The sequence below is a fragment of the Arachis duranensis genome, chromosome 8 (genome assembly GCF_000817695.3).
Source record: "Arachis duranensis cultivar V14167 chromosome 8, aradu.V14167.gnm2.J7QH, whole genome shotgun sequence".
NCBI lineage: Eukaryota > Viridiplantae > Streptophyta > Magnoliopsida > Fabales > Fabaceae > Arachis > Arachis duranensis.
This window is the reverse complement of record NC_029779.3, coordinates 32,561,001-32,617,377: the sequence shown is the minus strand read 5'-3', so window position 1 is coordinate 32,617,377 and position 56,377 is coordinate 32,561,001. Positions and strand designations below refer to the sequence as shown.

At 33.6% G+C, this 56,377-nt stretch overlaps 5 protein-coding genes across 7 annotated transcripts; 2 read left to right on the top strand and 3 right to left on the bottom strand.

Annotated features, from left to right (window-relative positions):
• Positions 1-5,529: 5,529 nt before the first annotated feature.
• On the bottom strand, positions 5,530-6,553 carry LOC107462215 (squamosa promoter-binding protein 1-like). Its single transcript, XM_016080775.3, has 2 exons — positions 6,245-6,553; positions 5,530-5,846 (listed from the first exon to the last, which is right to left on the bottom strand). Exons 1-2 carry the CDS (start codon positions 6,538-6,540, stop codon positions 5,621-5,623), a joined length of 522 nt encoding a protein of 173 aa, XP_015936261.1. The 5' UTR covers positions 6,541-6,553; the 3' UTR covers positions 5,530-5,620.
• A 4,266-nt stretch (positions 6,554-10,819) lies between these two features.
• Positions 10,820-13,289, top strand: LOC107462252 (ADP,ATP carrier protein 1, mitochondrial). Of its 3 annotated transcripts, none has more exons than XM_016080834.3 (4): positions 10,820-11,022; positions 11,387-11,854; positions 12,116-12,490; positions 12,760-13,289. In XM_016080834.3, exons 2-4 carry the CDS (start codon positions 11,408-11,410, stop codon positions 13,057-13,059), a joined length of 1,122 nt encoding a protein of 373 aa, XP_015936320.1. In that variant the 5' UTR covers positions 10,820-11,022; positions 11,387-11,407; the 3' UTR covers positions 13,060-13,289. The 3 variants fall into 3 exon arrangements, with proteins under 3 accessions (XP_015936320.1, XP_020985020.1, XP_015936318.1); XM_021129361.2 differs by having other exon boundaries at positions 10,820-11,027; XM_016080832.3 differs by having other exon boundaries at positions 10,820-11,036.
• A 298-nt stretch (positions 13,290-13,587) lies between these two features.
• LOC107462220 (transmembrane E3 ubiquitin-protein ligase FLY2) lies at positions 13,588-19,439 on the bottom strand. Its single transcript, XM_016080780.3, has 14 exons — positions 18,883-19,439; positions 18,002-18,071; positions 17,368-17,495; positions 17,127-17,242; positions 16,872-16,932; positions 16,361-16,427; positions 16,194-16,271; positions 15,821-15,978; positions 15,676-15,735; positions 15,432-15,525; positions 15,073-15,240; positions 14,468-14,796; positions 14,168-14,284; positions 13,588-14,071 (listed from the first exon to the last, which is right to left on the bottom strand). The coding sequence occupies exons 1-14, from the start codon at positions 19,021-19,023 to the stop codon at positions 13,970-13,972; spliced, it is 1,689 nt and encodes a 562-aa protein (XP_015936266.1). The 5' UTR covers positions 19,024-19,439; the 3' UTR covers positions 13,588-13,969.
• Positions 19,440-30,911: 11,472 nt separating this feature from the next.
• LOC107462221 (ADP,ATP carrier protein 3, mitochondrial) lies at positions 30,912-33,655 on the top strand. Its single transcript, XM_016080781.3, has 4 exons — positions 30,912-31,075; positions 31,761-32,228; positions 32,375-32,746; positions 33,061-33,655. The coding sequence occupies exons 2-4, from the start codon at positions 31,782-31,784 to the stop codon at positions 33,355-33,357; spliced, it is 1,116 nt and encodes a 371-aa protein (XP_015936267.1). The 5' UTR covers positions 30,912-31,075; positions 31,761-31,781; the 3' UTR covers positions 33,358-33,655.
• A 5,247-nt stretch (positions 33,656-38,902) lies between these two features.
• On the bottom strand, positions 38,903-47,010 carry LOC107462219 (transmembrane E3 ubiquitin-protein ligase FLY2). Its single transcript, XM_052252812.1, has 15 exons — positions 46,590-47,010; positions 46,220-46,453; positions 44,880-44,952; positions 44,195-44,322; positions 43,950-44,065; positions 43,650-43,710; positions 42,312-42,378; positions 42,112-42,189; positions 41,640-41,797; positions 41,498-41,557; positions 41,235-41,328; positions 40,750-40,917; positions 40,015-40,343; positions 39,413-39,529; positions 38,903-39,328 (listed from the first exon to the last, which is right to left on the bottom strand). Exons 2-15 carry the CDS (start codon positions 46,397-46,399, stop codon positions 39,227-39,229), a joined length of 1,731 nt encoding a protein of 576 aa, XP_052108772.1. The 5' UTR covers positions 46,400-46,453; positions 46,590-47,010; the 3' UTR covers positions 38,903-39,226.
• Between the last annotated feature and the right edge of the window lie 9,367 nt (positions 47,011-56,377).

Here is a 56,377-nt window from a genome sequence, read left to right as displayed (position 1 = left end):
CAGTAGGAAAGCAGAGAGACGGAAGGGAAGGCATCTTCATGCGCTTATCTGAAGTTCCTACCAATGAATTACATAAGTATCTCTATCTTTACCTTGTGTTATTTTCGTTCATCATCATTACCATTTGAGTTTGCCTGACTAAGATTTACAAGATGACCATAGCTTGCTTCAATACTAACAATCTCCGTGGGATCGACCCTTACTCACGTAAGGTTTATTACTTGGACGACCCAGTGCACTTGCTGGTTAGTTGTGCGAAGTTGTGTAATGCCATGGTATTGAGCTACCACGTTTTTGGAGCCATTACTGGGGATTATGAGAGTTGTGAAAAAGTATTGTTCACAATTTCGCGCACCACCTCACTGTTTGCCTTTTTCCATGAGACTCAAGACATGACAAAATTAAATAGAAAAATTACAAAATAGAATACATTGAAGGAGAAGAAAATCTGTAAGCTTAGGTAGCTATGAGACTTCTGTGTCTTGCACTCTCACACTTTCTCCTTGAATCAAACCGTGACTGTTCACCCCTTTTATAGAGAAGTGAAGCCTTCACAGTTGAAACACAAAACCGAGCTTAGCTTCTTTTCCTTCAAAACATATCCGGTTCGGCCACACAGAGAGAAGAGGTAACTCGTGCAAAATCCAACATGCAAGTACCTCTAGTTCTTCCTTGGTCATCACACTTCATCAATCCGGGCGCTCCATCCTTGGCTTGCTCTCCAAGATGGATTTCTGGCCCTTGATGCTTCATGATGATGATGACTTCATCTGCTCCAATCTCTGCTTCTTCCATCACTTCGCCACTCTAGCTACTTCCTGTGGTGGTTGAGCAGAATCACAGACAAACCATGCCTCCAAGAATTTCCTCCTTGCTGGCCGAATCTCCTTTTTTCTTTTTGAGTATGAAGGATCCGAGATTACCTCACCAAATTTTACCACTTTTTGGTGATAATCTCAGGCACAACATACTTTTCTTTTGTTATATTTTCTTGCCATCATTAGCTTGATGGTCTTGATGCAAGTAGCTTCTTCTTCCTTTTGGTAGCCGAGCTTAGCTTCCATTGGTTTCTGGACAATAACCGAAGGAGAAGAAGGAAAGAGATGAGAGAGAATGTGAAGTTAAAGTAAAAGCAATTAATTGAAATGAAACAAATTGCTGGATTGCTTTTACTTTTCTTGCTTTGAGTGGCGTGCTGCATTGATCATAATGATTTCCATCAAATCAAAGTCAAGTTCTCTCTCATGTTTCCAATGCTAGCATATTAAGTTTTGAAATCCATCATTAACAAGAAATGGAATCCGTTGGAACATGCAGCTAATTTGCTTTCTCTTTAACTTGGTTTCGGACCAAGCTTGAAAACATTCATCAAAATTAATGTTGGGCTTGGTAGCAATAAAATTTAATCTGACCCAATTAATAACATTTGCTTTCCTGATGAATTTTTTTGGATCAAGCATTGAACAAAAAGGAAAGCTTTCTTTGGGCTTATAGTAACAAGATTTATTCTGGCCCAAGTTCTATTATAGCCATTCAGCCATAATGTGGGAAATATTAAATAAGGCTGATTGCAAGTTTTTTGATTTTGGGCTGCTGCACTTCATTTATTTTCGGCCTAATTAAAACCTGCATCACAAAATTATTAATTAATACATGTTTATTGAAAATCATGTTAATAATTTTGTAATTGATTATTTCAATAATGTTTGTTCATCACAAATGTTAATTTGGAGTTTTCCAAACTCATCACACGCAAAAATTCCTCTCTTCACGTTCATTCAATTTCTCTTTCGAATATCCATTTGACTATGCCCACTCGATTTAATGATGTGTCCAAAATCGAGCTTGTGTCAAATAACTCTCAATTTATACTTACATGTACACTTTTTAATATTTTGATCTAATTCACTCTGATCGAAATATTTTTCGACCAACACCGGTTAATCATTCTGCGAATATAGAAGGAAAAATTTGAAGTTTAAGCCATTTTCGGTTCAAAATGAATAAAAATATTTTCTCCCATTTTCGGTTATGATAGTTGCAAAAATAAAAACTTTTCTTCTATTTTCATTTTTGGTGGTCGCAAAATTGGAAAAAAAAATGTGATTCATTTTCAATGTCTATACATGTAAAAATAGAGAGGAAAACATTTTTAGTGGCTAAAAACTTTAAAAATATAATAAATGAGACTAAATGTATAAATTAGTAAATTTTTGTATCCTGATTTAAATTGATAAGATAAAGGGTAAAATATATTTTTTGTCTCTCAAGTTTGACAAAAGTTTTAAAAATATTCTTAAGTTTTATTTTATTTCAATTTTGTTCCAAAAGTTTTTTATTTGTATCAAATATACCTTCGATGGTTAAATTTTAAAAAAATTTAAGATTAATCTAACAATAATTCTTGAAAATTATGCTTTATTTACTTGTGTTGAGGTTTGTTCTTATGAAATTATTGTTGAATTGGTTTTAAATTTTTTGAAAAATTAGCCGTTAAGAGTATATTTGATGCAAATCGAAAGCTTTAAGACAAAATTAAAACAAAATAAAATTAAGGGATATTTTTTAATTTTTGTCAAATTTCAAAGACAAAATATATACTTTATCCATTAATAAATAAAGAAATTTTTATTTAAATAAAAAAAGCCTCACTTAACATTTGTGATCTTTGTTTCAAGTTAAAAAAAATCGATCTGGTTAATTTAAATTTGCATGATAAAAGTTTAATAAATTATCCAGTTGCATGGGCGGCATTTTACTGAACGAATATATGAAGGTTAAGTCCATGTATCAATTAATGTCATTGTCAATAAAACAAGGACATACATACATACATCTAAATTTGTATTTTGCTAACCATATAGAGAAGCATGGCATCACTTCAAAGGCAGAAAATCATTGAATCTATGAAATTATTATTATTAATTAACACGTTTCAGTTTCGAAAGATGGATTGCTAATATAAATGGCCCACACTTTGCTTGCATCTTAGTGCATAGATACAACACATACATGCAAAATCCCACAGTTGGAAAAAAAAAATGAAGGATTTGCTGTCACAATTTCCTTCAAGATTTTAAAAGAAGCCACAAAAGGGTTAGATATGTGTATCAACTAGATAGGTCTAGGGTAAGATGGTGTGTTAATGATGCAATCAAGTTATTATTGATGATATTATGCATAAATATTTTTTAAAAAACAAATAGATAAAATAATATTAAAAGTTCTTTCTTAAATATATTCGTCATCAAATTACCACTAACTTGAGTCAAATAAAGTTTAAACTTTTATGAAGCAAAATTAAAAGTCTCTTTCATAGTTATTAAAATTGAACTGACAATCAACTTGCAAGAATCCTTATTCAAATTCTAGTTTAAGCAAATTTTTAAAAATTGGCATAAATTTAGATATTCATGTCATCCTGATATTATCAGCGTACAAATTGACTGAATTAATCCATTCAGTTTGGATAACAAATCATATTAATTTTGATCGATTCCTTTATTTAAACTGTCAGAATATTAAATTGGACTAATTTAAAATCTAATTTATTAGTTTTTCAGTTAAACTAACCAGTGCAGATTGAATTTTACAACTATAGTATTTTTAGACGAATACACTTTAAAATTGGCACTTTGTTGTTAACTTGGCCAATCAAAAAAGTCCAAATTAATTAAACCATTTTGAGTTTATTATCCCATTTAGAGAAAATTGCTACATAGTGATCACTGAATATAATAAAGGTAGCATGTTAATGAACTTATAATAGAGAGTTAGTTATTCAAGTAAACATGCACATGCCAATTCACTTCTAAAATTAGTTAATACACATATTTCACCAATGATCAAACCAAAGAGAGGAAGCTTATATGGAAATTTGGCAAATGATGATGCTATATCATAGAATAATGGAGCAAGATATGGTAAGATGCCTGCCATGCATTTAGGGCAAGTGGAAAACATCACTATTTTCAATTTCATAATAATGGTTAATATTCATAGTAGTCTTCAGAACGCCAATTTGATTTCCTTTTCCTTCAGAACGCCAATTTCCTTTTCAATTTCATAATAATGGTTAATATTCTGGTAATCACATTCTAACTTCTAAGTTTGTGTTTGTTTTGCTAGTGGAGTTTATCAACTTTTCATTTAATTAAAGAATATTTTCACCTTTTTATTTCATTTCATTTCTCGTTAAGTAAGTATTTTAGTTTAAAAGCTGTCTTCATCTTGATGAGATAGTTGAAACAAATCCCATAAAATTTAATTAATTTTGTTTGTTTTTTTTTTTTTTCTAATAACAAAATAGTCTTTAGACCTTGCTATAGTGCATTATGTAAGAACAAAACAGAAACCCCTGTTTCTGCATATTATTAGATCCTTTGACTTATATTTACCAAAAAACTACCCTTTAATTTTACAAGTTTCATAAACAAAAAGCTACAAGTACAAGGATAATAATATAATATATAGTCTCAGATTAATTAAATAACGAGTTCAATGAAGAGTTCAGGGTGTTTCATTTTATGAATACACAGAGAGATTGAAGTGTGTTCATAAGAAAAAAGAAAAGTGCTTTTTATCCGAATAAATTACACAAATTTTATTTTAGCTTTTTTTTTCAGTATTAAAAAGGTGTTCTTGAAAGTTGAAAATGATAATAATAATAATAATAATAATAACAAAAAGTCGCACTCAAATTGTATAAATGACGTATGAGTATACACTAGCTAGAAAGTCCATTCATGGCTACATTCATTAACAACAAGCTGATTGACCATACATTAACACATGAATGTTGACTTAGTCATTGTCTTAAATTCATCTTGTCCATTTCTATTAGAGTGCGTGACATTTTCTTTTGGGTGCCAAAAGGAATCAAGGAATGGGAAGAACAGGACATTATATTCTATGATAAGGTGGTATTTTTAATCATGTAAAGGCAACTTAGTTTATTGTGCTTTTGGTGAATTCTTATCCCATTGCAACTTGACAATCTGGATTCCTAAACCCAACTTGACCCTTGGAGCCATTGAGTTTCCCACTACTTAATACTAATTCTATGTCTAGACAATGATCAAACATTTAAGATTGTTCTAAAAAAGTTTTATTTTGGTAGAAGCGTAAATATTCTCTTTGATCCATAATATTTTTTTACTTTTAGTTAAATATTTAAATCAAAACATCTAAATATAAATTGAATTTGAATTTAGATATAATAATTCATGAATGTACCCAAAAAATAAAATAAAAAAGTAAAACAATTGAAGATTGATTTTAAACAAAAATGTTATTTTTACATTAAAATAATATATTTCCTTATAAATATATTTATAATTTAATTTATATTTAATGTGTATTTTAATATTTCGAATATTTTACAGCGATAATTAATTTTAGTAGTTAATCTTAGTCAATAAATAGCCGGATTTGAAGCCTTTGGTTTAGTTTCAGTTCATCATACTCAAATATCTAACCAATATATCCAGAAGAAAGAAGAGTGTTTTTATTATCAAATTGCATTCTTCACCACTAATGTGACATAGGAACAGTTTAATAAGTTTCCGAAGATGACAGAAGAGAGGGAGCAATTATGCTTAAACGAAAGAAGTTTCACTTTTCATCTTATCTGGAAATGTTTATAAGCTCCACTCTCTTGGATTGCAATCTGAATTCTGCTCCTATCATCTCCACAGGCAGTGTCCTTCTTCAACTGAGGACATATCCCTTTGCGCCTCGACCCTTCTGCTTGAGAATCACAGTTCTTTCTTCGCCGTTGGTTGTGTCCGGCCAAACGCCTCCGGCAACTTCTTTTTGTGTCATCAAATTCACCTATCTCATGGAACCTGCACCACAATTGTTACTTTTGATACATCAACCACAAAAACACACAAAAAAAAAAGGCAATGATTCTTAGATTTTATTATATTTATTTTATATTTGACTCAATACTTAGTCACTTCTTTCTTTACTTACTAGGAGTGTTGACTCTATTATTTTTCGAGTAATAATTAATAAACACTACTGCACCATACATATATAAAAAAATTGTGGTGAAATTACTAATTCTAAAAATTTAAACCGATAGAAAAAGACAATTTGTATAAATATAGAATCTTGATATTATGTCACAAAATCACTCGTTTAAAAAACATAAGCCAATAAAGAAAACAAGATTTATTATATCTGTAAGAGAAACCTTATATAACTGTGAGAGCACATAAAGAAAAGAGAAGAGATGAACCTGCTACATTGCTGACAGAAGCGTTGTCTAATGCCGGAAACAAGAACCACCTGAGCCTTGGCATGGTACTCACACACCCTGTGCCTCCTATGGTACTGCCTTGCCTCCTCAAGATCCGCCTTGCACTTCTCAGCTTGACAACACCGCATGCCACCACCGGAACCTTTCTTCCCGCTAACCCATGTCACCGGCACTTCTTTCTTCTTCTTCTTATTATTATTATTATTATGATCTTCATCCGGCTTAGGCTCCCTCTTCGCCTCTAGCGGCGCGTCTTCACCACCACCCCGGTCCATCAACAAAGGGTTGTGATTGTGATGAGTGAGCTTGAAGCTAGGTGGTGAATGAAGTACTTAAATGGATGACTTTAGTAATGATGAGTGAGGACCACAAAAACTAGTTCATTTTTTCTCGGCCTTTGTTTTTGTATTTTTGTGTTGTGTTGTGTAATGATTTATGGTACTACTTGAAACTGAATTGCAAGGACGCTCTGTCCATCCAAATTCAATCAACCAACTGATCATGTCCTTTGTTACTATTACGATCCTCATAAATTCTATATATATGGTTAAGAGTTAAGACTCACTCATGTATAATTATTTTTATGTGAAATTAATAACACTTTATATAAAACTTAATTGTTAAAAATTATTTAATTTCACATAAAAATATCTGAACATTCATGAGTTATCATCTTAGCTAATGTTTTAATTTTTGTAAGTCTATAATTTTAGGTTGAATAGTAACCGTTGGATGAAATCTTTGGATGGAATAATGGGGGAATTTGGAGTTGTGAGATGCTGGAAAAGTGGTAGGACCTTGGAAAGGAAAAGGTGAATTGGGAGAGTTGGGAAGGGGGGGACAGGGAAAGAACAAAGAAGTGAAAGGAAAGCAAATGAATGCTATTCTATGAATTATTTATTTTGTTTTATTAAGCAATGTACTTTGAAGTTAATTTTTGTTTTGTTAATTTTTTTTATTAATAAAAGTGAACGGATTAGTGGCTATTGTTTAAAAAAATGATAAAATTTTGTTCTAAGTAGTTTGAAGTTTGAACATGCAATGAGAAGACTGACACAATATTCAATTAGAAAAATAAATTACATGAAAGATAGGCCGTTGGTTAAAGATAAAAGAAGATTTAAAAAGACCGAATACACAGTGGTAAAAAAAAATTTATATGTGCAAAATGTCTTATTATATGCAACAAACATGATAAAACAAGATTTATATATGTGTAAAATATGTCACTATAGACATAATACTTTATAGAATTTAATAAGTTAATTTGATCCATATAATTAATTTTATTTAATAATAATATTTGGGAAATAATAATTTTAAATTATCTTATTTAACTTAATATTTATAATTTTATGCATGTAGTATTAATAATTTATAATTATTACATCTAATATTATTTAATTATTTTAACAATAATTAACTAATACAAAATAAAAAAATAAATTATTTTAAGTTAACTTTTATCATCATCTCTTAAATATTTTTGTTATTTAATGGGATAAAGTATTGTTATTATTGTTGTTGCTCCTTTTTAGTAATAAGCAAAACAAAAATACTATTCGTACACTAAAATCAACCACCAATATATATGTATAAATATATGTGTAGTTTAATTTATTTTTAATATATATTTTATATTAGTGACTAATTTTGATATACACTTAATATAATCGTAAACAAAAATAAATAAATAACCACTCAAAATGAATTTTACCCTTTATATACACTAAGGGTTCTCCCGTGTATACTCAAGCATTGCAGATAGATAGTATTTGTCGTGTACAGCAATGTTTGAAAAATAAGATAGTCTGTAACCATATGATACGATATAACGCATTCATAAAGTTTTGGCATTACTTGGAGCTAGGCTTCTTGGGTGTACTAGGGACCCTCCCTACTCCTGAACCAACAGTTTACTTTCTTTGGGATCTTTGTTACCCTTAGATTGTGTATAATAACATCATCTAAGGGTGGTCTTTTATTGTGGAAGGACATATTAAAATTCTTGCTCCAATAGCATGTTGCAACGTCTGGGATATTGGATTGATTTTGTCATTTCATTTGGTCCCAACAACAACGACCTGCCTTTGTCCTATCACCACGTCGCGTAACTACTATTATAATGGAGTACTATATTATTTTGTTAATTAAACTTTCTATAAACAAAATTTAAATGAAAGACTAGTTCGATCATATCAACTGGAAAAGAAAAAATATTGGTTGTTGATATAATAAATTGTTTATTGTATTCTAGAGTGAATCCTTCTCAGATATATCGGGATTAAGAGCATCCTTGTAAGAGTGCCACGGATCACAGAAGGAAATTGCTAATCTTGGAACAGCAGGACATGGAAGGAAATGGGCTAAAATTGCCAATAATAACAACATATATAACAAGATATGTAAAGAGGGATGGTAGATGTGTGTTAGTGATAGAAAAAATACGAGATTTTAAAGGGATAAATGATTAGAAGGACTGACATTCGAAAAGAAGTTTCTAAAGTAGTTTAAAGTATCAAATTAGAAGGACAAGCTAATAAAGAGAAATATTATTAATCAAAGAGATGGAGCTTGTGTATTGGGCAATGAGGCGCCGAAAAGTAAACCATCTATTATTAGATTGTAATTTTACATTTAAATTATGGTGGTCAGTCTTATGTTATGATAATGTGTGTTGGATTAGATCAAGGGATGTTAGAATTTAGTTTGAAACTTGGGGAAACAGGACGCTTATAAGATGCTAAGGAAAAAAAGGATAATCCTTTTCTTTGCCATAGTATGATCTATTTAGAGATGTAGGAATGTTAGAATTTTTAAAAACAAGGTTATCGCATGGGGAAGAGTGTGGGAACAGTGCAAGTTCAAGCTAATCAATGGTATAAGGATAAGAAAAAAAAGAATATAGGATGCAATAGAGTAATTTATGATGTAGAAGTTAGTAAATAGAGGTGGTGACTATGTACCTTATACAGGGTGACTAACTGATTTAAGTATGTATATGGTGGGGGAGTACTTGGTAAGAAAGGGAGGAGAAGCGTGGTGCTACAAGGGTGAAGTGATTAGAAAAGGTTCAAACGGTGAGATATTATTGAGTGGAATACAAATTGTCATTCAATGGATGCTTGAGAAGGCAAGCATTAAGGAGGAAGATATTGTGGTAACAGTGGATAACAAGAACATAGTAGATTGACTAAAAGGGAAGGAGGTGGTGTGTTGGGAACAAACTCTTTTTTTGAAAAATAAAACCATGAACTTGAAGCTCATCATACAAAATTTGAGTGTGGAATTGCAAGCCAAAAAGAGTGGAAAGAAAAGACAAATATCAAAGGTAGAAGTTGGACAAAGTGAATGCACAATTGAGACAGATTAGTTGAAGAAAAGTTTATGAAACCAAATGCATAAGGAAGATATCAATAAGCTGATTTTGATATTAGCATACTTACTACGTTTACTGGAAGACATGGTGTTAGGAGAAAATGTTAAGAGATGGTAGATAATAATGTATATCATGAAAATAGAGTGACATGGGATGTTGGAAGACCAATCCAAAAAGAAGAAGCATGAAAATTGGTGGTGCATCATCTAGAGAAAATATAAGAAATACATTAATAAAAGAAAGGATCATAGATTTTAATTGTTATTCACGTTTGTTATTTTGCTTTGTTTTAGTTGTTGAAACATTTACATTCTTTTGTTGTATTTCTGTACTAGTTTGATTTGTGCTCAATTTTAATGACAATACCAAAAGAATTGATTCATAAATCAAAACACCTTCTCCTTAATTTTGGATTGAGTAAATAACATCGATGTAAAAAAACACAGCATTATGTTCAAACAACTTCTTTTTTTTTTCTCGTTAGACATTTCTCTTGATCAAATAGTCACAAAGCAGAATGTTACAGATCTTATTTTTTGGTCGATTGCTACAGATCTTAAATTCATATTTTATATATACTAGGTTGATAAAAAATAAAACGAAGAGAGAAATAAAGATGGGTGCAAATGGACGATGAACCCAATATGCCTACAGAGTAGTTTTATCTTTTTTGGGTTTCGTTATTTTGGGTTATCAGTCTCTATTTAGAATAACGAAAATATTAAATAATATGAATAATGGATATATGGAATGTTTAATTCATTAAGTGTATGGATGATTATTCTAATATTAAGATTTTAGGTGGATAATTTAAAAGAATAATATATTTTTACTTTATTGAGTCAATTTTAAAATTCATTGTTCATATTGTTCATAAAAATTATTGTCTACCTAATAAAATTTTAATAATAAAAAAAAAACTATAATTCTAAAAGCTTTTTCTCAAGGATGTAGATTTGTAGACTGACCAGTGTTAGATTAATTGACATAAATTAATTGTTATTTCTTTTCCCTGCTCTACATACACAAAATAAGCAACCACAAATTAATTAAACTTTTCTTCTTTTTTTTTTTTAAAGCCTAATGTTTATAGGTGTCAGCTGAAGATTAAATTAAAGTGCACTTTGGCTTTGGTATCAGAAGTTTCGTGAACGGCCTGAACTTTTCGTCTGTTAGGTGGGGACATGTCGGAGAAAAGGAATAAAGAAAGGGGCAAAATTGTCATTACATAACAGCCTTACGTGGCTCGTTCCGGTGCTGTGTTGGTTCTCCCAAGTCCCACGTTTACAGACACTTAAGTGAGTTGAGTCTCAGCAAGTTCGAGTCCCTTCCAAGTTCGGAACCGTTTTCGTCTAACAACACTTCCTCCATTTTCCTTGTATTGTAAATCAAGTACCAGATTCTGTTGCTCAACCTTACTATATATTTTCTAATAATATTTTTCGTTGCTCTTTTCTTTTCACGATTTTCCCGCGTTAATTAGTTACTACTTAGTTCGTTACATAGATAACTAGCTAGCTGGTGATGCTTTGATTAATTGATTTACATAATAGGATCCTACCTTTGATTTGTACTAAAAATTTATCATGCTACATCAACTTAATCTGAATTTATGTATATGATATATGGCATAAGCATTACAAGACTAGAAAAGAGTATAGTTTAAACACTATTATTATTTGAACAGAGTCGTTATCATTATTTGAATTTGTTATATGATTTGTGATTTGAATTGTTGATAGGTCACAGTGTAAACAGAAATCATGGAGGGTGGACCTTATATGATGCAGCATCCATCAATATCACAGAAGCTAGGTGGAGGATCTTTTCTTGTGTCCAAGCTTGCCACTGGATTTCACTCAAGAAACTCTTCCAGCAGTGGCATTTACCTCAATGGCTTTGCGGCCGTGACACCGATGGTATCGCCGGTCACAGCTTACTCTCCGGCGGAGAAAGGAGGAGCTACTACTTCTTTCATAGTGGATTTTCTGATGGGAGGAGTGTCTGCTGCTGTGTCTAAGACTGCGGCCGCGCCGATCGAGAGAGTTAAGCTGCTAATTCAGAACCAGGATGAGATGCTCAAGACTGGTCGGTTGTCTCATCCGTACAAGGGAATTGGTGATTGTTTTGCTAGAACTATTAAGGATGAAGGGGTGCTTTCACTTTGGAGAGGAAACACTGCTAATGTTATCAGATACTTCCCTACTCAGGTTCTTTATTCTCTCCTCTTTATTTTAAATTGTCAAATTTGTATGTGATATGTCGCATGCTCCCGCGACCTCTAGGTGGGTATGGGGAGACTATGCTATTTGAGATATAGCTTGGCAGTTTGTTATTATCATTATTAGCATAAATAAAAGAATTCACATTTATGTTTTGAATTATAGATGTGAATTTTTTGGGTAAATGAGATGAAACAAATTTTACTCTTGTTTGAAAAAATTCTGTATTATGTTTTCATTTATGTGCAGGCGCTGAACTTTGCTTTCAAGGATTATTTTAAGAAGCTCTTCAACTTCAAGAAAGAAAGAGATGGCTACTGGAAATGGTTTGCTGGGAACTTGGCATCTGGTGGGGCTGCCGGAGCTTCTTCCCTCTTGTTTGTTTATTCTTTGGACTTTGCCAGAACTCGTTTGGCCAATGATGCCAAGGTTGCTGCTAAGCAGGGTGGTCAAAGGCAGTTCACTGGCTTGATTGATGTTTACACCAAAACCATTAAATCCGATGGTATCACTGGCCTTTATCGCGGATTCACCATCTCTTGTGTTGGGATTGTTGTGTATCGTGGTCTCTATTTCGGAATGTATGATTCTTTGAAACCAGTGGTTCTGGTCGATGGCTTGCAGGTTCGTGCAACATCTGAATTTCAAATCTAGTATGTTGTAACTTGTAGAAAAAGGTAACTAATCTCATGAAATCGTCTTCATGTGAAGATTACGGTTGAGAATTGTTAAATAACAATCTAGTCAAACGTGTCATTTAACGATTTTCACCTATCATCTTTATATGAAGACAATTTCATGTGAGTAGCTACAGTAAAAAAAATGAATCGACACAGTATCCTAGACTACTCATACAATGCTTTTTACTTACTATAATTTGCACTTGTTAACAGGATAGTTTCTTTGCAAGTTTCTTTTTGGGTTGGGGGATCACAATAGGTGCTGGCTTGGCCTCTTACCCCATTGATACTGTTCGTAGAAGAATGATGATGACATCCGGAGAAGCCGTGAAATACAGCGGCTCAGTGGATGCATTCAAGCAGATCATCGCCAAAGAGGGTGCTAAGTCGCTCTTCAAAGGTGCCGGTGCGAACATATTGCGTGCTGTTGCAGGTGCCGGTGTGCTTGCCGGTTATGACAAGCTACAGCTCCTCTTGTTTGGAAAGAAATATGGCTCTGGTGGTGGAGGCTAAGATATACAGATAATGATGAAAGAAACTACGTGGGACAGTATGTTGAATCTCATTCATGCTGAAAATAAATAATAACTATTTGAGCTTTCTCAGAGTTTATAGACTCGGATATTTAGAAACCATAGTTTTTCTTTTAATTGTTTGAGGGTACATGTTTGGAGCTTGTAGCTTGAGTGGTTATGATGACCATTTTGGTTGAAATAATTGAAGACTGTTCAAAGTTGCCATTCTATTCTCGTGTTCACTTGTGTTCCGTTTAAGGTAATTTCTCTGTTCTTTGTTATTTATCACTTACCAATTTTTCATATATTTTTTGGATCAATGTATCTTAATATAGTACGAAAGTGTTGGTGCCACATGAAAAAGATAGAGAGAAACTAACAAATATTTTCACTAATGTGCAATGGTGCAATCTATTTTAGGAAGTTAGAATGGGAATCACAAATGACAAAAAGAATAAAGATTACATTTCGTGTTAAAAGATAAAATTACAATTTTGTCTTTACTTTTGCACCTTAAAGAAAAACGTTAGAAGATTAATACCTTTTTTGGATTTATTTTGCATTTGATCTAACAAAATGTTGGCAGCTTAACATTTTTCTTTACATAAACCATACTCTCAGCATCTGGAATATGGTGGAAAAATCAAGTTACAAAATTTCTATAAGAAAAAGAAAGGGTTAACATAAAACCCATGTGAGGCAATCGTAGTTAGCTTACATGGTGTGTTGGTGTAACAAAAATAAAACTTAATAAACCTTCACTTCTGCCACCTAATATTGAAAGCAAAACAATGTAAAGAAGTTGGATGTAACTACGGCCTAAGCATGTTACCAGAACTCCAGAAGTATCTATCAAGTTGAACAGGGTCAGTTGTTGGTCCTATTGAAATAAGAGACGAAAAATCACTTTATGCAGGCGGTAGCGAGCGCCGGCAAGTTGGGCACTCCATCTTTATATCCATCCATCTTTGCAGACAACCAGAGTGAAAGAAATGATCACAAGGTGTCACCTGTGTAAAAGTCTGCACATTAGGCTTAAATCCAGATTGTAGTTCTTAATTTCGAGTTTAACAAAGGTTTAAGTTTATATCGAGTTATTGACATACCATGCAATCATTAGACCGTTGATTAAGATCAATGGATGTCATGCAAATAACACAATCCATAGCGTGTCTTGCATCTTGATTAAACCTCCTATAATAGCTGTACTTCTCAGGCAGTATCTGCGAATCATGAAAGAAACGAAGATAGAGAAAAGACTCATGCTAGTGTTCCACAGATCACAATAGTGAGAATTTGGATATTGCCATCTTCGCCGCAGAGTCGTGCTCATGATCAGAAGATTTTGATGAAATCATCTGAATGTGTAAGTGGTCATAAAGCAACAAGAAGACAGTTGGCCTAACCTGGCGAGGGATGAACCACCGTGAGCCGAGATAATGCTGCAGAAGAAGAACTGAAGCTTGAAGTCCAATAAATGCAGCCAATGAAACACACCAGCTCTTGTCCGGCTGTATGCGCATGAAGTTGTTTGGGCAACCAAAAACATATAGCGGGATTGCTAGGCGAGTAACAGATATCCCGAGGATATAATGAGGATGCAGCGGCTTGCGCGAGTCACGGATAACGTTGGTGATTATCTGAGGTATCCAAAAGGAGTATATAAGAAGAAGAATAGGTCTCAAATGGTGATGGAACTCGTACATGAGGAGAATGCCTCCTAACAGGATTCCATCTGCAGAGAAAGTGAAACCATTAAAATCCGGCCACGTCATACAATGAATTCTTTATCATGCAGGCACTATTTCTTCACGAGCAATGCTAGAGGGCCATCATAATTTATTGTTTTTGGCCATCAGTTAGTCATCAATATTTAAAAGTATGAAATAAAAAATGTTGTTGGATTACTAGACTATAAGAATTGAGTTGATGGCTAAGTGATGACCAAAAACAATAAATTATGATGGTCTCCTAGCAGTTCTCAAACGTTTCATTCAAAATGAATACTTACAGAAACGGCTATATAAGACGGAAAGTTCGCGCCTCATTGCCTCCCAACCTTCTCCGCTACTCAAAGGCCTATTTGCCTTCCAGATGGTGAGGAGATATCTCATCTCAAATATTGAAAAGACAACGAACTTGAAAAATGCAGCAGTTGCAAAAGCATTAAACAAGGATTCTGCATTTCAGGTAGCAGCTATAATTATTAAAATGAGAATCTGATAAATACTACAAAATAAGATAATCAATGACTCAAGTCCGCTCTATTGCAACAATGGTAATAGCATATAAAAATCAATAAAAACATAACACTGCATTTTGTGGGTCATTCTCATTCATCAGTTTCAAGTTGTGAAATCTCAATTTTACCAACTAGTATTCCTGCAGTCAGATGTAAAAGGCAAAGATAAGCATCCATTATCGCCTGCTGGCCAATCAACAATATTGAAACCTTTGCAGCCCCCTGTGGAAATATCAAAATCATATTCAGAGATTACTATGAAATCACGAAATAAATAGTATCTGATACATACATCCAAATTGAAGATTTACATATTAATTCCATTTTATAAATCCATGGCATATGAAATCTCAAATAAAAGTAAATTCTTACAGATTGAGTGCTGCTATGCTCCATTTGACGAATCAGTAGAAGAACTTGCAAGAAAGAAACCTGATATATGTACGTTAAGGAACTAAAAGGGTTATGAACAACAACAAATAATAATGCTGTAAGAATATCCATGATTGAAGGATACAAAAGTAACCATCAAGGTATAGTTCACTGCTTTGTTATAGTACACCTCAATGTTGACAGAAGTTGTATTTAACAGTAAAGGTGAGAAACAGTCCCCATCATCATCCGTGGAGGGACTCTCCATCAAACCTTCGAGGTGAAATCGATCATGTTCTCCTTCTATAGGAAGTAACATAAGCACATGGTAAATCATCCGGTAAAAAATATACAAAAATATAATCATTATCAATAAAAAGAATGATCTCAAATCTCAAATGGATAAAAACAAAATGAGGAAATATTAGAATGGAAGAGCACCAAAAGGAAGATATTAATGTTAAATATTTTTATTGAGGTGAGGAAGTTAATAAGTATTGAAATGCCAGGGAAAGTACCATTTTTGGTTGATGGTAAGCGTGAAAGCTGTGCAGCAATTTCAATATTACAATGTTTCTCCATGTCATGCATTGGAGCTGCAGCAGAGGAAAAAAATAGCAAGTCAATAATACCACAAAATTATGGGAAATTCCTTCAAAGTGTACTAGTATGGGAGATAAATTACAATGTTTCTTTCTCCACATCTTATCTCGGGAAGAATCTTGCAGTACCTGAGATGAGAAAACTCCAAGCTGTGTATAATACATGTAGCAGATAATTACTTTGGATGCTCACTTGTTTAAAAATAAATAAATAAAAGAGCAAATTTGTTAAGATGAAGAGAAGTAAAGTACAAGGAACTTGGAGTGTAAGAATTCTCCATAGTGATCTACTAGTTAATAAGAGAAAATATTTAAAGCTACAAGGTTACATTTCAATTGATAAAAATCACATTAGAAGAACTCCTGTGTGTTGGTGGGTGTGTATAAGAACGTATATTAATTCTTGGACAAAGAAATATCAATTATCCCAAGTAATAAAGATTGTTTAAACAATACGAATATAAATTGATCACCAAATCAAGATTATCATATGGTATATTTTTTTTTTGCTGGGGAGGGGAGGGGGAGAGTATTCTAGAAAAAATATACAAAACGTAAACATCAGGGATACATAAAAAAAAAAATGATGGTTACCAGATGGTATGGATTGGATAGAATATAATCTCCATCCTGATTCAATTCTCCCTCTTTTCCACTGCAATAGCAGGAAAGAAACTCTTGAGCATATTCAAAAGAGTAAGGACATTTTAGGCATTTCCTTGCAAATACAACAGAGCATTAAAGAACATATTCAAGGTGAAATTCTAAATATAAACAAGCATGATAACATTTGCCAACTTGCACACTTAATATGTAAACTTGAGTAGACATTTATATTATGAAAATCACCTGTTGGCTACCATTCGAAGCTGTCTAAAAGGCCATATATATACACCTTCCACTCTGATCTGGGCACCACCAACATTATATTCATTGTCAAACACATCATGGAATATAATAACCCCCTGAGGAAAAAGCATGAATATGTTTGTTAATTAGCTGTTCGGCATATGCCACATGATAGAACAATTAAGAAGCTATATGAGTTATGATAGCTAAATTTCTGTGAACTGTATATTTCAATTCTCACCTGAACGTAATGTACTCCAGTTATCTTTGTTGGTGTACTAACTAATTCAATTACAGAATTACCAGTTGTTTTTCTGATGTCTGGAAATCTGGAAGAGCCATTTGCGGCATCTGAAAACTTCCAACTCCCTGCATTAACGAGGTCAATATACAAAAACAGTTTCAGACTTTACAAACAAACACACCATTTTAAATGAACCAAGTAAGTTCATTATAACTTACACTATTCGAAGTGAAGAACAAAACCTTTTTAAATTACACGATCTGTCCAAATGCCATAAGTTCATTTTGATAATTCATGGAAACATCTTAGCCTATACCTAGGTGCTGCCCCCCTTTCCCATATATTATCTGCCCCAGAATAGTTAGTAAAAAATGTATTTAAAGTAACTTAAGCCAAAAGATAAGAAGCTTATGATTAGCATTTACACCGTTTTGTCTTCAAAAAACATTCTACTCCATGAAAGTGTCAACTCGTTAAAAAAGGTCAAACCGTCTCCTAAAAGCAATACTTCAACTATATAAATGGACATATTAAACTTTAAAACAGCAGACCAAACCGCAACCTCAAGACAACAGCAAACTACGAACACAAAAAATAAAAAGTTGACTCAAGCTTCTTAAAGAATACAAACCTCTATAAGTTCCAGTTATGTTCCATTGTGAAAATGGACCACTATCAGTCTCATCTTTTCTTGTAAGCCACTGGGAGAAGCAATAAGAAAATGAAATTTGTTGAGTTCTCCTCCATTAAGATTTTGCCTCAATCACATAAATCACAATTTATCAAGTAAAATCATTTCTAATGATAATCCAGTGTTTAGGGAAGTTAAATATCAATAAAGTCAAAAAGCTATGGTCTGTGATCATGTCCTTGGATGTTACTAATTACTACTAACAAATCAGTAAAAAAAAACATGACAAAGTCATGTACATTTTTCTATAAACTTATTTGCAAATGATCTAGTTTGTTTTGGCATAATGTTTTTCAGCTACTTCTACCACAGGTTCTAAAAATGTTTAAAACTGCAACACTTCAGAAGCAAAGAAATGTTTGGACAAAAAAAAATAACCCTGCAAATGCCCGTTGACAGTTAGATTGCTGATTGTTAAAAGAGCATTCTACAATAATCCATGGAAATTGAGCATAAAACTAGCCATGTATTATAGCAATGCGCTCCAATTATAAGTAAAGTTTGGAATGTATAAGTTTGTTGAATTCTCTCACTAAATAAATTATGCACTACTTTAGCACTACTTACAATATGTTCAAATACCTTTATCCTCTTCCTTAAACCACATGGTTCCATATTTACAGCATCATTATTGCAAGAACACTACACTATGAATTTATTTCTAGTTTCTACTTTCAAACAGCAGAATAGCGCTATAGCAACCCCTCAGAGCTGACAGTAAATGATAAACACTAAAAACTAAAGGACAACTTTTTTGGGTCAAATTTACAATATGCATCCTCAAATTTTCCAGACATTCAAGAATGAAGATAGAAGCAAACCTCATCACCCCAAGAACGAGTTCTTTCCCGTAAGGGTCTGAGACCAGTCACAGAGGGAAGAAACAGTAGAAAAATCCACCACCCAAGTGCAATTCTTAGCCAAAGCTTGAATCTTTCACTGGGAACCATGTCAAATCTCATTCCCGAGATGTCGAAAACAGAAGCTTTTCAACTCAAATTCAACGACCCAGTTCTGAGCTGAAGCTGATTAGAGCGAATCAAAGGGAATAACCCAGTATCCAACATAGTAATTAACTTAAGGAACAAAAAAATCAATAGAAAGGGGGTTGCTTGAAGAGGAGTCAAAAGGGGTACAACCCAACGTTGATCAGATAGAAGAAAATGAAAGATTAACTACTCAATTGGTCACCAAAGAATGCAAAATTTGGAAGCAAACAACAAACAAGGGTGCTTTAGACAAGCTTAGTTTTTGGGAGAGAATGCGAAGCTTACGTTGTACAAATAAATAATCAAATTAGAAGTGAAAGCGAAAGATTACGGGAATTTTGTTGTAATGTTTGTTGCGGCATAGGTTGTTGACGAGTTCGATGTGTTGTGGTTTTTGGTAAACGGAGGTTCACTCCACGCTATTATTAATTTAATTTAATTTAATATTATTAATTTATTATTACTTGTTTCTTTGTACAGTTTATTACTCCGACTAATCAAATTCGTTTTTGCGTTACATTTTTACTGATACTATTGCAAATTTTATAATCATGGCCTTAATATATTGAGAAAGTTTTTTTTTTTTTTTAGGTATTTTTATTACCTGAATATATGTATGTCTGAAATTCTGAATGCTCCCAGCTTTTTTTGTCAGAAAAATCTTTCCTTTTGGTTTTGTAAGGGGGTTATTGTCAGTATCTGAATGCACAGTTATTTTCACGGTTTTTGGTCTGAACAAGTTTTCACATCCAAAGGCTTTTTGGTAAGAAACGTTAGCAAAAAAGTCACCAAAAAAATTATTAGCAAAAGTAATTCCTCAGTCAAATTTTCATGAAATGGCCCACATATTGAAGCCCACCATAGCAGTGTGTACTCATCTTGATCCAAAAGAAAAGAAAATAATGATCTAGTAATAAATAATAATAACCTTACCCATTGGCCAGCGGCAAATCCTTAAATGGAGTTTAGTACTGCGACGGATTAGTCCTTGGCCTACCGGGTTGGGGGATACCGTGGGAAACAAAAAAAAATAATAATAACCTTGTCCAAAAGGCAGTAGGAATTGGTCCAAGATGTTTGTACCAATTAAGGAATCAAAACTAAAACACACTTCATTGTTAAGAGTTGAAGTAAAACTTCTCCAATAGGGAGATTTTCTTGAGAGTCCTCTAAAAACTTTAGATTCTTTTTTAAAAAAGAACATTTTCATCCTGTTCAAACTCCACAAATAGTATTCTCACACAATCTTCATACTATCTGATCCATCAAAGTCACTGTGAAACCTGAAATATATAGCAACATACACATGAATAGCATAGAAGGTAAGGTCATCAAGCTCAACAAGTCAGAAGAACTAGAGTATAAAAAAAATTGTTTGAATGTGGTGGAAAAGATAATAAGTGATAAAGAGATGAGTTTCAAAACATGCAGGAATGTTTTATTGGGAATGTAGAGAAATTCACAAGGTGTTGCAGTTACCGACATTGGTCGAAAAAAGATGTTATTCAGCTTCAAAGACAGGAAGAGATGGTTGCAGATTATTCAGAATGGTCCTTGGAATGTCAGAAGAAATCTGGTTAATCTCAGATTATAGATGGAGGGTGAATTAGTGTTTGAAATTGATCATGACTTTATGGAATTTTAAATTCAAGTTCATGGCATTCCACATGATCACATGAATAGAGAGACAGAAGTTCTTATCGGAAGAATGTTAGGAGTATTGGCTGAGGCTGAAGACCCAAAAGTGGATGGCGTTCTCAAGAGATCATTTCTAAGGATCAGGGCTGGCATCAATATTACTAACGCTTTGCCTACAGATTTCTGGTTAGATAGAGAGGAAATGCTACCATTGTAGGTTTTCTTTAAGTATGAGAGGCTGCCGGTAGTTATTGTTTCAATTGTGAAATATTAGGACATAAGAAAAAAACATGCAAGAATCCAACAGTCATGGCATGCTGGGATCCATCCAAGAAGAAGTATTCACCAGGATTAGGAGTCGGCCGAGTTCGACCAGTTTCAACCATGGGAGGAGGAAGTTCGAAACAACAGGGATGGAGAGAAGACGGGGAGGAGTAGGTGCGTGATCAACAAAACCTTGGAAAAGAGGGTGGTGAGGAGCAAAGCACTGAAGAGAGCAAGATTAGGGCTGAACAAATTCTGCAACAAAAAATCAAGGAAAAAAGTGTTTGGGAAAACCAAACAAGGAGAGAGGAGGGGATGGCTGAAGTAGGAGAGTAGGTAGGAGAAGTACAAAAAATCTTTGATTTTCAGAAAAATGAGGATATGCAACTTGACCTAGGAGCAGCCTACAAATTTAAGAGTCTCGTTAGGGGGATAAGAGAGAGGAACAATGAATGGACTTACACCAAACAGGTCCAAAAGAGAGAAAAGGGGAAAGAGGTTCTGGAGGTGAGTAGATACGGGATAAAAAAGGATGTTCGACCTAATATTTGGCAAATCAACTACAAGTTTGGAATGTTGAAGAAGGTGGGCTGAATTTATATACAACAGAAGAAAGGGAGGTGAGTAGCTACAAAAAAGAAAATTGGAAGTTGGGCCAAGGAAAAAAATAGAAAAAGAAACCATAGGCCAAGAACTAAAAAGACTTATGACAGCAAAAAAAAAAAAAAGAAAAAGTACGTGAAGGTAGATAGAGAAAGGATACATGAAGATAAAAAAATGTTGAAAACTAAAACAGGAGAAGAAGAACTCAAGAAGCTATCCAATGAAGCATAGGACAAAGAAGATAAAGTTGTGGGGCAGCATGTAAACCAGTGTTTTGAAATAGCGGCCATGGCGGCGCTATGGCGAAATGGCGTGGCGGGATTTGGCCTAGCCACCATACATAGGCCACCGTGACGTGCTTATCACGGCTGGGCAAAAGGCACCGCAATTGCGGTGGCACCATGGCGGGCCGCCATGAAAATGGCGAAATTGCGGGTTTTTTTCGGATTTTTCAAAAAAATTCAAGGGTAATTGGGTAAATGTGCAAAACCCTAAATGATACAAGTTAACTAGTTCAGCCGCTCCAATTCAAAAACCAATCTTCCTCTCTGAACGTCCGTCGGCGCCGCCTGTTGCCGCTCGTCGCCGACCGATACCGCTGGTGGTCACCGCCGCTCATCACCATAGTTCCCTCTTTTTTCTGGTTCGTAGAAGCAACGACTCTTCCTTTTTTTTCATTCAGTTCACTCACTTCACTAGTTCATTGTCTCCTTCTCTTCCCTCATAAACCTCTCTTCCTCCAATTTTTTTCCTTTCAGCTAGGTTCACCATGTCAACTTCTAGACCAACCCGTAATTCTGATGCCCCTGCCCCTGTTTCTGCCTCTACTGGCCATGCTACTCGTCCTGTAGCTGCTGTCCGTGCCACAAGGATTGATCCTGGGTGGAAATATGTTAGTGTTGTAGAAAAGGGAAATACCAATGACACCATTTGTAATTTTTGTAGAAAAATTATGAGAGGAGGAATTACACGGGCAAAGGAGCACTTAATGATTAAGCCTGGGAATGTTGTTGGATGTAAAATGGTCCCAAAGGATGTTATTGCTGAATTATGGGAGTTTTACAACCAGAAAAAAATTGAGAAAGACAAAGTTCTACGCCGGCAAGCACCGAGGAACATAGTGTCAATGCTAGGGAGCTTGACTTAGATAGTTTGGGTTTTGGATTATCAGAGGAAGATGCTCAAAGAATTGATGAAATTCCAAATCCAACTCCAATGGTAGCAGCTAGAGGGGGGCAAGTTCTATGAGAGGTCCAATGGACTTATTTATGAAAAGACCCGAAATTGTCATTGCAAGAAACAAAAAGAAAAATTTGAGGCAACAGAATATCAAAGAAGCATGTAATAAGGAAGCGGTTCGTAGAGTTCATCGATATATAGCCCGATGGTTCTACCAAGCTGGGATTCCATTGAATCCAGTGAGGTTGAAGAGTTTTCAAGAAATGTTGTGGGCTATTGGAAGCTTTGATCCTAATTTACCTGCTCCCACTTATCATGCTCTAAGGGTTCCACTCATTAATGAGGAGTTAGAATACACCAAAGACTTGTTGAAGGGTCATAAGGAACAATGAAAAAAGTATGGCTGCTCTATTATGTCAGATGCTTGGACGGATAAGAGACAACGGAGCATTATCAATTTTCTTGTAAACTCTCCTGCTAGGACAATGTTTTTGAAGTCTATTAATGCCTCTGATTATGTGAAGATGGGTGAAAAAATATTTGAGTTTCTTGATGGTATTGTTGAGAAAATTGGGGAGCAAAATGTTGTTCAAGTTGTAACTGGCAACGGGAGCAACTATGTTCTAGCCGGTAAGTTGCTGATGGAGAAAAGACCGAATTTGTTTTGGACCCCGTGTGCTGCCCATTGTTTAGATTTGATGCTTGAAGACATTGGAAAGTTACCATTAATCCAAAAAATCATAAAAAGTGACATTTCTTTGGTTAGCTTCACTTATAGCCACTCTAACACTTTATCCATGGTGAGACAATTCACAAATGGCAAGGAATTGGTGAGGCATGCAGTCACCCGATTTGTCACTTCATTTCTGTCTTTGGAAAGGCTTTATGAGGAGAAATAAAATCTAAGAAGAATGTTCACTTCGGATGAGTGGGTAAGGAATAAGTTGTCAAGGGAGGCAACAAAGATTGTTATTAGGCCCTCCTTTTGGAATCATGTTAAGTACACCCTTAAGATCATGGGGCCTCTTGTTCGGGTGCTTCGACTTGTTGATGGGGAGAAGAAGCCACCAATGGGTTATATATATGGAGCAATGGAGAAAGCAAAGGAATGCATCATGAAAACATTTTCTAATGATATGAGCAAATATTTTGAAGTTTTTAAAATCGTTGACAACAGATAGAATTGCCAACTTCATCGTCTGTTGCATGCAGCTGGTCATTTTCTGAATCCGGAGTTGTTTTATGATAATCCTCGCATTGAGTTGGATTTAGAAGTTACAAAGAGGTGGTTTGAGTGTATCACTAGATTGGTGCCAAGTATAGCTGTGCAAGAGAAGATATTAGAGGAGCAAGCACTATATAAGGCTGGCTATGGACTTTTTGGATCATCCTTTGCAAAATCTCAAAGGAAAAAGCTTTCACCCGGTAAGAATGTTATAAATTTTACAAAGTTTTATAAATTTAGTTCGATTAAAGGCTTAGACAAATTTATTTTAATTTTATAGCATTTTGGTGGCAGACATATGGGCATGAAGCTCCAAACATGCGAGACCTTGCTATCAAGATCTTGAGCTTGACTTGTAGTGCTTCTGGATGTGAGCGCAATTGGAGTATATTTGAGCATATTCATACCTAAAAAAGAAATAGGCTTGATCATTAAAGGATGGAGAGTTTGGTCTTCATAAAGTATAACCAACAACTCATCGAGAGGTACAACCTTAAAGATGAAGTTGACCCTATTGCACTCAATGACATTGATAAGTGTAATGAGTGGTTAGTGGGAGAAATTGGGACTGCCACCTTTCGAGATGATGATAATATGGATGATGATGCTGATTTGGTTCATCAAGATGACAACACTTTGAGTTGAAACCTTGTTTTTGAAGCAATGGGAGGATATGAGCCTACAACATATACTAGAAGACAACAAAATAAAAAAAATAACCTGCAATTGCAAGAGGTGGTGCAAAGGGTGGACCAAGTGGGTCTAAGGTTTCAAAAAAAGGAAAAAAAAAGCAGTAATTGTGGAAGAGGAAGAAGAACCAGAATTTGAAGATGAAGAGGATTCTGAAAATGAAGAAGAACAAGAAAAGGAGATTCAATTCAATGATACTGAATCAGAGGATGATGAGGGGGTAGAGGGACACGATAATAATCGTGTTAATTTGGATGAATTTGATGAGAGCTAGAATGTAGATGGTTTATAGATTTTATGTTTTATGTCTTCTATTTTATGACTTGCTTATGACTTTTGAGTTATGATATGAACTTGATGTTATATTTATTTGCTAAATTTGCTACTATATTTGCTATATTAATTAGATGTTTTATGACTAGAAAGTTGCTTATATAGATAGATTTTATAGTTTATTATATTTGTAATTTTTCTGCATGTTTTTTTGTACATATATGTGTATTTTAGGTAATCCGCTATTTCCGCCATTTTTTGCAACGCCATCCGCTATAACTTTATGGCGGATTTTTGGCTCACCGCCATGAGCCGCCATCTGCAATAAAAAACTATGATGTAAACTCGGGTGAGAACGTCTACTATGTAGAATTAGTAAGTAATGAAGATGAAAATGAAGATAATGGAAGGAAAGAACCGGTTAATTGGGAAACACAACTAGGAAAGAAGATGGAGTTGAAGCTAAATCTGAAGAGGAAATGAGAAAATAAGCAGGTGTCAATGCTTACAAATGCGGAATGGAAGGAGGAGCAAGAAAACAGGGAGCCTAAGAAGATAAAGAATAGCAGCACTGCACTGGACACAGGGGAGTATGAGTTATCTATATATGTTTCTGATCAGTTTAAGGGAATACAAATGGTTGGGGAGGCGGGCCTTAACATGCCCCACCCTTAGCCATGAGTATCATTAGTTGGAATTGTTGGGAAATAGCGGCTGCCCCGACAATCTCCGAGTTGTATGATCTTTGTAAAAAAGTAAAGCTGCTCATAGTGTTTCTAATAGAAACTAGGGCTAGACAAGAAAAAATGAATAGGATAAAAAGAAGGCTTCATTTTGATAATATGTTGTGTGCAAAATCTGGGGACATGTCCGGTAGGCTAAGTTTGTTATGAAAATCTAATGCTAATGTTAATGTTTATGAGTGGTGTTATAATTATATTAAAGCTAGTATTAATATTAATAATGGATTGCAATGGTAGGGTATCTTTGTCTATGAAAATTCAGTTTCTCAAAAGAGAAGAAAACTATGGCAGGAACTCACGGTAAGTACTATGAACAAGAAAAAACCTCAAGCTTATTTGGGGACTTCAATGATATTTTAAGTCAAGATGAAAAGGTAGGCATTCATCCACAACAAAAAATTTATTAATTTTTAGAAGGTTTGTCGATGATAATAGATTAATAGATATTGATCTTAAAGGTAGTAAGTTTACTTAGTTTAGTAATCCAAATAATAACTTTATCACTGGATAGGGTGTTAGTAAATTAGAATTGGCTGCAAATTAACTAGAATGCTATTTTGAAAGCTTCTCTGGCCGTAAGTTTGGACCATTGTGCCCTTAATTTTGGAAACACAGTCGCTGGTTCGGATAAAAAAGGATTTCTGGTTTGAGGCGTTTTGGGCAAAACATGAGGAGTGCAAAGAGGTGATCAAGCGGAGTTGGCAATTGGATGACGAGAATAGAAATTATTAAAATCAGTTCATAAGAAAGAGAAATATATGCAAGAGGGTGTTGACAAAGTGGAGTAGAAGGAAGTTTAAGAGAGAGAGATAGAGAAATTGAAAGAATGAAAATAGAGTTACAACACATTCAAAAATATGATATGTCAAAAAGAGATTAGAGGGGAGAGAATGAACTGAAAAGACAAATCTCAGAGCTATGAAAGTAAGAAGAAAAATATTGGAGACAAAGATCAATGTTAAAATGGTTAAAATGGGGAGATAAAAATCCAGCTTTCTTTCATGCAACAACAATTCAAAGAAGAAATAGGAATAGAATTGAGAAATTGAGAGATGAGACTGGACATGGGATACAAGGAGAGAATAATATGATGAGGTTAGTGGAAAGACACTTCACTAAGTTGTTTACCTCTATAAGGGCCAAGGACTTGGAGGATTGTGTAAGAGAAATACCTAGGAGAGTCACTAGAGAGATGAATGAGGAGTTAATGGCAAAGATCAATGACGTGAAAATTAAGGAGGCGGCTTTTAGTATGGGTGGCTTAAAAGCTCCAGGTCCAGATAGATTAAATGGGTTATTTTTTCAGCAACATTGGAATATATTGAGCAAAGAAGTGTGTGAAGTAGTTAAACAATTTTTTGACGACGGTATCATACTGGAAGATTTAAGCGAGACAACTGTTGTTTTGATTCCTAAAATGAGTCAACTGAAAAGCTTGAATCACCTTAGACTCATAAGCTGTTGTCATTTTGTATACAACATTATAACTAAGGTCTTGGTGGGGAGGTTAAGGAAAGTGCTAGATGTTATTATATCTCCGGTTCAAAGTGCTTTTGTAAAAGGAAGACTCATACAAGATAATATGGTAATAGTACAAGAAGCTTTTCACAAATTAAACAGAAAAAGAAGTCTTGGAAGCAAATACATAGCCATTAAACTGGACATGAATAAGGCTTATGATAGATTGGAATGAAATTTTTCGGAAAGGGTCATGGAAGAGTTTGGTTTTAGTAATGAGTGGGTGAAACTGATGATGAACTGTGTGAAAAATGCTAGTTATAGGTTCAAAATAAATGAAAAATTATCAAGTAAGATCAACCCCCAAAGGGGACTAAGACATGGAGATCCTCTATCACCCTATCTCTTTATTTTGGCTACTGAAAACTTTACTATACTCATGAAAAAGGTGACGAGGGATAATCAAATTTCAGGAATTAAGTTAGCTCCAACAGCGCCAGTCATTACTCATCTATTATTTGCTAAAGATTGTATTATTTTTACAAGGGCTCAAGAAGAGGAGATTATCAACTCATTCATATTATTAACAAATATATGGAGGCATCGAGACAAAGAATTAACACTGAGAAGTTTAGGCTGATTTTTGGAAGTCAGGTACCTATTCAGAGTAGGGTGAACATAGAAGAGATCACCGAAATGGCATCATGGGAGGAACACGGGAGATATCTCAAATTGCTAGCGAGATGGGGAAGTTCAAAGAATAGAGTATTGGAGTGGATAGAGGAGAAGATTATAGATAAAATGTAAGGAGCGAAGGAGAAATTATTAAATCAAGCTAGAAAGGAGATTTTGATAAAAGCAGTAATACAGGCGATTCCAGTCTATGCCATCGATGTCATTAAAATTTCCAATTCTTTCTGCAAAAGAATTGAAGCAGCGATTACCAGATTCTAGGAAAGAAATAAGCATTCATTGGAAGAGTTGGGCAAAAATGACAAGGAGTAAGAAAAATGAAGGATTGAGGTTTAAAGATTTTGAATGCCAAAATGTAGCACACTTGGCTAAACAAGCATGGAGGCTACTAAAAGAGGAGGATGCAACATGGGTTCGGATATTAAAGGCCATTTATTTCCCTAATTGCAGCCTATGGGAGGCAGTAGGAGGAAGAAACGCATCATGGATATGGAAAAGCATGTTGGAAGAAAAAAAATTTCCTTAGAAGAAAGGGTAGAAAGGGTGTAGGAAGTGGAGCGGAGATAGATATTTGGGAAGATAACTGGGTGGCAGGAATAGAAAAACAGAAAAGGTGTGGAGATGGACGAATTAGAAGAGTGAGCGAGTTGATAAGAGATGGGGAGGGTTGGGATGCAAACAAAATTCAGAAGACATTTCCTGTTAACATAGCTGAATTAGTATTCAAAACACCCATCAATTTGATCAATAGAAGGGATTATCTTGTTTGGTCGTATAGAAGCGATTGATAGTACTCAGTGAGAACGGGGTACCAATCTGCGAAGAAGGAGAAAGATGCTAAGGAGGAAAGTAAACTTAGCACAGCTTCAACAAGTCAGAATTTGAGGGAGATTTGGGAGACACTTTAGAGGTTACCAGTGTCATAAAAGGTAAGAATGTTTTTATGATGAAAATCAATGCATAAAATTCTGCCAGTAAATGTAAATTTATATCAATGAAAAATAACAAAAACACCCTCATGCAGCATATGTCATCAAGAGGATGAAACTATCGAATATACTTTATTATTGTTCCCATGGATCAAAGTGGTGTGGTTTAGATCTAGCTTACAAATTGCGCCTATAGTCTATAATGTGAGATCCTTTGGGAGATGGATGATGGATATGATTGAAAATATCAAGAGGGAGACCAAGAAGGATCAGAAAAAATTTTTGTGCAACTTGGAATGTGTTTGTTGGTGCATATGAAAAGAGAGGAATCGACACATATTCCAGCAATAAAAAATCAATCCAGAAAAAGTAATAATAATTTCAGAGTATCTAACAGCAGAATTTCACAATGCAACAGAGGGAAGTAATAATGAGATTAGAACATGGGTAGACAGGAGCGGTGAGAGGAAGAGAATTACTTGGAGGCCTTTGCCTAACAATTGGTTGAAGGTGAATATAGATGCAGCTTTTCACAAGGAAACAGGCACGGCAACATCGACAGTGGTAGTCAGAGACTGGCAAGAAAAAATTGTCATTGGGTCAATAACAATATTCAGGGCACTGTCAGCATTAGCAGCAGAAGCTCAAGCATACAGAGAAGCACTTATTCTTATAAAAAATCTCTAACTAGCGAAATACATTATTGAAACAGATTACTTACATCTAGTTCAAACAATTAAGGCAAAAGTGCCTATAGCAGAAGCAGATGCAATTATCAAAGACATCTTTCAATTGTTGGATGAGGCTTCAGAGGTAGGAGCTACCTAGAATCCAAGAGATGGCAACAATTTAGCTCACCAACTGGCAGCGATGGTAGCAAAAAATGAACTACAAAGACAATGGACAGTTAATCCACCTATTCAAGTTAGGAAAATAATCAGACTAGAAACAGGGTTCGCAGCACTTCTGCGAAAATATAGTATACAGAACCACATCAACGCAGTTTTAGTTTCAACAAGCCATTAAAGATATCACACACAAGAGGTGTTACCTGGGAGGGTGGAAGCGAAAACCAAGAATAGGGAAGAAGCTGAAGTAGATGAGCAGGTCCAAGCAACAAACAACGTACGAGGTTACAGTTGGGATCTTCAAGAAACCAATTGAGATGGGGAGAAAGGACCGTGGAGGAGGTTGCCGAGAGATTCATTGCATGTCAGAAGGTATAGTGGAAGGAGAGGAGTGGGGTCACATCAATGCTGAAGCAAGAGAAGCTTCAATACCTAGGCAATTGCAATCCAATGTCAATAGAATGATAGGCGATTTGGCAAATGGGGGGAGAGAAGGTAAAGGAGGAAAAGGGGTCATCTTTAATGACGAGGATCATGCTTCTCATATTGGAGGAGGTGCGGCTTCGATGCGGTGCGGCAACGACTGGCTCTAACAAGCAACATCTTCGGATTCTGGTGGAGGCCATGGTCGATGATGGAGGAACTTGGCTTCAACTCCATGCAACAAACAATCGGTTTCTTCAGGAAAAACTCCGATAACAATAAAGATCTTTGGGGACTGAGAACGGTGAAGAGAGGAATTGGGTATGTTAGGGTGGGTAGGTCTCTACGTGGGTTGGGTTGCGGGTCCGTCTGGATTTTGATTGTTTGGGTCGGGTCAAATTCTAGTCTAAAGTCAGGTTCAAAAAAAAAAAATTAAAACTGAATATTTTTTTGTTAAAGACTTAAATTGAAAATATTTTTTTTAGAAAAAAATTTAAATTAGTTATAAAAAATTTTAAAATTAAATACTTTATTTCTAAAAATTTTATTTTATAATAATATTTATTAGAACTTAATTATTGTATAATAAAGTATATTAAAAAGCTTACTTAAAAACAATAAAAAAACAATATGAGTGTTTATTCATCTAATCAAACTAAAATAGTAAAGTTTATAAATTAAAAGCATATTCCATTTTTTCCCCCTCATTTTATGTATCCAATTATCCATCCTAGTATATATAATGCATAAAAAAACAAGGTATTTATCTACCATTGGATAAGGATTGACCGTTACTAGACTTGACTTTTGGCGTGGATCAGGCTTCAGGCATGAGCCATCAGAGAAGAAAAAATGGTAGTCAATGACGACGAATGGTAATTAAAGAGAGAAGGTAAGGGTAAAATAGTCATTAAAGTAACCCTAGTCTCACACTGTCTCGCTCTCACTCTTCTTCTTGCTCCTCCAATTTATACGGCGCCAGTCTCAGCGTTTTCTTTCCTCCCCGTTCCTCACGATCTGAGGACGACACTAACAACCTTCACTCGGCGCCCTCTTCGGGTACCTCTCTCCTTTACATTAATGCATCCATTTCTCTTTCTTTTCATTCTCATTTTCAAGATCTGCTTTTATATACCATGGATCTACCGCATACTCTGCTACTGAATTTTACTATACTTTTTTTTGTTTTTGCATTTTGTTATGAATTTAATCTCGTTAGTTTCTAGTTAGTCGGCTGTTAGCGATTTTTAGAACTTACACACTCGCGTATGAACCGTCGTTTTTTTGTATGTTTGACTTGATTTTGTAGTAGCTAGCTTAGCGAGTGAAGCGAGATCCCGAAGTGAAATCGTTTCTGCCATGTTAGTTTTTGTAAATTTTGAATCTCTAGTTTCAGATCGAGACGTTGGAATTCTCTCATTGTGCTGCAGTTTCTCTTATCTAGTGACTTTGAATTTTGTATATAATACTTTCATCATTCATAAGCTTAGCGTATTAATCATGGTAAAGCTCTATGAAACGAGAAATTTGTTATTCACGTGTTATTACTAAATACTAATATTAATTTGTTAGTGATGTGGAATTTATGTATAACTACTTATAATATATATGTGCATATGCTGCGTATGAAGCATTGCACGTTTTCAAGGCTAGATGGATTTGTTCTTGTGTTTGTGTTCGTGTTGTTAGTTTTTTTCCCCTCCGATTTTACTGTTACTTATGGTTAATTGTATATGAATTATAGGTCACCGTGTAAACTGTAATCATGGCGGAACAACCGCAGAAGCAGCTGCAGCATCCATCAGTAGTTCAGAAGCTAGCTGGGCAATCTTATCTTGTGTCCAGGCTTGCATCCAGAAACTATTCCAACACTGGTAGTCACATCAATGGGGGCATGCAGGCTCCAGGCTTGGCTTCTCTTGCACCTGTATATCCATTCACTGTGCACGCTCCAGCTGAAAAGGGAGCATCTGGTTTCTTAGTGGATTTTCTCATGGGAGGAGTATCTGCTGCTGTATCTAAGACGGCTGCTGCTCCAATTGAACGAGTTAAATTGCTCATTCAAAATCAGGATGAAATGCTCAAAACTGGTCGGTTGTCTGAACCATACAAGGGAATCGGTGATTGTTTTGCTCGAACTATGAAGGATGAAGGAATTATTTCCCTTTGGAGAGGAAATACTGCTAACGTTATCAGATACTTTCCTACACAGGTGGTTTTTTTATCTCCACTTAATGACAAAATATAGCCTAGCTAGATTGTTTATTGTGGTTTATTTTGTTCCATTTTTGTAGTTGTAACTTTGTTATACAATGTTATCTTATTTTGAAGATCTTATTTCTTGTTTTCCTCTTTCAGGCATTGAACTTTGCTTTCAAGGATTACTTCAAGAGGCTCTTCAACTTTAAAAAAGACAAAGATGGCTACTGGAAGTGGTTTGCTGGGAATTTGGCATCTGGTGGAGCTGCTGGGGCTTCCTCCCTCTTGTTTGTCTATTCTTTGGACTATGCCCGAACACGTCTGGCAAATGATGCTAAGGCTGCTAAGAAGGGTGGGGAGAGGCAGTTCAATGGATTGGTTGATGTTTACAGGAAGACCATTAAGTCTGACGGTGTTGCTGGTCTCTATCGTGGATTCAACATCTCATGTGTTGGAATTATAGTGTACCGTGGTCTTTACTTCGGAATGTACGATTCTCTGAAACCAGTGGTTCTGGTTGGTGGTATGCAGGTTTGTACAAATTGGTCTTTAATATCTGGTTTGTTGTATTTTATAGATTTACACTACACTTCATCTCAGATTTTCAATTGTTTGTTGTGTGATATAGATAATTTAGCTAGATATGTTTGCTTACATGAGTGCCCTGTGATTTTGCTGCTGTCGTTGATACTTAGCCCTAATAGTTTTTTCAACAACATAGTTTAGAAGTTATTTTATTATGACTACCAAACTTTATTAAAATTCAAATTGGGATTCTTCGTCATTCTACTTAGATTATGATTGTAATTTTTTCATTTACTTACTTCAGTTGTTCTTGTTAACAGGATAGTTTCCTCGCTAGTTTCCTTTTGGGTTGGGGAATCACAATAGGTGCTGGTTTGGCCTCTTATCCCATTGATACTGTGCGTAGAAGAATGATGATGACATCAGGAGAAGCTGTGAAATACAACAGCTCTTTGGATGCATTCAAACAGATTGTTGCTAAAGAGGGTACCAAGTCACTCTTCAAAGGTGCCGGTGCAAATATACTACGTGCTGTGGCAGGTGCTGGAGTGCTTGCTGGTTACGATAAGCTACAGCTGATCATGTTCGGAAAGAAATATGGATCTGGCGGAGGCTAATATACAGATAATGATGAAAACAAACTATATGGAGATATGGAGCAACTATGTTGGTTTTCCTATGCATTGAATAACTTGGAAGAAATGATTGTGGTTGAGGTTCCTCCCAAGATAAGGACCCGGTATTTAGAAATCATAGTTTCGCAGACTTCATTTTAAATTGGTTGTTATATTTCTGGAGCTTATAATTTGTCTAGTTTTTTGTTCGACCATTTGGTTGAAATTATTGAAGACCGCTGTTTTGCTTGATGCTTGGTTGCAATGTGTTGCTCTCTAATGAAAATTACTTTTGTCCAAATTTGTATTACCTGGTCCTAAGTTACTTCGATTTCTCTACAGATTTATTTTATTTATTTATGATATGGGGTGACTTGGTCCGATGGTTCGTGCATCTGAATTCAGACATGCGCTATACGAAGTATGTCTGACCAAAATTCCGTGACCAGAGCTGTGATTGTTTTTTAGGACTGGAGACTAGAGATAGGGATTCGGCTGGAACTAAGACACAAAATTTCAATTCTTTGAATACTTTTTAGAAAATAAAGACATAAAGAGATTGAAATTTTGAAGAAGACTGGAACTTTATTAATGTTTCTTTCCTAAAGTGTTCTCATAAAAAAATTTATATTCAAATTTATCCTTTATTATTAGATTTGAATTTTCTAACGTTTGAATTTTACTTTAAAGAATAAAGTGATTTTCTACCCTTGAATAGTTTATCTTTCATATTTATTCTTAGTTCTACCTGTAAAATTAATGGTGAGAGATCACACTTTATTTTTTAAAGTGAAATTCAAACTTTAGAGGACTTTTATTATTCTCCATTGCTAACACTAGGTCACACTTCTGGGAACCCTAAATTCACCATCACACCTCTACCATCATTGATGCACCACCACCACCAATAATACTAAAAACAACAATAATCTCATAAACAGATTTCAAAACCAAATTCAATAATTTCAATAATTTCATAAACAAGAGAATTTTATAATCAGAAAAGAGAAGAAAAAATTAGAGACAGATGATATAATAGATGGTGATAGAAGAGAGAAAGAAAGCAAGAGGAGACGACAACGACAAAGAGAGAAGCTGCTGCCACCGCCAAACAAGAATGATTGACGGCGATAACCTGACGAGTTGGAGAGAACAATTGACGACGAGGTGGCGAAAACGACTGGCGGTATGAGGAAAAATGCGACGAAAATGGATGAACGTGAGAGGAAGAACGCGACGAAGCGGGATGAATGCGAGGAAGAGCGAGCAATCTTCGGCGATGGACAGGGAAAGAATGGGTGCAATAAGGGTGAGGGTGAATAGGTGAAAAGGGTTATTTAAGTGATTTTGTTTGTTTTAGCCTTTGTATTTATCTTAAATCAAATAGGATACTAAGATATAATTCAGTCATACACACTTTGCACTAAATATAATATGAGATTTAATTAAATTTCTGTTTCTCAATATCTATCTCCCCGTTTCTTTCCCTCAGTCTTAGTCTTTGCCCAAACGCAGTCCCAGGGATGTCTCTTGGTCTTAGTTTTTGCTCCAAAGCAGCCTTAGAAAGTAAAGACACAATGGACTGAAATTTTTAAAGTAAATGCTCAATCCAATCCCTAAGTATTTGAACGATGGACAAAACGCCCTTAAAGATGTGAAATTGACCCACCGTATCCCAGCTACACACGAAACTGCTTATAGTGGACCCTGCGACCGGATGGGAGAAGGTAGAGTGATGACATGTCAATTTTTCTGCCACGTGGATATTGTCTTCCTCCAAATGTAGATCAATCGACCTTTCCCAGTTTCAGAGACGGCGTCGTCAAGGCTGGATTGAATTTCCATAAAACCCTCATTCTCCTTTGTCATTTACGCTTTATCCTAATCTAGACAAATCCTTTATCTTCATTCCCTCCAAAAACTATACCTGACATTTACGACCTGTGAGTTAAGGTATGAATCATAAGCTTTTAGGGACGACGAGTTTGCGACGACGGTACTGTATTGCAAGAGTAGTCGAGCACGGCGAGTGACATTTTTGTTCTTCTTCTTTTTTCTTCACGTTTTACTTAGCGTGAGTAAAGAACATCAGATAAAATTAAATATTTTGTAATTATTTCACTGCAAATTAGGATAAAGTAGGGCATGTGCAAAGTTTAAAGTTGTTTTAGTCAAGTATATTTGATTAGAAAAATCACAATTTTTTATCCTTATTGCGTTTAAATTTTGTGGTTTGAAGTTCCAAAATTTATGTTGGTCGATGTTTTGAAGTGTATATAATGTCTTTTTTAATGTGATGCAGATGTCTTTTTTTGTTGTGCCTGTATTTTTTTATGGTGGCAGATTTATTAGAGATGGAAGTGAAATTTTACGTTATAGAGATGGGAAGGTGACAAAATTTTCTCCCATGGATGTAGATATTCTGAATAAGAAAGTCTTGGAAGAACTGCTTAAGAGCTTAACGTATTTGGAGTACAAAATAATGTATTGGTTGGATTGTAATTGCTCTAATATGGAGCTTGGATTGCACATTTAGAAAGGTGACAAGGAGATTAACGACTTGTGTGACTGTACCTTAACAATGATCACCCAAAAAAATTTTATGTGTTTTTTGAATATTCTGTGTATTTGACGCCTATTGTGTGTTTATCTGTATTGACGCCTATTGTGTGTTTATCCTATTGTGCGTTTATTTGTGTGTTTATCTATTACTAATTTGGTTACAAATACTTTGATAATGTTACCATATTGCTTTTCTATTGCTTTTGTGAATCACATATCATAATGAAGTTGCTAGTATTCATGTAGTGAATATAGCAGAAAACAACAAACTCATTTTCATTCTCAAGGTTGCAAAACATATATATTACATATAAACTCACATATTTGTCAACAAAAAATATCCATGACACAACTCTATTTTGATATTCTAACTTAGTTCTTATAAACTAAGAACAAATTTTTTAACTATACAGTCCGCTGAATAAGACCCAAAATGACAATTCTACTACACTTCCAACCAACAATGTCGAAATAGTTTTGCATTTAGTGCTCTTAGATTTCATCCCAACTCTATCCTTTGCTATCAACAATTCCATGGATTCTAACTTCTCTTATAATCTCTTGACTTAGTCCACCAATTTATTAGAATTTGTAAAATCTTTAGCATGGAAAGATGTCACATATTCATCTAGTCAAGCAAAGAATTTGCAGTGAAGAGTTTTGGTCCGTAACAACACACGAATTTGCTAAGACAAGAAAAAAAAAAAAGAAAGAAAGAATGTGAAACTGGAAAATGTCCCACTTCAATATGTGTTTACCTTAAAATAGACGCACCCGAAGAAGAGTCTGTTTAGATTGTTCATGGTGCTTGACTCAAATAGTATGGTATATATTCTACAATTACCTATAGGTGTTGTAAACTTTTTCTTCCTACTATTCACACCTTTCCAGAAGCTACCGGTCGAGCTCAACATCACATTCGAACCTTCGCTTTGTGCATCGACACTAGTCATAGTTTTGCTTCGATGGGTCAATTTCACATCTTTAAGAGATGTTTTGTTCGTCGTTCAAATAGTTAGGAAACAGATTGAATATTTACTCAAATTTTAAGATAAAGACTAAAATTTTTATAATATTTTAACAAAAAAAATTATTTAACTTTTTAAATTCTAAATTCATTCCTTAATTTTTATATTTATTTTAAACTAAATATAATATTAAAAAATATTTTAATCTAATAAATTTTATCTTAAATATAACACAAATATTTAATTCAATTTTTATCTCCTAATCTTCTTTCTAAACGTAGGCTTAGTGTCGACGGACACGGGTAATAATTAGACTTTAGAACCCACCATTTTAAACATTCTTAAAATTGGTGGGAAAGCCTTGCTAAATCGTGGATGCTACGTGTGCTTTGGATTGTGAGCTCATCATGCCGTTATTCTCTAAACTAAACTATCATTCTTTCCCGGCGAAGGAAAAATCAACTTTTGATAAATTTTTCAAAAGAAATAAATGATACTGTAATTCTCTCTAGATTAATTCTGTATACGGAAATCTACATCATATTTTTCATTAATGCATTTGATTCAACTTTTTTTGTATTTCGATAATTATTTACAACACATATGTAAAATACAAGGGAAATTTTGATTTAGAAAGATTTTTATTTGTTTCTTACTTTTCTCCAAATTTTCAGCCATTCAGGTAAATAAAAAGTACCAAAGACACCCCTTTACACTCACTAAATTTGAAAGAAAATTAATTTAATTTCTCTAAACATATTTGCAAAAGGTCAAATTAAAATCCTATATCTAATTTTTTTTCATAGTATATCTTCTTATATTGAATGTATTTTATCAAATAAATATATTTGAATTTATCAAATGATTAATTCACTCATCTATTTAAATAATAGAAGTTTAAATTCGACTTTGTGTATGTAAAAATTCATTAAATAGAGATAAATCCTTAAATAAAATTTAAATCTACATTATCCAATTTGAAAAAAAAAAAAACTTAACTTTCTAAAAACTGAATTTTTTAGGGTCAAATAGTCTACATAGTAGTTTAATAATTTACTAGTATGATAGTAGTAAAATTGATTTACAAACGGAAGTTTTAATCAAATTAATTTCTAAACTTGGTTTTATGAAAAGTTAGTATCAATGTGATTTATGTTTAGAATTTTTATATCAAAATAAGTTATAACAAAATAAATATTGTTTGAATTATACTAAAATAAATATTGTTTGAATTATACTACTTAAAATTATTTTTAGATAAAAAATTACTAAAAAAAATATAAATTTAAATATTTTTGTATTATTCTATCATCTTATTTTAGGTATATTATATACATGAGAATGTTAATTTTGTATTTTTTAATTTTTTTTATATCGGGTTCTTTTTCTAGTATTCTCGATACTCATATTTCTAGTACTGTTTTGGGTTATAATATTCTACTAATTATGTTTTTATTATTTTTTATTTGTTGATTTTTTATTTAATATGTCGTTTCTAATAGAATCAATAATTTATATTATAAAAAAATTACATTGACAAATCGTATATAAGAATTACAATAATAAATTTCACGAAGTCAAACCAAAAAATAGATTCCTTACTTTTTTAAATACTCTTTTATTTAGTATTATTTTAAACTATAATTTTTTATTACTTTTAACTCTGTTATTATTTTATAGTTAATTTTTTATGGTCCAAACGCCAAACCAAACACATCCGTGTCGTAGTCAGCATGATTTTGGGGGTTAAAATTGGGTACAAGGGAACTTCTGGTGAAAATGCAAGCCAATCCCAAAATAAAAAATATAAACATCCTTGATTACTTCATGACTCAATGAAACGCAACAAAGACTATGATTTTTTAAAAAACAGAACAGATGGTAATCTTTTGGACAGTCAAAACTCAACTTATTCACAAAGGAATCAGAAACAGCAGTACTATCAAGAGGAATTTTCAACCAAATAATGCTGCACTTTTGCATATTGATTTCAATTTTTAAAATCTAAGACACTGCAATTCTAACTTGAACGCAATTAAAATATAAAGAATAAAAGTATACTTCCTATGTGGGGAAAAATATTACAATTGAGTTGATTGCTTCCCCAAATTTATGTACAGAAAACATAGCATCTGAAACTAAATTGTTTCTATTAGAGGTTGAAACCCGTCATTAATATCATAAGAAAAAGGGTAACCAGACCCGTGTAATTTCATTTCTCCCCTGTAATGTTTGAAGTAAAACAATGTAAAACTTGGATGCCATTAACCATATAATGCCAAAAAAAATTCGAAGATGAGCCGGGGTCAGTTGATCCTATGGACATACACCGTAAAGTCTCTCTATGCCGGAGGTAGAGAGCGCCGGCAAGTTGGGCACTCCATCTTTATATCCATCCATCTTTGCAAACAACCAGAGTGGAAGAAATGATCACAAGGTGTCACCTATGTAAGAGAGGGTGCCTTAGACTTCAATCCAGATTATGAAGTTTAAAAATGCAAAGGTTGTAACATTTTATATTGGCCTACCATGCAGTCATTAGACCGTTGAGTATGATCAATGGATGTCATGCAAATCACACAGTCCGAAGCATGTCTTGCATCTTGATCAAACCTCCTATAGTAGCTATATTTCTCAGGTAGTATCTGTAAATCATATAGATATAGGATGACTTGGAAAGAATCATTCATGAAAATTTTGCAAATTCAGAAAGAAAGAGAACTAGTAGGCTGTAAAATCATGCTTGTACAAGATAACCAACATTATGGAGCAAAATTACCAAAGATGCTAAAAGGATCGCTGAGTCTTTCCCCGCTAGGTACGGCAAGTTACATAGACATCGACGCTAAAATGTCCTATGTTAATTTTGTCAATAAACAAACTATTTATATACTCCATCAGTTCCCTTTTATTTATCACTGTTACTTTTTTTTTTAATACATCTTTGGATCAATGTACTATCAATGAAAGGGAACAGAAAGAGTATGTAAATCTTTGTTAATGCTTAAAACAATGCCATACAAATAAATACAACCACACATTCAACTAATTCAAAGGAATAGAATGAAGTTATTTCAATGCATAAGTATTTGCAATTTTGCATAGCATCAAGAAGACAGTTGAGCCTAACCTGACGAGGAATGAACCATCGAGACCCAAGATAATGCTGAAGAAGAAGAACTGCGGCTTGAAGTCCAATAAATACAGCCAAATAAAGACACCAGCTCCTATCTGATTCTATGCGCATGAAATTGTTAGGACAACCAAAAACATATAACGGGATTGCTAACCGAGTAATGGTTATCCCTAAGATATAGTGAGGATGCAATGGCTTGCGTGAATCGCGAATAACATTGGTGATTATCTGAGGTATCCAGAAAGAGTACATAAGAAGAAGAATTGGTCTTAAATAATGATGGAACTCATACATCAAAAGAATGCCTCCCAACAAGATTCCATCTGCAAAAGAAAGTTAAGAAGTTAAATTTCAGCCACTCTTCTTCATACAACATAAAACTCGATGCGTGTAAGTTCAGAGGTTCATGTTGCCCCAAAAGAAACACAGTAAATGCTATGAAATTCTAAGTTATTAGAAGCATTTTGAAGAGCTATTCAAATGAAGTCAATCAAACCCCATAATAAATTCAAGCACACAACATAATTTCCTCGTGGAATAAAAGGGGAAAAAAATAATAAATAGATTGACTCTAGATTGATAAACAGATACAAAAGTAGTTCATCTTGGGACAGTAGACAACTTGATAACAAATATTATGGAATCAATTGACTCCAAGGAATACCCTAGTTGATAAGATCACGCAAAATCAGATTGCACCAACAAAATTTAATTCTTATGAGTACTTACAGAAACGACTGTATAACACGGAAAGTTCACGCCTCATTGTCTCCCAACCTTCCCCATTACTCAAAGGTCTACTAGCCTTCCAGATGGCGAGAAGATATCTCATCTCAAATATTGAAAAGACAACAAACTTGAAAAATGCGGCAGTTGCAAAAGCATTAAACAAGGATTCTGCATGTCAAGAAGCAACATCAATTATTCAGCTAAGAAGCAGGCTTCTTTCTTTGTCATTTTTTTTTTGGCAGGGGGAGGGGGAGTGATGAATGGTATACAGTTTAAAATTAATGGGATGAAGCTGCACAAATCATTAGTGCTGCATTAGCCATGCTTTCTGACTATTATTATGGAAACATTAATCACACAAGTCCACTCTATTTTAAGATGATAATATATAACACAATTAATTTGAAAACCGAGCACTGTGTTTTAAACACACATATTCTTCCCCAATTATGTGACCCCACAAAAAAATTCTCTGTTCAACTTACCAACTAGTATTCCTGCAGTAAGGTGTAAAAGACAGAGATATGCATCCATTATCGCCTGCTGGCCAATCATTAATATTGAAACCTTAGCAGCACCCTGTAAAGGCATATCTTAATCAAATTCATTTTCTACAAATATATTCACAAAATTATGGAAAATTATGACAAATAATGTTTGGTACACTAAGCCATAAATTGAAAAGTTTTATATTATTTCCATTTGTCAAATCTACGACATAAAATAATAATACGAAGTAAATTCTTACAGACTGGGTGCTGCTATGCTCCATTTGACGAATCAATAGAAGAACTTGCACAAAAGAGATCTGGTATATGCAAATTAAGGAGCTCACACAAAACAGAAAATAAGTGTCATAAAGCTGTAAACCATTCGTGATTGAAGGATACAAAAGTAACCATCAAGGTATAGTTCACTGCTTTGTTGTAATAGACCTCAATGTTAACAGAAGTTGCATTTAACAGTAAAGCTGAGAAGCAGTCCCCATCATCATCCACCGAGGGACTCTCCATTAACCCTTCTAGGTGAAAACGATCACGCTCGCCATCTATAAGAAATAATATAACAAATCAGTAAACCATTGGGGCAAAAATATACAAGAATGCACCCAGGTAGTACATAAATGATGAAAAAACACATTGTAACATACATATAATTCTTCTACAATCAATCTAAATGTAACAAACAATAAACATTTGGTAATATTCAATGTGATCATAGATTTCATGTTGGCATTGCAATGGAAAACTCAAAAAGATATAGTAAAAGAAACATGAACGAAGGCATATAGAAACATTCCAAGTTTACATTGAAGTAGAGAAAGGAATAGAAAGTTTTCAAATGCTAAGAGAACACAAGTACCACTTTTTGAGGATGGCAAGCGTGAAATCTGTGCAGCGATTTCAATATTACAATGTTTATCCATATCATGCATTGGAGCTGTAATAAGGTAAAAAAAAATACCAAGTCAATAGTACAACATAAATAGACAAAAGAAGAAGAAAAAGAGGAAAAGGGGGGGGGGATCCCTTTAAAATACACTAGAATAAAAGATAAATTACAATGTTTTCTTCTCCATATCTTATCTCGTGAAGAATCTTGAAGCACCTGAGAAGAGAAAACCCCAAGCTGCATACAATGTATATAGCAAGTAAACATGCTTAGTGGTACTATGATGAACAGAAGGAAAGTACAAGGAATTTTTACATTAATTAATCCTCCATAGTGAAAAGAAAGAGAATCAATAGCAGCAAAATAGGGGAAACAATAATAAACCTTTTATCAAATTTTTTTAATTTCACCGTTTTATTAAAGCTCGAATGACACTTTCTTATCAATTATCATAAATAACACCTAGGACGCCCTTCTATTTCATCCTCCTGCTTGAAGCCTATACTTACATACTTTTTCTCTTCCCTATCATTTTGGATGATAAACCTATTGTCTTTGCCACATAGACCAATTTATACAAGGCTGCGTCTCTGGTGGCCGTGGCTATGGTGGCTAACGGTGACTATAAATTGACTCTCCAATCAAATGGTGATAAGTGGAGTATTCTTTAGTGTGATTAAGTTGTCTTGACAAGATTAAGCATGTCAAATTTTGTTATTTTACTGTGGAGATACCATGGTTATTACATAGCAAAAGCAGCACCGGATCTACCGTTGAAAGTCTCATCTTCATCAACCAGATGGACATCTCTACGGAGACATCAATCGGCAAGGACAAGGACCGCAACAGAGAACGGAGGACTTCAATAGTAACAGCAGCGACATAGCACACACGGGAATGGAAATCCATAAAGCGCCTATGTTGAAGCACGTTCGGCGGGAGGGAGTCAAGTTACCACGGATGCACCACCAATGATCTGCTCCCGCGTGAAGATCCGTTGAGAGGGAGCTAGAGATCAAAATGTGTTACAGTATTGAAGGGGTTTTCGTTTGGATACCGGGTCAGGTGTTCAGGTTATAATTAGTTTCTAGTATGGGTCGGGTTCGGTCAAGGCCTTGTCCAAAAAAAAAAACAAGTGTTGCAGGTAGCCATAGTTGAACAGTTGAGAGTGTAACAGTGAGAGAATGAAAAAGAGTTGTATCAGATTTCTATTTCTTTTTAATTTTTCTAACATAAATTTGCATCATTTAAAAACTTATCAACCACCGTATGTTTACCTTCCTTGCTTAGTGGTCGTGATTAATAATATAGAAGTCAAAGAAAAAAAAATTCTTTTTGTTTACGTGTAAAGAAATAATTGTAGCAACTAGCATAGGCATCATAGCCACAGCAAATTTGTGGCCACCACAGATTGCACCTTTATACAATGTGAAAGATCAAGGATATGCATGTAAAAGAAAATAAATAACTAAATATAGAACAAAGATAATGTCAAGAAAGATGGTTACCAGATGATATGGATTAGAAAAAATATAGTCATCATCCTGACTTGAGTCTCCCTCTTTTCCACTGCAACAGGAGGAAAAGAAAGTGTTAAGCACATTCTGATTCTAGATAATACCGGTTAGTCTAATGATTATGAATATTTCTTTGTAAATACAGCAGAGTATTAAAGAACTTATTTAAGGGAAATTCAGAACTAGAATGAAAAGAAATTTAAACTTTACAGAAGCATGGTCATTTTTGTGAACTAAAGGTTACTATAATTTGATCTACATATTTGATGGTATTATACATATGAAACTAACCTGTTGGCCACCAACCGAAGCTGTCGAAAAGGCCAAATATATACACCTTCTACTTTGATTTGAGCACCCCCAACATCATATTCACTGTCGAAAACATCGTGGTATATAATGACCCCCTGACAAGAGAAAATTCAAAAGTTAATAAATTAGCTATATGAAGGATGACATGTGATAGAATTAATAAGAAACTATATTTCATATGAAAGTTGAATTCTCTGAAATTAGCTTTACAGTTCAAATCTCACCTGGATATAATGTACTCCAGTTATCTTTGTGGGCGTACTAATTAATTCAATTACGGAACTACCGCGTGTTTTTCTGATATCTGGAAATCTAGAAGAGCCATTTGCCGTATCCAGAAACTTCCAAGTCCCTGCATTCAAGAGATTAACACAAAACATCCTCAAACTCTGAAAGACTACAAATATATTCTACAACAAATAAATTAATAAAGTTTATTCAAACATAGCACACACTGTTTCAAAGTGAAGCTATTAGAATTACATGATCTGACCGTTAGATATATAACCACCATTCATGTGTATGAGGGTGAATGCATGACTCCATCCACACCTAAAGAGTCAAGCTTTCTCACCCTCATTCACACCTTCCTACTGATTGTTCCAGGTGGCTAGTTACAGGGATATTATCACTTTTACTCTTTCTCTCTTTTAGCATTAGAAGCTTCTCTTTCTCTCTCAATTGGTCTCACTACTACCTCAGGGTGTGTAACATCAGCCTTTAACAAAATTGTTCTGTCCTCATAAAAAAGCAATTTAATCTACTGAAGAATGAACTTGTTCAAATTATAAAGTAGTTACAAATAAAGCAAGATTTGATACATTAAACATGTGAAAAACAGACCAAAACAACAACTCAAAAGATAACATGAAACGCCGAATACAATCATAAGCATTAAAGAATACAAACCTCTGTAAGTTCCTGTAATGTTCCATTGTGAAAATGGACCAATATCACTCTCTTCTTTTCTTGTAAATAGCCACTGAGAAAACCAATGATCAATTAGTACATGGGGCAAGTTTTTCCTCAACACAGATTAGCTAAATTTTTAATTAGAACCAATTTTGATTAGCTCTCCTTTCAACAGATTTTTCTCAATCATAGTAAAATCACAATTTATCAATTAAGATAATTTTGAATCACATGCCAGTGTTTATGCAAGTTAAATATCAAAATAACACAAACCAATGGTCCTACGATGAAATGCTAAGCCCTTCGAGGCAGGGGCGGAGCTACATTGTAGCAAAAGGGGGAAATGGCCCCCCCTAATTTTAATTTTTTACATGTAAATTATATGTAAATTTCAGTTTAGTCCCCCCTTAAAATTTTATTTTAGTCTTATTTTATTATATAAATATTTTTGGCCCCCCTCTAATCTTTAATCTAGCTCCGCCCCTGCTTCGAGGTACTAACAAATTAGTAAAAATCACATCACAAAATGAGTAGTCCTTTACAATAAACATAATCACAAATGATCTAATTTGTTTTCCATTTTAAGGCACAATGTGCTTGTGCTACTTCCAATACAGGTTTGAAAACGTATGCCACTACAAATTTGGGAAGCAGAGAACTATTTGGATAAGAAGAAAAAAGTTTTGCAAAAGGTCCATTGCCAAAGTGGCTGTTTAAAAGCCACTTAATTGATCAAATTTAATACTAGTGGGACTCTTGGTTTATGGAACTTGGAAAATGTAGCATGTTCGTAACTGGCTTTTTGTTACAATTTCTTACCTTCCTTATCTTGCTCAGAAGTGTGTCTTCTTCAACCCTCTCATTAAGTTAATTAATGACGAAGTTAACAAAACTTACAAACATCCTCAACCGATTAAATATCATCACCTATTTCTTCTCTACCAATGTTTAGAACTTCAAACACCTTCATCCCTTTCCCCAAACAGCATTGCCATCTTTTTAACATAAGAACACTAAACTAAGTCCCACATTTCTACTTTCTAGTTTCACAACAGAAAGCTACAGTAGCAAGTATAGCAAACTCTCTCACAGCTTAACTGACAACAACTATAATAGCAGCAAGGCAATTAAGTGCTCCCAACTAGCTAGGGTCATCTACATGGAAAAAATGGCATTACAGAGGAATGTTGTGATTCATATCAAATATAATAGAAGCACAGCATAATAATTAAAAGCTACTACTTTTCAAAATAGAATAAAAACACACATTTTATTTTCACCATAGTCAATATATTAAATTAAAGACAAGGTTCTTTAAGCAAAGTGAAGTGGCAAACCTCATCACCCCAAGAACGAGTTCTCTCCCTCAAGGGTCTCAGTGCAGCCACAGGGTGAAGAAACAGTAGAAAAATCCACCAACCAAATGCAATCTGTAACGAAATCCCTAGTCCCTTCCTCCTCTTAAACAACCAAAGCTCCAATCTTTCAATAGCAACCATGTCAATTCTCAATTCCATCCCAGAAAAAACAAAAATTCAGCTCAAATTCAACGACCCAATTCTCCGTTGAAGCTGATTGGAGAGAACCCAAGGATATAACCCAACACCAATCATATCAAATAGCAATTAGCTTGACAAATTCAAAGAAGCCAGACATAAAATTGAGAAAAACGGTTGCTTGAGAAAGAGTCAAAAGGGAAGAACCCACGTTGATTCAGATACAGAAAGTGAAAGCCCAACGAACTCAAATTGGTCACACACAAGAAATTTTGGGAGCAAATTCCAAAACGTATGCCTTCAACAGCAGCACCATACAAACAAACGTAACTTCCGCCGTACAAATCAATAATCCAATTAAAAAAAAAAGAGAGAGAGAAGAGCACAATTATGATGTTGGATTTGGAACAGCGATTTTCTTTTGTGTTTATTTGTTAGCAAAGGTTTGTTGACAATTTCAGAGTGTCCTTGTGTTTTTTGGTAAACGGAAGTCGCAATGGCTCTTTCTCTTTCTCCTTCTCCTTCTCCCTCTTTGCCCTGTAAGAGAGAGGAGAGAGAAAACTAGATTATAGGTTAATCAGGCTTCATGAAGTAAGTAGCTCCATTCAGCTCTAAATAAAATAATAGTAACAAATAAATAATTAGCAGTAGCTCTTCATTTTTTATTTGAATTTTTCAGTTGAAACTTGAAACTCTTATTATTATGGCTGCGATTGGAAGCTCTTACCTAATAATCTATCAAGTACCAACAATAAGCTAACCATGAGTTAACAATAAGTACTATAGCGACAGATCTTTAAATAAATTTTAATCTTTTATATATAATATATTTTTGTATTTTATAAAAATTTAAATTTTATGTATTTATGTGTTTTATATCATATCGTATTTTATGTTTATATTAATATTTTTACATCGTAGATAATAATATAACAATAATTAGGAGTCAGATTTTTATTATATTTTTATTATTATATATAGATATACATGCCAAGATAATTAAAGTAAAGAAATATTATCTTGGCATCTTTTGGAGTTGTCTAAGATTGATACTTGCTTTAGTTTTTAAATTAAATATATGAAATTTATAACTTCAATAAGATTTTTTGTAATTTGGATAATATTTACGAAAAAGAAAATATATGCATGTTGTCACGTGCATTAAACTAAAAATATTTAAAATTATTATGTGTCACTCACTAAATTATTATATATTTGTAAATAAATAAATATATTATTTTATATATTTTGTTTTTATATTTAAATATATATTATAATAAAAAATATCTAATTTAGTTACTGATTCACGTATCATGATTAAAAATTTTAAAATTTATTTATTTAAGTTTTTCAAATGATATTCTAGCTAAAAAAGTATTATCACCCTTAAATAAGCTTCAATGTTATGAAACGAAAAAAAAACATCATATATTAAAAAATAATAATAATAGATATTTATCTTCTTTAAGTAAGCTTCAAAGTTAGAAGATTGTTAAGAAATTCAAAAGATTAAAAACATTTGTTAATGTAACACTGGATTCATCCCGTGTTAATTATGACAAACTTAGCTGATGAATTAAGTTTCTAATAGTTGCAAGTTTTGATAAAATATCAGTTCAATAATTTTGTTTTTAAAGTATGTGAGATATTTTAAATTATAAAAAACAAGAAGTAAGATTGTTGATAATTGAAATATATGTTTTTAATAGAATGTCTCTTAAAAATTACTTATTACTTGTTATACGTTTAGTAAGGAGTCACATTTGATAATGAGGGATATTATTCTAAGGGTATAAGCTAATTTTAGGCCGACTATAAATATTTCATATTCTATTTGGTTATTGCTGGCGTAGAAAATGAATTGTAGGGATTGTTCTATAATTGTTCTTTTGCTATTTTTGAATAAGATGCTAGCTCCGAAATCTTGCATGTTTGAAACTCCATCGACGTATAACATTTATATCTCATCATTTGAGGAGGGCTCATCAAGTGTGAATTTTGCTATGAAGTCGACCAGTGTTTGAGATTCGATGGCTCATCGTGCTTGGTATTGGATGTCATACTCTGAGAGCTCTATGGACTATTTAATTAACCTTTCAGCTAATTTAGGTCGTATCAGGATTTGTCTTAGTGGGTGTTCTATTCGTATTATGATAATGTGGCTTTGAAAACAGTGTCTTAGATATCTTATTGTTGTGACAAGAGTTAGGGCTAATTTTTTTTAGCTTTGAGTATCTTAATTTAGCATTTTAAAGAGATTTGCTGACAAAGTATACTGATTGTTATTAGTTACCTGTTTCTATCACCAAGATAGAGCTAATGGCATGATTAGTAACGGATAAATACAAGTAGAGTGCTTTACCATGCTCTGGTTTCTAAAATATGGGTGGTGAGGATAATATGGCTTTTAGCTCAGTAAATGCCTGTTCGCATTATTCTGACCATATGAATTTATTTTGCTTTCTTAATGTTTTAAAAAAATGGTGTGAAGCGTGTGCGATTTGAGGTAGAAAACATGACAGTGCTGCTAAATGGTCAATGAGTTGTTTGACTTCTTTGATGAATTTAGGACTTCTCATTTTTAGTATGACCTAGTATTTTTTGAATTGGCTTCTATACCTCGGCAGGTTAGCATATGGACTCCAAAAACACATTTTTTGGGTTTAGTTTCATATTGTATAGTCAGAGTTGTTGAAAGATTTTCTTTAGGTCGTTGATATGATTGCTATTGGACTTGGTCTTTGCTACTATATTGTCTACATGTACTATATTTCGTCCAATTTGGTTGGCAAAAATTTTGTCCATTAGCCTTTTGGTATGTTGCACCTTCATTTTTTAGTCCAAATGGCATAATCTTATAGCAAAAATTACCATAGCCAATAATAAAAGCGGTCTTATCTTGGTCAGTCATAAGTACTTGTTGTAGCCAGTATAAGCATTCATAAAACTTAAACTTGTAAACCAAATGAAATATCAACTAATTTTTCAATACAAGATAGAGGATATGCATTCTTTGAACATGCCTTTTTGAGATCAGTATAATTCGCGTACATCCTTCACTTACCGTTGTGTTTTTTACCATGACTATTTTTATTAACCAACTTGTGAATCTGAGTTCCTTTATGAATCCAACATTGAGTAGTTTTAGGGTTTCTTTTAAGAAAACTTCCTTTTGTTTGTGCCGAGGTGGCGCTTCTTCTGGGCTATAGGTCGGAATTCTAGGTTGATTGTAAGTCTGTGGCAGATAACATTTGGATCAATGTCTGGTATGTCTGCTGGGGTCCAAGCGAATAGGTTGATATTTTGTTATAGCAATATGATAAGTTGTTCCTTCTCTTGTCTTTGTAATGCATCTCCAATGTAGGTATATTTGTCTTCGTTGTTTTCCAATTTTATTTTTGTTAAGGTGTCCATAGACATAGGTTGGTCTTGCAGGTTTCTCCGAGGGTCCAAGTTTGCTAAAGCAGGTAGACTGTCCGAGTTATAGATTGCTTGTATGTACTGTTGGTCGGCTTGTCTTGAAGGATTTGCCTTAAGGCTTGTGTTATAGCATAGTCTAGCCTCTTTATGGTCAGCGTGGATGGTGACAATTTTGTTATCCTATGAAAAAAACTTAACAAACAAATATATAGTGGAAACAATAATACTAAAAGTATTTAAAGAATGTCTGCCTAGAAAGATATTATATGAGCTTTTGCAGTCCACGACCAAATATTGAATATCTAGATTTTTATAATCAGGATAATTGCCTAGTGTTGTTTGTAACCATATATAACATCGGATTAGAACGCACTCACCTGAAAAATCTACCGATTTTTCTGTAGATGGTTGTAGAGCTTTGTCACTTAGTTTCATTTTTTGGTATGTGGAATAAAACAGTACATTAACGCTGCTGCCTGGGTCCATAAAGACTTTTTTCACCAATGGCTCACTAACTTGAAGTGATATAACTACAAGGTCGTCTAGGTTCTTATCTATTTCTTTGTAGTCTGAATGTGATGCCTAGGATGTCCATGTTGGTGGTAGAAGTCGGCTCACAGCCGGTAACTAGCATCATGGTCCTATAGGACCTCTTTCTAGTCGAGTTGTTATATCCTCCACTTGCGAAACTGCCAGAAATACAGTTAATAACTCTACGATGTTGGTTAGATTTTTTGTCTATCTTTTTTCCTTTATCTCTGTAATTGCATTTGATTTGGAGTATTGGCCAAGGTCTTCTGCATTTTATCATTGTCCTCGGCCGTCAATGTATTTGTCTTGCAGACCTTGTCGAGCTAGTTTCGAGAGAAGATCCTTTGCTATAACACAGTCGTCTGTAGTGTATCCATATTTTTTAAGAAAGGTACAATATTTGAATTTGTCAAAATATTATTGATCTTGATATGTCCAGGCTTTGTTTGGTGGTTTGATTAGTTTGGAATATAGGATGTCCTTAATGATGTCCTTTCTCTTGGTGTTGAAAGAGATGTATGTGTCGAATTTTGTATAAATTTGAATGGTTTTTGGTCTGTCTTATTACCCAGGTATTTGTTTCGTTTGTGTTCTTCTTTGCTAGGATTAGGCCTCTTAGCCTTTCGAATTTGTCGGAGCTCTTCTATTTCAATTTGACTTGTTGCTTTTTCTCTAAATTCGGCTAATATCTTCGGTTTAGTCACCGCTATGGTTTTCTAGAACTTTTATGGGCGTAGTCCTCTTTTTAATGCATGTAAATGGACCTCTGGATTGAGGTTAGGTATTTCCATGGTTGCTTTTGCGAACCTTGTCATGTAGTCTTTGAGACTTTTATGTTGTCCTTATTTCATGGTACTTAGATAGTCTGAGTCGTGCATATAGATCTTTGACGCAGTAAAGTTGTTGACAAAAAGGTCGTCCACCTCATCAAAACTTGATATAGATCCTGCAGGCAAGTTAGAAAACCAAATCAACGCAGTATCATCCAAAAAGGTAGAAAGTGTATGATAGAGTATTGGGTCAGATGCACCGTTCATGAACATCATCATATGGAATTTGGTGACACGTATGTTAGGGTCGCGAATTCCGTCATAAAGTTTCAACGTTATCGACAGGGTGAAGTTTTTGGGCATCTGAAAGTCCATGATGTCTTTTGAAAACGGATTGGTCCTATTTACTGTTTGCTTTGTGGTGGTTGTCACTACGGGCTTAGTTTCTAACGAATGAACATCTTCTTCATCTTTGTTTTCAAGATTCTTGTGCTCTTTCCCCTTGCTTCAGTTGTTTTGCCTATGATGCAACATATTGATCATCCGTTGATTTTCTGCTCATAGAGATTCATTGATGGCCAACAGTTTGGCGTGGGTGGGAGGAGGAGGGTTTCTGCCATATACTATGTAAAAACGAGGTGAAAATGTGGTAGTAGGGTTAGTTCAAACTTCGGCCCCATGACGGACACCAAATGTTCTTGCGTAGATAGTTGGTTTCAAGGTATAGTTCATCCTGATCAATGCTTAAATTCGTTTTTTTTTTTTGGGTTGGATGAGATATATGTCAGTTTCTTAAGAATGATAGTAATGAGCACATGCAAAAGGCAAAGATATTCCAATACTCAAATTTAAAAGAGAGTGAAATGAATATATTGCAATTCAAAATAAATAAAATACCTACTTTCTGTTTAAATTTTTTTATATAAAGTTATGTTATAAGTGGTTACTCGTATTCATAGAACCGTTTAGAATATTAGCCAGATTTTATAGTAATTGTTCCTGAGTGGTATTTAACTTTATGCGAATAAATTCGTTAAGAGAAAAGACTAGTTCTTTTTAATTTGACATGTATTATATATTTATTTAGTTTTATTCAGATTTCGTTTTATAGGTATAACGGGACCAAATTATAGCTAAGGGATTAGTAATAAATATGTATGGTCAGGGTCAGTGTGTTGTATTAGTACATGCAACCAAAAGAATAGTGTTAACCAAATTATATATATATATAGTTTCTGGGTATTATATATGGACCTTTCTAGCATGTAACATGCCAAGTTGCCAACAGATGGTTACGATATCAAAGCAATAAAAATTTTAAAAGCCCCAACTGAACATGTTTGTTTCTGTTTATTAACTAATAATAACTACTAAAATATTAGGGGGTTTTTTTTGGCATTAAGTATCGGGTATCTTCAACTAACGTAGATTGCAATGTTTTTCAATTAAAGACTCCAAATAATTGAGGTTTGCAATTCGATTGTGCATATATTGTTATCTGTTCCTGTTTTCGTTTTTTGCAGAAAAGATTATTTTCATTAAGTATCGGGTACGGTATCATGCATGATTATTGTTTATTGTTGAGTGATGAACAAAAAACTGAAAATATCTTTATATTTGAATTTTTGCTTAAGGCACATCAAAATTACTTTTATATTAGTAACTTTGAAATTAATATAAATATAACCTTCACATTTTGATTCCAAAATTATATTGATCATACGTGACAAAATTAAAAATATTAACTTAAAAAAATCAGAATATAATCCTAAAAACACAAAGTAATTTATGTCAGATGTGTGATTAAAAAAAATATTTTTACATTTTCTAAAGTTTAATACTAAAGATTTTAGATTGAAATTATCTTATATGGTAAACTTCATAGAAATTTACAAGCTTTTTATGAATTACACGCTTTTATAATATTTTATGATTTTATTTAATATAAAAACAATTAATTTATAATTTCTTAAATCTGAAGCTATGGTTTGAAACTATAATTTTGGATATATAATTATTTATGTATTTTTTCTCTCAATCTGAAATTTGATATAAGTAATTTTATAATAATAATTAATAATCTTATAATCTAATGAGCTTTTTGCACTCTCCTAAAAATAGCCAATCATCATGGCAGTTTTCTATTTTTTATTTTTTTGTAGGACTGGATTGTGGCAGCTTTCTCCTAGCATAAAAGAAATTTTTTTAGAGATATATAGAGGGGTTGAGATCTACAGATAAAACACCTTTTTTTGGAAAAAAAAAACACACTTAAGTTTAAATCAACAAAGCCTACATTGAGGTTGGGCCTCTTATGTGGGCTTTAGTAGTTTCTTTCACCCTCTCAGTTGCTCTACTTTTTTTTTTTGGGTAAATTATATTGTTTTTGGTATTTACATAATATTTTTTAGGGAAAATTATTCTAAAAGATCATTAGAAAGATTTAATTACTAAAAACATCTTTAATACCAAAACTAGTAAGAAGGATCAAATTTTTTTATAATAAAGAGATAAATTTTTTTTTAAAAAATCCTCTTGTCATGAAGGGTGCTCTTGAAGCTTAGCCCATACTGCTGAGCTTCTTCCACTCCTCCATGATGTAGCTTGGATAGTAAAGAGGCATTTGAAACTCTAAACAAGTAGTAGGATACTCTTGTTGGATCAATCCTTTTTCAGCAGTTTTGTCAATAGGGTAGTACCCAAAACATGACAAGTTGAGTGAACAAGTCATCTAAGAGTCATTTAGACAATGTAATCTTAGAGGTAGTAATGCTTCAATTTTTGTTTCAGGTGAATCTTGCACATATTAAGCATATTTATATATAGGTGCACTGTGCACAACAACAGCGTATACATGAAACAATTTCGGACAAAATTAATAAAAAAATATTAAGATATTTGAATATCCATTTATACTTTTGCTAATAATTGAACGGTAGATATTTATTATTTGATTATTTTTTATTAATTATTTATTTATTTTTATTTATTTATTTGTTTTTGTGATCTTTAGCTAACGAGAAAAAAGACAAAAGATCATAAAAGTAAAAAATAAATAAATAAATAATAAAAATTACTAAAATTTTAGAAAAAATAAAAATGGTTAATATAAAAATTATAAAAAATAAATAAATAAATAGTTAAGAATTAATATTTTAATAATTAAATCTCCCTAACGATCTTTTAGAGTAGCTTTTTTTAAATTAATTAACTAATTAATCTCAAGTGAATATTCATACATATTTATATAGCGTTGAGAATCAAACAGCATATATTAAAGATTATAAAAAATAATTAAGGATATATTTATCTCCTTATAAAAAGATTTGATTCTTCTTCTTAAATATTATAAAAAGATTCGATTTTTTTTACTAATTTTAGTATTAAAGATTCTTTTTAATAATTAAATCTTCTTAACGTCCTTTAAAATAATTTTCCCTATTTTTTATTTGAAAAAGGTTCAAACTTTATCTTAACATCGAAATTTTTACTTTTAAAATTTTATTTTATTTTATTTTAGTTTTTAAATATTTATTTCTTTTATTAAGATAAAAATAAAACAATTTAAATATTTAGGACAAATAGTCACCAAAAAAATATTTAGGATAAAATCAAGATTTAATTAAAAAACAACTAAAACATTATTATGCAAATAGGTACTGGATATCTCGTATCTGAAAACTAGCAGTTCGCCCCGTCACCCCTCCGGGGCCCAAATAACTCAATTTTCTACCATGAACTATTTGGGTCAATGGATTGGTTCGATCCAGAACTTGAGATAATGGATGTAATCCAAAAAAAGATTCAAAAGTAGTTGTTGGTGGAGTTGAAGTCACCAAATTCTGAGGAGTCGGTATCAATTTAAGTCTAATGGTTCAATGGTCTCAAAACGTTTGGACCATTAAATAGTTTCATAATAAAACATATTTTATAAGTTTTTAAATAACTGATAAGTAGTCCTTATTTAATTTTAATTACAAATTAATCCTTTATATATTATTTAATTATAAAATTTATTTTTTATTTTATAAATTATTATTTTATCATTCATATATCATGTTTATTAATAATAAAAAATAAAAACAATAACGAATTAGATCTTCCTTTAATCATAATAAATATTTTGGCAATCCTAATCAATTAGAATTTTATCCTTGATCCGTTACATCCGTAAACGTGGGTCAAATCATGTTTTTGGAAAATTCAATCGATTGAATTTCTGGGTTTTCCAAAATTCAATCAATTGAAATTCCTACACAATCGATTGAATTTTGCAAGGCATGTGGATTTTTTCTAATTCAATCAGTTGTTCGTGTTACCCAATGATCGAAGTCATCAAAGCAATGGGTTTTCACAATTTAGTCGATTGGTTGTGTTACCCAATCGGTTGACCTACGCTATTAGAATGATGGATTTGAATTCTCTAAATTTTGAATTTCACTTTAGAGGGTTTATATGATCTATCAATATTTATTTCATAGGTGGGACCCAAAAAAATATGAAAGAGAAAACATTCAATGGTAAGAGATTTTACTTTGAATTTGAATCCAATGAAGTTCCTTATGTGTGATTTAGTTTCAGTTAATTATTGAATCTGAATTTGATCCAGTTAGTAGTTTATGACTGTGTAGCTGAATAATGCGTGAACATTGCCCGTGAAATTTGCTGTTAATTGTTCCTTGTTTGAATTGAATATAATGTACTAGTTTCTGATGAATTTTGTTCATTTTATATCAGACGTTCGAGTGTAGATAAAAAATATTTGGGTGTATTTTAGAAAAGTTTGGGTATATTTACAGTTTATAACTTTTCATCTGACGGAGGGTGAATTGTCTTATTTTTTTAGTTGAATTATTTTAATTTCTGCTAAATGATGATTCATGAGTCTGGTTTTTATTATTTTTTATGATTGTTATTTCATTCTATAGTATATGCTTGTTTTTAATATGGTGGTATTTTTTGGTGTATTTTGCAGTCTTTCTGTGTTGTTGATGAGCAGTTTGTTCCCAATGTCAGAATAACTTTTAACGCTTTTGAAGATGTTGCAAAATTCTACAAGGATTATGCGAAGGCTGCAGGGTTTTCTACAAGAGTTCGGAGCACAAATAAGAAGAGAAACGAAATTAAGAATCAATTGATTACATGTAACAGAGAGAGAAAATGAAAATAAAAATATCTCCGACCGAGAAGATAATTTCGACTGTTGGTTTAAATTGTCCTGCAAGAATTTATATACACATATTAAAGGACGTTAATATTTGGATTATTTCGAAGGTCG

Excerpts from the sequence above, each read along its gene's own strand:
- LOC107462215 (XM_016080775.3), bottom strand. The coding sequence starts at position 6,540 with ATGGACCGGGGTGGTGGTGAAGACGCGCCGCTAGAGGCGAAGAGGGAG. Across the intron at positions 5,847-6,244 it reads TTCTGTCAGCAATGTAGCAG|GTTCCATGAGATAGGTGAAT; the intron begins GTTCATCTCTTC and ends ATTGTGGTGCAG.
- LOC107462252 (XM_016080834.3), top strand. The coding sequence starts at position 11,408 with ATGGAGGGTGGACCTTATATGATGCAGCATCCATCAATATCACAGAAG. Across the intron at positions 11,855-12,115 it reads TCAGATACTTCCCTACTCAG|GCGCTGAACTTTGCTTTCAA; the intron begins GTTCTTTATTCT and ends ATTTATGTGCAG. Across the intron at positions 12,491-12,759 it reads TTCTGGTCGATGGCTTGCAG|GATAGTTTCTTTGCAAGTTT; the intron begins GTTCGTGCAACA and ends ACTTGTTAACAG.
- LOC107462220 (XM_016080780.3), bottom strand. The coding sequence starts at position 19,023 with ATGAGATTTGACATGGTTCCCAGTGAAAGATTCAAGCTTTGGCTAAGA. Across the intron at positions 16,933-17,126 it reads CTTCGAATGGTAGCCAACAG|TGGAAAAGAGGGAGAATTGA; the intron begins GTGATTTTCATA and ends CTGCTATTGCAG. Across the intron at positions 15,979-16,193 it reads CTTACCATCAACCAAAAATG|AAGGAGAACATGATCGATTT; the intron begins GTACTTTCCCTG and ends TACTTCCTATAG.
- LOC107462221 (XM_016080781.3), top strand. The coding sequence starts at position 31,782 with ATGGCGGAACAACCGCAGAAGCAGCTGCAGCATCCATCAGTAGTTCAG. Across the intron at positions 32,229-32,374 it reads TCAGATACTTTCCTACACAG|GCATTGAACTTTGCTTTCAA; the intron begins GTGGTTTTTTTA and ends TTCCTCTTTCAG. Across the intron at positions 32,747-33,060 it reads TTCTGGTTGGTGGTATGCAG|GATAGTTTCCTCGCTAGTTT; the intron begins GTTTGTACAAAT and ends TCTTGTTAACAG.
- LOC107462219 (XM_052252812.1), bottom strand. The coding sequence starts at position 46,399 with ATGGAATTGAGAATTGACATGGTTGCTATTGAAAGATTGGAGCTTTGG. Across the intron at positions 44,323-44,879 it reads CATTACAGGAACTTACAGAG|GGACTTGGAAGTTTCTGGAT; the intron begins GTTTGTATTCTT and ends TCTTGAATGCAG. Across the intron at positions 39,329-39,412 it reads AACGGTCTAATGACTGCATG|GTGACACCTTGTGATCATTT; the intron begins GTAGGCCAATAT and ends TCTCTTACATAG.